The 56,519-nt window shown below is 43.8% G+C and overlaps 2 protein-coding genes across 2 annotated transcripts; one reads left to right on the top strand and one right to left on the bottom strand.

The window, feature by feature from the left end:
* Positions 1–10,656: 10,656 nt before the first annotated feature.
* On the top strand, positions 10,657–36,874 carry LOC139408686 (dihydropyrimidinase-related protein 2-like). The gene is made up of 14 exons (XM_071152900.1): positions 10,657–10,944; positions 18,485–18,573; positions 18,794–18,978; positions 19,566–19,730; positions 21,387–21,448; positions 22,239–22,319; positions 31,283–31,351; positions 31,474–31,594; positions 31,751–31,907; positions 32,074–32,215; positions 32,447–32,617; positions 33,567–33,746; positions 34,480–34,654; positions 35,209–36,874. The coding sequence occupies exons 1-14, from the start codon at positions 10,897–10,899 to the stop codon at positions 35,298–35,300; spliced, it is 1,737 nt and encodes a 578-aa protein (XP_071009001.1). The 5' UTR covers positions 10,657–10,896; the 3' UTR covers positions 35,301–36,874.
* Positions 36,875–43,343: 6,469 nt separating this feature from the next.
* Positions 43,344–56,050, bottom strand: LOC139409962 (alpha-1A adrenergic receptor-like). Its single transcript, XM_071155375.1, has 3 exons — positions 55,857–56,050; positions 49,635–50,997; positions 43,344–45,395 (listed from the first exon to the last, which is right to left on the bottom strand). The coding sequence occupies exons 2-3, from the start codon at positions 50,566–50,568 to the stop codon at positions 44,830–44,832; spliced, it is 1,500 nt and encodes a 499-aa protein (XP_071011476.1). The 5' UTR covers positions 50,569–50,997; positions 55,857–56,050; the 3' UTR covers positions 43,344–44,829.
* Between the last annotated feature and the right edge of the window lie 469 nt (positions 56,051–56,519).

The following is a 56,519-nucleotide window of genomic DNA, read 5'->3' as shown; positions in this document are numbered from 1 at the left end:
TGACTGATTACCTAGAAACACACACAGACTAAAATGCATAATCTCCCACTGCATCAGAGCCAGCAGGGAGAAGGGAGGGTGGTATGACTACTAGCCAGTCCTCATACCTCAGCCTATAACATCCAGTCAGTTCTCATATTCCAGAGCCTTAAAACACAATATTTAACTGAGTGTGTGCCTGCACAGTCATTTGTCCGGTCACTGAATGTCCCCAGGGAGGCCACAGGCTTGGTTCTGGCTTGGTTCTGCTGACTGGCACTTCAAATCAAACTTTATTTGTCACATGCGCCGAATACAATAAGTGTAGACTTTACTGTGAATTCTTACTTACAAGCCCTTATCCAACAGTGCAGTTCAAGAAGAAGAAGATACTTACCAAGTAGACTAAAATAAAAAGTTAGAATAAAAAGCAACACAATAACAATAATGAAGCTATATTCAGGGGCACCGGTACCGAGTCAGTGTGTGTGTGGGTACAGGCTAGTTGAGGTAGTCTGTACATGTAGTTGGGGGTGAAGTGACTATGCATAGGTAACAAACAAACCGCGAGTAGCAACCGTGAACAAAAGGGGGGGGGGGGGGTGTCAATGTGAATTGTCCGGTGGCGATTTTATGAATTGTTCAGCAGTCTTATGGCTTGGGGGTAGAAGCTGTTGAGGAACCTTTTGGTCCTAGACTTAGCGCTCCGGTACCTCTTGCTGTGCTGTAGCAGAGAAAATATAACTTGGGTGACTGGAGTCTCTGACAATTTGATGGGCTTTCCTCTTACAGTGATGGACTGGGCCGTTCGCACTACCCTCTGTAGCGTCTTACGGTCAGATGCCGAGCAGTTGCCATACCAGGCAGTGATGCAACCAGTCAGGATGCTCTCGATGGTGCAGCTGTAGAACCTTTTGAGGATCTGGGGACCCATGCCAAATCTTTTCAGTGTCCTGAGGGGGAAAATGTTTTGTTGTGCCCTCTTCATGACTGTCTTGGTATGTTTGGATCACGATAGTTTGTTGGTGATGTGGACACAAAGGAACTTGAAACTCTCGACCCGCTCCACTACAACCCCATCGATGTTAATGGGGACTTGTTCGGCCCACCTTTTCCTGTAGTCCATGATCAGCTCCTTAGTCTTGCTCATATTGAGGGAGAGGTTGTTGTCCTGGCACCACACTGTCAGTTCTCTGACCTTCTCCCTATAGGCCGTCTCATCGTTGTCGGTGATCAGGCCTACCACTGTTGTGTCGTCAGCAAACTTAATGATAGTGTTGGAGTCGTGATTGGCCACGCAGTCGTGGGTGAACAGGCAATACAGGAGAGGACTAAGTACACACCCATGAGGTGCCCCAGTGTTAAGGATCAGCGTGGCAAATGTGTTTTTGCCTACTCTTGCCACCTGGGGGCGGCCCGTCAGGAAGTCCAGGATCCAGTTGCAGAGGGAGGTGTTTAGTCCCTGAGTCCTTAGCCTAGTGATGAGCTTTGTGCGCACTATGGTGTTGAATGCTGAGCTATAGTCCATGAACAGCATTCTCACATAGGTGTTTATTTTGTTCACGTGAGAAAGGGCAGTGTGGAGTGCAATTGAGATTGCGTCATCTGTGGATCTGTTGGGGCGGTATGCGAATTGGAGTGAATCTATGGTGTCCGGGAGGATACTGTTAATGTGAGCCATGACAAGCCTTTCAAAGCACTTCATGGCTACCGAAGTGAGTGCCACGGGGCGGTAATCATTTAGGCAGGTTAACTTTGCTTCCTTGGGCACAGGGACTATGGTGGTCTGCTTGGAACATGTAGGTATTACAGACTCGGTCAGTTGGTCCAAGCATGCTTTGAGTACACGTCCTGGTAATCCGTCTGGCCCAGCGGCTTTGTGAATGTTGACCTGTTTAAGGTTTTGTTCATCGGCTACCGAGAGGGTTATCATACAGTCATCCAGAACAGCTTGTACTTATGCCTCATCCCGAGGTGGTGTACTACAAAGCAGGATCAATGAGTTAGCTAGCTAACATGGTTAAATATTCTTAAATAACTTTACATTTTTTAGAAAGAGAAGCTTTCATGGTGTAATTGACTCAACAAGCAATAACACATAAATTTAGCTTTCTTAATTTCTTAATGAACCAAAAAATCAATAGTTATTTCTGGTTGTTTATTAAAGTTAGCTGCCTAACTCACTGAACCTACTTTGTTTAGCAGTAACTCAGTTTACCCCTCTGGACAATATCCCACCCATGTTGTTTATCATATTGCTGTGTTGATGCTTGTAACATGATTGTGGATCTCTATATAAGCTCCATGACTGTAAGATGACTACCCTGAGACTTTCAAAACTCAGATACTTTCATGCCCCCCTTCTCTCTCTCTCTCTCTCTCTCTCTCTCTCTCTCTCTCACACACACTCACACTCACACTCACACTCACACACTCACACTCACACTCACACACACACACACACACACATCCTGTCTGTCACTAAAATGATTGGACTTAAATTATCCAGCCTGGTCTCATAGACTAGATGTAACATATTTAATGTAACTCCGGGAAACTCAAATTAGTATGAAATGTAACGCTTGGTATGGTTACATAAGACAAAAGGAGGGTGGTTGGTCGGGGTGGATGAGTAGACGTATAACGCGAACGTCTAGCAGCAACTTAAGGTTGCGTGTTCGAATTTCATCACAGACAATTTTAGCTGAATTGCAACTACTTGCTACTTAGCATGTTAGCTAACCCTTCCTTTAACCTAACTCCAAAACCTAACCCCTAGCCTAGTTAATGTTAGCCACCTACCATACGTGAACCACAATAAATTGAAATTCTTAACATATAAGTTTCGCAAACACTTTGTACGAGTTACAATTCGTAGCATACCACCCTGCATACCACTGCTGGCTTGCTTCTGAAGCTTAGCAAGGTTGGTCCTGGTCAGTCCCTGGATGGGAGACCAGATGCTGCTGGAAGTGGTGTTGAAGGGCCAGTAGGAGGCACTCTTGCCTCTGGTCTAAAAAATATCCCAATGCCCCAGGCCAGTGATTTGGGACACTGCCCTGTATAGGGTGCTGTCTTTCGGATGGGACGTTAAATGGGTGTCCTGACTCTCTGCGGTCATTAAAGATCCCATGGCACTTATCGTAAGAGTAGGGGTGTTAACCTGGCTAAATTCCCAATCTGGCCATCAAACCAATCACGGTTACCTAATAATCCCCAGTTTACAATTGGCTCATTCATCCCCCTCCTCTCCCCTGTAACTATTACACAGGTCGTTGCTGCAAATGAGAATGTGTTCTCAGTCAACTTACCTGGTAAAATAACAGATAAATAATATTGTACAAATTTCAATTCGTAACATATCATACAAATGGATGAAGGACAAATTAATACATACCATATGAAAAGTAAGATATCATACTAATCGGAGTGTCCCAGATTTACATTTACTATGTTACGTCTACCCAGGTTGAATTATCAATCAGTGAAACCCTTTTAGTGGCCTCTGCCTTCCTGTAGGCACAGCACAGATATAGAGATCTCACCAACAACTGGTGAACAACACTCTCCAAGAGCTGCTGTCAGTCAATACCCCATGCTCCTAGCTCAGTCATTCTGACCCTTAACCCCACGGCCATGATACTTCCCGGCATGTAATTGGAATAGAACCCCTGCCTGGGACACCAATGGAAAGCATTGCTTTTGTGCGATTTGAAGCAGTTCACAGATGCCACACAGGAATGAGTTGTCTCGGTCTGCATGTGGTTTAGCAGTAACTCAGGAATTAAACAGCTCCAGTGACAGACGTTTGATTTGTAGCACGGACTAAGCTGAGGTTTACATCGTTTCTTGTTCAGTCCCTATAAAGAATAGCTTACTGTCCTCTAGTGGTGAAGATATATATGAGGCATGCCTGTATGCTTTGTGTATTTGGGAAGGCTGGGGACGTGTAGCGTGTCTATGTATGCTTGTTACCTATATGAAATCAATGTTCAATAGAAATTACTTCTATGTATCCAGATGGTTAAGTTATGCAATCCTTGTACACTCTGACAATACAAATGACACAGACACTGAGAGTCAGACTGTAAGGTGCAGTGTAACTTGATCTTAACACAATTGCACTGAACCCGTTGATCCTCTGTCTGGCATGTGGCAAAGTGGCTGAATTGGATAAACAGTCAGGATGGCTAAATGAGTCAGAATGCTGTTGAGCAGTATCTAAGAAAAGTACACCCTCACTCCCATTCTTCTCTAACCAGTGGTACATGGGGCAGAACAGTAATAGATGGTAATCCATGAAGGGGGGATTTTATATGGCATTCCAGAGATACAAATAGAAGTTATCCTAGAATGCAGTTCCGCATGCTTTGTAATGATGCATGCATACACATCATTCGTCATTCAAAATATGCATGTACATCCTCCTCCATTTTTTTATTTAGATAATATCAGTAAAAACATGCATGAATGTATTTTGAGTGTGTTGTATGAAGTCTGGCCTGTTGAGATGGGGAGGGTTATGTTTTCACTGGAGAAGGACACACAGAGCCGGCCACCAACCTGTAACCCATGGTAACGCCACAAGCTGCAATGGGAGGAGCTGAGGAACTTGCCGCCTCTCGATTGGCTGGAAGCAGGTGTTCTGAGGTTCTGTATGGGGAAGGAGGAGAAGATGGGATGGGTTAGGAGGCGGGATGGAAAAAGTGTGTGTGTGTGTGTGTGTGTTACCAAAAGAAAGCTGTGATCATTGCTGTGCACTACCAATTAATCAGACACAGAAAATACATTATCTAACCACTGGGGGATTGGATGAAAATGCTTCAACTTCAGAGTTGTGTTTTCTGTGACAGTGTAAGTAGCAACAGTGCATAAAATGGATTTACAACTCTTTGAACCCCATCTGTTTCGTAATGCCAGGACCAGTGGCCATCTGTTTTTGGGCAACTTCGTTATAGACCTAAAAGTTCAAAATGTTATTATTCTTCAGAATCTAGTTAAGCAGTGTTTTTTTGACATGTGTGAGCAAGGGAGAAAGAATTCAGAACATGAGCAACTCCTGCCAGAGCTCTCAGCTCACCTGCCACTTGTGCGGCAGACTTGCCCAGTCACACAGAATGGGGTGGTGCTTGAAGGAAAGCTCCCTTCATTGTAGAGCTGGTTGTGAGGTAGCAATCTGTGAGATATGCTCTGACTGCCTTTTGACCCCATTCTGCAGACTTGTTCAGAATTAAAGTTTTCAGTTAGCCACAATTTAACCCAATACAATAGTTACATTAATTAAAGTTGTTTTCTCACCACTAACCTCTCAGGTACAAATCATAGTAGGACCAGTGTATGAGGCTTTTGATTGACACCATAGTGGCCATACCCCTCTAAGTAGTAGGCTACACTTCATCGATAGGGGCAACAGATGAGATTTGATTGACAAAGCATTGTCCTATGCCAGTGAGTTCACTGTTCATTTTTGAGCATCACTTCCAGACATATGGCTTTACTCTGATGTCCTCCAGCCATATCTGAGCGCCAGTCACTGTGGAGGAGTTTGCTTGCAGCTTAAAGGTATACCTTCTCAGCATCTCTCAAACACATTGCCCATTGGGTTAGTGAGAAATTAAGATATACTAGGTTGAGATATTTTCTATCTACACGAGTGCAGGTAAGCAATTATCTGAGTGTAACAGGTTACACCTAGTATCAAAATCGTATGGTGCCATGAAAAGGATAGAAGCTGGTGAACATTTTGTGCAGTCTGAATGTACTGCATCTCTGAGTCATTGCTTGAGATAAGCTAAGCAAATAATTGTACTTGAAGATTTTTCGTTTTTTACCGATTAAATCATTTCTAATTTATGATGCATGTTTGTCTCCCTTTCAACACTGCATACAGATACAGCATTTTCATTCAGCACTGATATCCTTCAAGGTGAGACCACCGTTATCAACCGGCAAGGCGGAGGCTGTCCAAGCTTAGAGATCGCAATTTGCGAGCCACGCTACATGGGTTCAGAACTCAGCAACCGCACCGTTGAATCATGTCGACAACCGTCCCTGTCTTCTTCACGAACATGGGCTCAGGTAGCCCCAAGCCACGGCAGAAATTCTGTGGCATGTTCTGTCCAGTTGAAGGCTCTGGCGATAGCAAGACGTTGGAATTTCAGTCACTGCCGGGGAGCAGTAGCAGGAGTGACGGACATCTCCCTGCCAAGGGTCAAGATACGGGAGAGCAGAGGAAAATCAGCCCTGCAAAACCTAAATGACAGGGTAAGAGAGCTGCAGATGTTTCTGCTTTGTCACCCTGGATGAAATTGTACATTTTTGTAATTTAGTAGATGCTCTTATCCAGAGCAATTTACAGTAGTGAGTGCACACATGTTCCTACATTTTTGGGGGGAGTGAAAATAAATGAACTGTGTTTTGCTTTCTTTCATCTATCTCTCTGTCGCATATGTCTGTTTGCCTCGCACAAATAAATCAACACAATCATGCAGAAATGAGTTCATTGGGATCTCTAGAAACTTGCCAATCAGTAATATATAGTCAAGTCTCTTTCCAAACCATCCAGTTGCATAAAGTTAGTTGATTTTTTAACCACTGCCTACCAAGCCTAGAGGATCAGGTTCTATATGCCAATGCATGTTATTGATGTATGGATCATTGACTTTAGGGAAAGAAAACGCAGAGCAGGGCTAGCACCTAACTGATATCCTTCACATCACTCTTCAATGGACTGGACATTGTCAGGTCGAGTTTGCCTACATTTCCCATGAGGCTCTGTGATGCAATGGGACGTTACTTCCTGTGCTGTGCTTGGTGGAGTATCCATCAGAGGGAGAAGTTCCTGTAGTGAGCTGACCAATAGGACAATGTCAATGTTATAGTGCATGGCTTTATGTAGTCTTTAGCAGGTTTTCCTGTGGTCAAACTGCATCAGCCCAGCTTTTTATCAATCAAATCCCCACCTCTGGTCATTATGCATGCACAGTTAGAGTGGCAGGAACCTCACAGGATGTGTGTGTGTTTCCCTCCCACATATGCCAGTCCTATACACCTAGTGCAGAGGGACATTATACGGAACATCAATCTCAGTCAGCATCTTGGCCAATGCTCATATGACTTGCTCTATGCATAATGAAAACTGTGTACTGTCAGAAAAATACTCATTGTGTAATTTAGACTTTTATGGTTTCTGCTCCTGTGTTTCTTCCTCACTAAAACAGAGTAGATCATGCTACTTCTCATTCTCTCTTCAGTGTCTTGGTCTCTTTTGACTCCCTGCTTAAATGCATGTTAAATATGTTTTTTTTAATATAAAAATAGGCCTGTTATCTAAGATCCTCTTTACTGCTTCATGTATATTGTAGTGCCTCTGTGCTCTATCGCTTATTATCTTCATTAGAATAAATCATTATTATTTTAAGGGTAAAAATAAAGAACAGAGTAGCAGTAGGATATGATGAGTGTGAAAGTCTGTGTGCTATCTGTGTGGGTTTTGTGTGAGAGTGTCAGTATCAGTGTAGTGTGTGTGTGTGTGAGTGAGTGTGTATATACAGTGCCTTCTGAAAGTATTCACACCCCTTGACTTTTTCCATATTTTGTTGTTACAGCCTGAATTTAAAATTGTTTAAATGTAGATGTATTTTGTCACTGGCCTACACACAATACCCCATAATGGCAAAGTGGAATTATGTTTTTAGACATTTTTACAAATTAATTAAAATCTTAAATCTCTTAAGTGAATAATTATTTGACACCCTTTGTTATAGCAACCCCAAATAAGTTCAGGAGTAAAAATCTGCTTAGAAAGTCACATAATAAGTTGCATGGACTCACTCTGTGTGCAATAATAGTGTTTAACATGATTTTGAATGACTACCTCATCTCTGTACCCCACACATCCAATTATCTGTAAGGTCCCTCAGTCGAGCAGTGAATTTCAAACACAGATTGAACCGCAAAGACCAGGGAGGGTTTCCAATGCCTCGCAAAGAATGGCACCGATTGGTAGATAAAAATGCAAAAAAAGCCGACTTTGAATATCTAATTAAGCATGGTGAAGTTCTTCATTACACTTTGGATGGTGTATCAATACACTCAGTCGCTACAAAGATACAGGCGTCCTTCCTAACTCAGTGATTTCACCATGGGGACTTTGAAACCGTGACAGTGTTTAATAGTTGTGATAGGAGAAAGCTGAGGATGGATCAACAACATTGTAGTTACTCCCCAATACTAACCTAATTGACAGAGTGAAGAGAATGAGGCCAATACAGAATAAAAATATTCCAAAACATGCATCCTGTTTGCAACAACGCACTAAAGTAATACTGCAAAGCAATTAACTTTTTGTCCTAAATACAAAGTGTTATTTTTGGGACAAATCCAATACCACTCTTCATATTTTCAAGCATAGTGGTGGCTGCATCATGTTATGGGTATGCTTGTAATCGTTTAGGACTGGGGAGTTTTTCAGTATAAAAAAAACTGATTGGAGCTAAGCACAGGCAAAATCCTAGAGGAAAACCTGGTTCAGTCTGCTTTTCACCAGACACTGGGAGATGAATTCACCTTTCAGCAGGACAATAACTTAAAACATAGGCCAAATCTACACTGATATTGCTTATCAAGAAGCCAGTGAATGTTCCTGAGTGGCCGAGTTACAGTCTTGAGTTAAATCTGCTTGAAAATCTATGGCAAGACTTGAACATGACTTTCTAGCAATGATCAACAACCAATTTGACAGAGCTTGAAGAATCTAGAAACAAATTATGGGCAAATATTGAACAATCCAGTTGTGCAAAGCTTTTAAAGATTTACCCAGAAAGACACAGCTGTAATCCCTGCCAAAGTTGATTCTAACATGAATTGACTCAGGAGTGGGAATAATTATGTAACTGAGATATTTCTGTATTTCATTTTCAATCATTATGCAAACATTTCTAAAAACATGTTTTCACTTTGTTATTGTGTGTAGATAAGTCAGATTTTCTTAAATAATTAAAACTGTGACACAACAAAATGTAGAATAAGTCAAGGGGTATGAATACTTTCTGAAGGTACTGTATAGTCTTGTGAGTGTGCATAAAGTCAATGCAAGATCGGGTCAATGCAGATAGTCCGTGTAACCATTTAATTAAATATTTAGCAGTATTATGGCTATTTAGCAGTATTATGGCTATTTTGCAGACTAATGGCTTGGGGGTAGAATCTGTCTCGGAGCCTGTTGGTCCAAGAGCCGATGCTCCAGTACCGTTTGCCGGATGGTAGCAGAGTGAACCGTCTATGGCTTGGGTGGCTGAAGTCTTTGGTAATTATTTGGGCCTTCCACTGACACTGCCTAATATAGAGGTCCTGGATGGCAGGGAGCTCGGCCACAGTGATGTCTCTTTTCAGCCTCCAGACATGGAAGAGGTGCTGTTGTGCCCTCTTTATGACTGTGCAGGTGTGTGTGGACCATGTTAAGTCCTTAGGGATGTGAACGACAAGGAACATGAAGCTCTCGACCAATTCCACTACAGCCCCATCGGTTTGAATGGGGTCGTGCTCTTGCCTCTTTCTCCTGTAGTCCATGATCAGCTCCTTGTTCTTACTGATGTTGAGGAAGAGGTTGCTGTCCTGGCACCACACTACCAAGTTTCTGACCTCCTCCCTGTAGGCTGTCTCATCGGCATCAGTGATCAGGCCTACCACCGTTGTGTTGTCTGCAAACTTGATGATGGTGTTGGAGTCGTGGGTGAACAGTGAGCACAGGAGGGGACTAAGCACACACCTCGGAGGGGCACCTGTGTTGAGGGTCAGCATGGCGGAGGTGTTGTTGCCTACCCTCTCCACTTGGGGCCGGCATGTCAGGAAGTCCAGGATCCTGTTGCAGAGGGAGGTGTTCAGACTCAGGGCTCCATGCTTTGTGATGAGTTTGGAGGGGACCATGGTGTTGAATGCTGAGTTGTAGTCTATGAGCAGCATTCTCACATAGTTATTACCCATCGTTTCCAGGTGGGAGAGGGCAGTGTGAAGTGCAATTGAGATTGCGTCACCTGTGGATCTGTTGGGGCGGTTTGCAAATTAGAGTGGATCCAGAGTGTCTGGGTTGATCGTGTTCATATGTGTCATGAGCAGCCTTTAAAAGCACTTTATACTTACAGATGTGAGTGCTACAGGGTGATAGTCATTTAGACAAGTTACATTTGAGTTCTTGAGAACCCAGACAATGGTGATCAGCTTGAAACATGTTGAGATTGGTACAAAGAGATATTGAAAATGTCTGTGTAGACACTTGCCAGCTGGTCTGCGCATGCTCTGAGAACATGCCTTGGTATTCTGTCTGGCCCTGCAGCCTTGCATTGTTAATCTGTTTAAAAGCTTTACTCAGATCAGCCATGGAGAGCAAGAGTCATCATGAACAACAGGTGCTTTCATGTAGGACGGTTTTGTTTTCCTCAAAGCAAGCATTAGTCATTTAGCTCATTTGAAAGTTTTTCTGCATTGAGCATCTCACAGCTGGCTTTGCAGGGGTGTAGCTAAAACTGTACTCCCTAATTCAGATTGAGAAATGCATAGCATAGTTCCTGATTTCTCAATGGATCAGGGCGGGGCTCTGCGCATGCACGTAGGGCTTCGTCAAGAGTGTCTGTCCCTCCCTCCCTCGGTGTGAGTCTGTCTGGCAAGGTTTGGCGCATCAGCGGAGAACAGGAGAGAGAGAGAGGACGTGATTTGGAGCTGCGGTTCTTTCCCTAGATTCTGCGAGCGGTGGCCTCCCGCTTTAGGACGCACGACTCCTTTTGGAATTGTACACTCTCTTTGCTGCTAACTTCCTTGCCTATTCCACACCGGCCTTATCCACCCGGCAAACCGCACTATTCTGAACACCCATTTCATTGATAGCGGTCCATTAAGCGCAGCAAGAGCAGAACAGCGAAGATGTCTGGGCAAGGCTATCAGGGCAAGAAGAACATTCCCCGCATTACAGTGAGTTAGGAAAACATGTATTCATTCCATTGAACATTGTGCATGTATTGCTACAACTATCCGTTCACCAGCAAAGATGTGCATCGCTAAAATGAGGCTTGTGATCCGAATTAGTTGAAGCTCTCTCGGGTAGCTTTAGGCTACATCTCAAAGGTGAACGACCTGTTTGCATAAACTGTGAAATGCATTCTGCACGAGCTCTTGGTGTAATTAACGGGGTCTTTAGGATTAACATGGAGAGGCCACATTTTTGAGACTATGTAAAGAAATGATCTTTCAAATGACAATGGGCTAAAATGGGCTATTACAGTTTTGCTTATCGGGTCAACACGCGTGATCGTTCTGGCTGTCTTTCAAATACTTAATTTATCTAAATTGTCTTTATTTGACAAGAAGAGAGCCTGAGGCTAGCTGGCCAACTTTGGATAGGCCAAATCACATCTGGCTCTTGTAAGACTCTCCTTGAAATCAATGTTGTCCTTGAATCATTTCCACATGTACAATTAATTCAGTCGCACGGCTGTGGTTTCGCGGACCCGCATTATAGGGGACATTTCCATGCCGATGTTCTTTGTCAGAGAACAGTATCTGGCCGGTTATCACCGTTCGCCAACGGGTGGAGCAAATGCATTAGCTTTCTCGCCTGTGCCCATCCGCTGCAATGTCTGATTAGTTTTTCTGGACAATTCCAACTCCGGTGAATTCGGTAAAATTGTTATTTATATATAGCCGGGTTTAGGACATATAACCCGTTATTGTTTACGGATTTTGTGTGACTCTGGGCAAGGCAGCAACCATGTCTCGCCCAAGATTTTAAATCATGGCGAGGAGAGAAAATCATAGGAAAATGACAAGAGAAGAAGAATGAAAGGGGGGCGGCAGAGGCTCCAGTTTCCTGCCGTGTCTCTCAGCCTCCACACTAATGAAGGGAAAGGGGCAAAAACGACTATAGACTCCCGCATGTCTTTCCATATTTATATTGCTGAACTGCATCATTTATAGGTTTTCGTCTCCAGCGGTCTATATGAACCCCTCAACTATTAATCCAACATTCATGCTTCCCAACCACATTGCAATGAACCTACCTATGCTTCAATACACAGTTGAAAAACACCTTTTGGCCTTTGTCTTAAGATCATAGGCCTACTTCTCCATGTAATGGATGTCCTGAAGATCTATAATAGTCTAAGCTTTTATGGGAAAAGTGCCTCTCTCCTCATTGCGTGTGCATGTGTGCTTTTTTTGTGGACAAAGAAAGCAATTTGAAAGGGGCTTTGGCTGGCATCCCGGTTGGTTACTCCAGCAGGCTGTCAGGCTGGCTGGGTCTGACAAAACTGATGCAGGTTTGGCCTAAACCCTGTCACATCCCACATCCTGCTCATATGGATACGGCAGCCGCCAGCCATGACCCGGTGAAGGGAGCAGGCTAGGGATACCCCACCTAATGATCTATTCACATAGTCACACACGCTATCATTCTGCGGTGCTCTGGCCCTTCTACTGAGCTGTCCTCATCCCTCTCTGAACTCCTGTTGCTAAACTCAGCCATTGTCCAACATGAGGATGACGGGAGAGACAGAGAAAGAATAGAGGTACGCCTAAAGTAGCCCATATTTCAGACTGCAAGAGATGAAAGAGCAAAATGGATAGACAGACAGATAAACAGGGGTGACTGCGAGTGCAGTACCAAGGGTGACTGCGAGTGCAGTACCAAGGGTGACTGAGAGTGCAGTACCAAGGGTGACAGAATGCAGTACCAAGGGAGCAGCCGCAGTTGTGTGTATGTGTGCCACACCCCTATGGCAGGGAGCAGTGAGCACACTGTGTTGTCTGCCTGTCATGTAGACAGCCTGTCACACACACATTTATGGAACCAAACAATCCCCTTCCTCGTACAGTCCAACAATCTTCTGCTTATCCAGGTCATATCCTTCTTATTTCATGCATTTATCAATTATCATAACACAGGATCAGCAGCCAGGGAGTGTCGTCACTGTTTCAAGGTAGATGTATATCTATGTGTATATCATATGTGTATGAATGTGTTTTGTGATTTTAGATCAGTTTATCATCCTCGCGCTCCAGGCTTTGCCCTGTCTTCACCCAGTTCTGGAATAGATTCCCTGAAGAGCCTAACAGTAAGTGTTAGATCTGAGGATCAGGAGCCATAGTAGCCCTAACAGCTGACTCAGATATAGAACATATACTCTGTGCCAGGGGAAAGAGAACATGAGGGCAGATAGAGAGAGATGAATGAAAGAGAAACTGAGAGAGTAAGAACAAAGTACAGTCAATCTAACATACTAAAACAATTCACTGCATAACCAAACACACGATCACTATAGATACACACAAAGAATGTGCTTGTATGCTACTTTCTGTATTTCATGTTAAGTCAATTGTGATTTTTTTGGTTGGGTGATTATGACAAACACCCCCCACAGAAACATAGGCGTACACACACACACAGTTGTTGAGATTGGAAAGTCAAAGGGCAGCAGGCAGGCTGCAGTACGAGGCTGTCGTCACCAGCTGGAGTGGTCAGCTGCAGACTAGGAAGCAGCACACTTCAGAGACGCCTCATCAAATATGAATGTCATCCTAAAATCACCACCTGGGGCTGCATTCAAAAGATGACTCATCCAACTCTCTCATGAATATGATTAGGTTCATTTACAGTCACACACTCACTCACTCAAAGTTACCATTGGAAAATGCGGAAACAGAAATAGATTTTTGGATTTATTGTTATTTAAGGGGAGGACTCTAAAGAGTTCCTGTATAAAACTGATGGACTTAACTGCAGGACGGACATATCATGAATACTTTAATGAGAGAGGTCTTCCTGTTGTTCCCAGGCTCTGGGGTCAAGAGTTCAGGAGTCAGTGGAATACCTGGGATAGGGCCACTGTGGATGCCATTTTATCCAGAAGCCTCTGGCCGTGTCAGAATACCACTACCAGCATTCTAAATAGTATGCATTTTGGGTATGCGAAAATACAAGTTACAGTATATAGAATGTAAAATTCAGTATGCCTTAAATGCCATGATTTCATACTCATTTCGGCTTTTAATTTAGTAGTGTTCGCTGCACATTATTGAGGAAGAGAATCGTCTTTCGAGACTCGCGTGTTTTTGTCTACCGCTGATAATCAGACAAGGGGACGCAATCTACCAAAATGAACAAATGGTGGGATTCCATGCAATTGCACATTATATGACACCTTCAGAGTATGGATGAGACTAGTATTGATATTTGTGTGTACTGCATTTGTTTTTTACTAAACGGTATGTTCTAAATAGTATGTAGTTAGTACGATTAGTACACAGTATGCAATTGAAGTAAGCAGTAGGCAAGCCAGATTTCAGACACGGCCCCTGTATCTTCCTGTTAGATCAGTCTCTGTTACTAAAGACAGTCCAGCCTCCCACAGTAATCCCATTATGCACTGTGGCCTGGGAAATTCCATGTTCACACATTACACAAAGCACACTCTTAGTTCTAAGGGACACTGACTGCCTGCCAAGAACACTTTTTTTCCTTCTACGCTGTGAGATATAATCCAGCATATCCCCATTCATAAACCCTTCAATGTGAGATAGTGTTTATTTATGTCCACTTCAGCAGCTGGGCACAGGAAGATAGGGGAAGGAATGGTGCCCCAGTGCAACCTGGGATTTCTCTCTGATTTCTCTCAAGGTTTCCTTTTTCTTTTAAGAGGATCCGGCGGCCGCTACACAGTACAGATGGTTGGCTCAACAAAATCCATGCTTCTAAATTGGAGCGTCTGTACAGTAGCAGTCATAGTCTGTGTGTCTTAAACCAGACAGCCACCCAGCATCTCCTGCAGTCTTTGATCAGGGGGACTGTGGCTATTCCAGATCCAGGGGACATAGAGCTGACGGGGCCTGAGGGCGGTTTCCTGTTCACCCATCCACTGGAAAGAAACTATTGGATCAGTAACTATTTGGATTAGGCATGCTTCTTCACCCCAGCTCCAGCTCACGTTCCCTGGGAGTTTTCCACTGGGAGAGAACAACACATGCTGTTCCTTGGTTACCTCATTTGACAGCGTTTGTCTTCGATCGAGGAAGGTTGCTCAGGCCCAGTAGAAATGGGCCCTGTCTATTGCTTCCATGCAATGTGTGAATAACTTCTTTGCCTAATGGTTTCAATTTTAACGTTTGATGTCACGTCTTCAACTACACGTCAGTAGTCTTTAATTCGAGCCCTCTAAAACATGATACATTGGACTGATCTGCCACACAGCGTGGAGAGAGGATGGTTCAATGCAACATCAATCCATCAGTCTATCTCTGATTGACCTCTAACCTATCCAGGCTCTAGTCTGGTGCTGGGCTTGGTTCAGATTTGTTTTTGCAGTTTAGGGAATTTCTGAAAACGGCTTCAACACTTAAATCTCAATTGAATAATTTGTATTAGGTCTGTATTAGTCGGTCAGAGATTAATGACCTGTTGTTGATATTAAACATTGACCAACACCCTAGGCATATTATTTGTCTAAGAGTTAAAACCCTGTTCAATTGAGTCAATATCCTGTTTGTGTGTGGATAGAACTGGTTCACTGTCATGTTTGGCTCAGGTCCAGAACAATCAAAAGATAGATGCTCTCTAAAAACATGATGCCCGATGGACGATCACAGGCCAAGCAGATTGGGTACTGACTTTGACCTGCAAATGCTTCTTTAAAAACAAGAACCGCTAAGTAGGTTAAAATAAGAAGAAACATGAAATAGGCGTGCACGTTTATAAACCAAACACAGTAGATTGAGTTTAAAAGCTCTTGACTGTTGTTATCATTGGACCTTTACTAAGAGTGACAGAGAATGACTTGTAATCCTGACACAGGACCACATTTTTCTGTAACCTTTCTTGCCGTTTTTGGTAATGTAAGAGTATCTAAAAATGTAATTATAGTTTTTAGATCATGGCTGTCTCACACATAGTTGTATGAATGTTTATGAATGGATTTCGGTAAAGGCCTCCAATTTATAGTCCATTTGGAATGTATTCATACCCCTTGACTTTTTCCACATTATGTTACAGCCTTATTTTAAAATTGAATAAATTGATGAGGGGCAGAGATGGTTGACCAAGGCCCTTCTCCCCCGATTGCTCAGTTTGGCCAGCTTTAGGACGAGTCTTGGTGTTTCCAAACTTTTTCCATTTAAGAATGATGGAGGCCATTGTGTTCTTGGGGACCTTCAAAGCTGCAGACATTTTTTGCTACCCTTCCCCAGGTCTATGCCTCGACACAACCCTGTCTCGGAGCTCTATGAACATTTCCTTCGACCTCATGGCTTGCTTTTTGCTCTGACATGCACTGTCATTTGTGGGACCTTATATAGATGTGTGTACCTTTCCTAACCATGTCTAATCAATTGATTTTACCACAGGTGGACTCCAGTCAAATTGTAGAAACATCTCAAGGATGATCAATGGAAACCGGATGCACCTGAACTCAGTTTCGAGTCTCAGAGCAAATACTTATGTATTACTTACATTTGCAAAAATAACACATCTCAAAACCTGTTTTTGCTTTGGCGTTATGGGGTATTGTGTAGATTGATGAAGAAAAAATCATTTTAGATTAAGGCTGTAACGTAACAAAATTTGGAAAAGGGGAAGGGGTCTGAATACTTTCCGAAATAGTGATAGTCAACCACTTGATTTTTGTTCAGTGAACAGTTGCTAAAACAGGATGGAATCATGTAGATGTGAGAATGGACTGGGTTCATCACTCCTGTCACACGAGTTATTCAAAATGTCCTGACATAGTCATCACTAATAATACATTCTTTGGGGGTTTGTTCGAAAGAGAGGAGAGAAATGTGTGTGCGCGTGCGTTTCTGCGTGTGTCTTTGTTTTATAGAATGTTTGTCAGTTGGCAGGGAACAAGTAACCACTTTTGTTGGGGAAAAAATATACCAAAGCATGTCAATGTCATAGAGATGAGTTTTCTATTCTTTAGTCCAAATGCATTTCGGGCGGGGCATTGTGAACCCCGTTGGAAAGCATTTCTGCTTGAGGCCAGGGCTTCTAGCAGGGAAACACGCTAGAGGCTGAAACTCAAACAGAGCAACCTTTGTTTGTGGAGGGGGCTAAATGCCTCGTGACCAGAATTGTGCCTCTCCACTTTTGGAGAGTAGGCCGTCGCCACTGGGGCAACACAGGGAGGTGCCAGGGGGCCGGCTCTCCCCTCTCTCAGTCTCGCACAGAAACAAGTGGCCTGGTGACAGAGGTATGGAAGACTGATTCCCAGTGAGGATGCCGGAGGGGCGTGTCCTGTGGCGTGCTCTGCTGCTTGTCATTGATTCATCAGTGCATTCCTCACCCTCATTTTGAGCCATGCTGGTATCATTCTACCTAGTCAATTATCCATTCGAAGATGCATGTTCCATATTTTGTTCCTGGTCACGACATGCTGTATTCAGCCATCTGTAATAAGCACACTGTACATCTGCGTTCCCTTTCTCCCTTCCTGTATTAGGATGTGCATGAAGCATTGATCACGCAGTCTCTCTTTAAGACTCATTCCAGGATGCTGCTCAACTCAGATCCTCCCCCGCTGCTGTATCTCTGTGTCTTTGGTAACGATTGAACTCCCGTTCCCTCTCTCCTATTGCTCCGCTTCTCGATCTCTCTCTCTCTCCTTTATTCTTACAATCCCAAACACTTTCTGTCCCGTTCTCTTTCTCACTCACATACTGTAATGGTTGAACAAGCTTCACCCAAGATCTGGTGCTGATCCAAACTATCCCTGCATGGAACTGCTTCTTCCTCTGTGGTGTGTGTGTGTGTGTGGTGTGTGTCTGCGCGTCTGTGTGTGAGAGAGAGAGAGACTTACAACACAAGCCATCCATAATCAAATAGATCATGCCAGCCCAACACAACCAGTTGGGGCAACCATAAACATTGTGGGAGGATAAGTTGTTCCTTATCATCACAGAACTCACTTGGACGAAGCCTAATATCCCCATGACGCAACAAGGCAGAACATCAGATAATGCTGTGACAGTGACACATGATGTGACACTACCCAATACAGCAGAGAGGCATCACCCCATGGTGGGGGTGATGGGACATGTAGGGGGGTTAAGTCTTTTGGCTTGTCTTTAGTATTTTACGTGTCTGTATTTAGTATATTAATAGCACAGTGTTAGCTGATGCTTCCTGTAAAGAAAGTGGCTGGTACTGCGGTGGTGCCAAATACAATACTCACCATCATGAGCTCATTTTTATTAGGCCATATAAATGCCCAGGACGTTCTTTGTCCGTTACATTCTGGTGTCTGCTTTCCCACACTGACATTAAAGGCTTTTCCTAAAGGAACGCTTACTTCACTGTGTTAACTCTGTGAGAATGAAGAGAACTGGATATGTGTATACTAACTAATGAATGAATGAATGACAGTTGGCAACCCATCCCTTACAGGATGAATTGACACATAAAGAAACATTATCTTGATTCACAGTGAATTCTTCATCTAATAATAGTTTTTTTTTAATGATCTTGTAGAGTGACCGTCTCCTGATCAAAGGGGCCATAATCGTGAACGATGACCAGTCCTTCTGTGCTGACATCTACATGGAGGATGGTCATATCAAGTGAGTTTCACAACAACGACTACATGCTCTATTTCTCAGAAGTTAACTACCTCTGCACCATCCTTACCATGCGTTAGACTTTTAACACTGGTTGTTGTTTGCTTTTACAGACTAAATTGCAGTCTATAACTCTATAGCAACTCTCTCTCTTTTTCTCTTTCTCACTCTCTCTCTCTTGCTTTCCCTTCTCTCTCTTTATCTCTCTTCCGCTGACTCCCAGACAAATTGGCGAGAACTTGATAGTGCCCGGTGGGGTGAAGACCATCGATGCCCACGGGCGCATGTTGATGCCAGGGGGCATTGATGTGCACACACGCTTCCAGATGCCCGACCGGGGCATGACCTCGGTGGACGACTTCTACCAGGGCACCCGCGCCGCTCTGGCAGGGGGCACTACCATGATCAGTATGTACACTACCACCTACCCACTTTCTGTCCTCCCCCTCTCAGGGCACAGTGCCAGCTCCATCTATGGCAGCACCAGGTCCCGAGTCCATAAAGTCTCATCTGCTACAGACTAGCGTGCCACCAAGTGCTGCTGAGTGCTGTGAAAAGTGGACTAGGGAGGACGTCCAAAACTTTTTTCTAGTTGTTTATCCACTCTCCTCCTTATTGCTCAGTAATATCATGGCCTACCTGTAGCGTTCCTAGAGTTCTACTGAATATCCTAGCTGCCTCAGTAAAAGTCCATCTCCCTGCTCAGCAGTTACACAGACTCCTGAAGCGTAAGGTGGCTTTATCACATCGTGCAGAATGCTGACTCCTGCTGCTCTGCACTGCAAAGTCCAGAGCCATCTCTGTAAATGGGTCATGTCACGAAACAGAGGCTTACTGGGTCACAGTGCAGTACAGTACAATCTGGTGGATGAAACATGATGCAAGATCCTGATCTAGGCTTTTAATCTGACCTACTGCATATCATGGTTGAATGTGACCAGAACAATAAGAATGAACCAATTTACTAAACAACTGTATGTGTGTGTGTCCACTAGTTGACCACGTGGTTCCGGAACCCGGGGTCAGTTTGCTGTCTGCCTTTGAGCAGTGGCGTGAGTGGGCGGACAGCAAGTCGTGCTGTGACTACTCTCTACATGTGGACATCACTGAGTGGCACAAGGGAGTCCAGGAGGAGATGGAGGCCCTTGTCAAGGACCACGGTACAGACACATCCACATTAACATCTCATAATGTGATATAGTACATTTTGATTGGTTGTGTTCATGTTTTCTCTTTCTGTATGGTTGCTAGATTTCCTACATGTACAGTACCAGTCAAAAGTTTGGACACACCTAGTCATTCAAGGGTTTTTCTTTCTTTATTTATTTTTTTGAAATTGTAGAATAATACTGAAGACATCAAAACAATGAAATAACACATATGGAATCATGTAGTAGCCAAAAAAGTGTTAAAAATATAAAAATATGTTTTAGATTTTATATTCTTCAAAATTGCCACCCTTTGCCTTGATGACAGCTTTGCACACTCTTAGAATTTTCTCAACCAGCTTCACGAGGAATGCTTTTCCAACAGTCTTGAAGGAGTTCCCATATATGCTGAGCACTTGTTGGCTGCTTTTCCAAACTCTGCTGTCCAACTCATCCCAAACCATCTCAATTGGGTTGAGGTCAGATGATTGTGGAGGCCAGATCATCTGATGCAGCACTCCATAACTCTCTTGGTCAAATAGCCCTTACACAGCCTGGAGGTGTGTTGGGTCATTGTCCTGTTGAAAAACAAATGATAGTCCCACTAAGCACAAACTAAATGGGATGGTGTATTGCTACAGAATGCTGTGGTAGCCATGCTGGTTAAGTGTGCCTTGAATTCTAAATACATCACCTACAGTGTCACCAGCAAAGCACCATCACATCTCCTCCATGCTTCACGGTGGGAACCACACATCCGTTCACCTAGTCTCACAAAGACAGGATGGTTGGAACCAACAATCTCAAATTTGGACAATTTATACTCATCAGACCAAAGGACAGATGTCCACCAGTCTAATGTCCATTGCTCGTGTTTCTTGGCCCAAGCAAGTCTCTTCTTATTATTGGTGTTTTTTATCAGTGGTTTCTTTGCAGCAATTCGACCATGAAGGCCGGATTCACGCAGTCTCCTCAGAACAGTTTATGTTGAGATGACTGTTACTTGAATTCTGTGAAGCATTTATTTGGGCTGTAATTTCTGAGGCTGGTAACGTTAATGAACTTGTCCTCTGCAGCATATGTAACTCTGGGTTTGCGACTGCACTTGAAGAAACTTGAAGTTCTTGAAATTTCCGTATTGACTGACCTTCATGTCTTAAAGTAATGATGGACTGTCGTTTCTCTTTGCTTATTTGCACTGTTCTTGCCATAGTATGGACTTGATCTATTACCAAATAGGGCTATCTTCTGTATACCCCCCTACCTTGTCACAACACAACTGATTGGCTTAAATCCACAACTGTACTTTTTACAAGGCACACCTGTTAATTGAAATGCATTCCAGGTCAACCTTATGAAGCTGGTTGAGAGAATGCCAAGAGTTTGCAAAGCTGTCATCAAGGCAGAATCTCAAATATATTTTTATTTGTTTCACACATTTTTGGCTACTTCATGATTCCATATGTGTTATTTCATAGTTTTGATGTTTTCACTATTATTCTACAATGTAGAAAATAGTAAAAATGAAGAAAAACCCTGGAATGAGTAGGTGTGTCCAAACTTTTGACTGGTGTACTGTATGTTCATATGTTACTGGTCTCTTCGCCTCTCTTTGTTTCTCATCCCAACTCTCTGTACCTTCCTTTGACACGTGCTCTCTCTCCTCAGGTGTCAACTCTTTCCTTGTTTATCTGGCTTATAAGGGTGTTTTCCAGCTTGCTGACTCTCAGGTATGACTTACCTTATCATATGGTAGCTTTTTTTTTAAACGTTGGCTCCCTGTTTGTCTTACAGGAAACACACATCGATCGCTACCGCCACAAAGGACATGAATGGTTAAAATAATCTTTAAGAAAAAAGTATGAAAGGAATTCACCTCTTTTTGCACCACATTAACTGTACTGTTGAAAGTTATGGGACAAAATCACACTGAATGCTCAATTACATGCACTGTAAGACTTTATATACTGTAGCTCTCCAGCCCTCCCCACCCAGCATATCCCATGGCCTGCTCTGGGCTGAGTTGAGGAGGGAGTGTGGGGGAGGTTGAGGCATTAATTGTGTGTGTCTCCAGTGGGAGTAAGGGACGATGAAAGAATGCACCAGTCCAAGTCTTTGTGTCTGACTCATGGTGAAACAGATTAATCTTGGACTGGAGGCTCCTTTGAAAACGGCCCGCGTTGGTCTTTGCACCTGTGTGAGGAATTCATTCAGGCTGCTTGGCCAGAGCATTTCATTCTGTTTTGTGCAGGTCTCCCAAGGCAACCTATGGTAGCTCTTTATTATATTTCTGCCTTTTGGGAGATGACTCATACAAGACTCACACATCGCTCATACATCAGTAACAGGTTCTCCTCTACCACTGTTGTATTTGAGACCTTCAGAGTGAGTTTGCATGGTGAAATTGGCATTATTGTTCACTTTGCTCTGGTATCAGAGTATCCTCATTTAACTTTACCCTGTCTGTTCTATGACCCATCTGTGGTTGTCTCAGGCTGCTGACATGGTTATGTCCTGTAGGTCTATGAGGTGTTCAGTGTGATCCGGGACCTGGGGGCCATCGCTCAGGTCCATGCTGAGAACGGAGACATTGTGGCTGAGGTAAGACCTGAGGCTAATGGGGTAAGGCGGTTTTCTCTTTCTAAAATGGCTCCGGAAGAAATGGCAGCAGTTTTACGGGCGCCCAACCAATTGTGCTATTATGTTTGTTTTTTTTCGCGTTATTTGTAACTTATTTTGTACATAATGTTTCTGCAACCGTATCTTACGGCAAAAAAAGAGCTTCTGGATATCAGGACAGCGATCACTCACCTCAGGTTAGTATTTCTTCTTCGACAAGCAGGACGCACAGGACATTCTCCGAACTCCCGACAAGGCCAACATCTCAGTTATTGTCAAGAGGAAGAGACGCAGGTATAGAGGACACAGAGTGGGGTGCCCCCAGAGTGGGGTGATTCGCAAAAGGCGAGTTGGAAAGCTGCCGTTTCCATCGATATTACTCGCCAACGTGCAATCATTGGACAATACATTAGACGAGGTACGATCACGAATATCCTACCAACGGGACATCAAAAACTGTAATATCTTGTGTTTCACGGAATCGTGGCTGAATGATGACATGGATATTCAGCTAGCGGGATTTACACTGCACCGGCAAGATGGAACAGCACACTCCGGTAAGACGAGGGGGGGCGGTCTGTGCATATTCGTAAACAACAGCCAGTGCATGAAATCTAAGGAAGTCTCTAGATTTTGCTCGCCTGAAGTAGAGTATTTTGTGATAAAATTCAGACCACACTATCTGCTTAGAGAGTTTTCAGCTATACTTTTCGTGGCTGGGGCGGCAGGGTAGCCTAGTGGTTAGAGCGTTGGACTAGTAACCGGAAGGTTGCAAGTTCAAACCCCCGAGCCGACAAGGTACAAATCTGTCGTTCTGCCCCTGAACAGGCAGTTAACCCACTGTTCCTAGGCCGTCATTGAAAATAAGAATTTGTTCTTAACTGACTTGCCTAGTTAAATAAAGGTAAAATAAAAATAAAAAAATGTTTTACTACCACAGGTAGATGCTGGCACTAAGACCACACTCAGTCAGCTGTATAAGGAAATAAGCAAACAGGAAACCGCTCATCCAGAGGCGGCGCTCCTAGTAGCCAGAGACTTAAATCAGTTCTACCTCATTTCTATCAACATGTTAAATGTGCAACCAGAGGAAAAAAAATCTAGATCACCTGTACTCCACACACAGAGACACGTACAAAGCTCTCCCTCGCCCTCCATTTGGTAAATCCGACCACAATTATATCCTCCTGATTCCGGCTTACAAGCAAAAAATTAAAGCAGGAAGCAACAGTGACTCGGTCTATAAAAAAAGTGGTCAGATGAAGCAGATGCTAAACTACAGGACTGTTCTGCTATCACAGACTGGAACATGTTCTAGGATTCTTCTGATGGCATTGAGGAGTACACCATATCAGTCACTGGCTTTATCAATAAGTGCATCGAGGACCTCGTCCCAACAGTGACTGTAAGTACATATTACATACCCCAACCAGAAGCCATGGATTACAGGCAACATTCGCACTGAGCTAAAGGGTAGAGCTGCCGCTTTCAAAGTGCGGGACTCTAACCCAGAAGGCTATAAGAAATCCTGCTATGCCCTTCGACGAACCATCAAACAGGCAAAGCGTCAATACAATGCTAAGATTAAATCATACTACACCGGCTCCAACGCTTGTCTTATGTGGCAGGGTTTGCAAACTATTACAGACTACAAAGGGAAGCACAGCCGCAAACTGCCCAGTGACCCAAGCCTACCAGACGAGCTAAATCACTTCTATGCTTGCTTCGAGGCAAGCAACACTGAGGCATGCATGAGAGCATCAGCTGTTCCGGACGACTGTGTGATCACGCTCTCCGTAGCCGACGTGAGTAAGACCTTTAAACAGGTCAAAATTCACAAGGCTGCTGGGCCAGACGGATTACCAGGACGTGTGCTCCGGGCATGTGCTGACCAATTGGCAGGTGTCTTCACTGACATTTTCAACATGTCCCTGATTGAGTCTGTAATACCAACATGTTTCAAGCAGACCACCATAGTCCCTGTGCCCAAGAACACGAAGGCAACCTGCCTAAATGACTACAGACCCGTAGCACTCACATCCGTAACCATGAAGTGCTTTGAAAGGCTTGTAATCGCTCACATCAACACCATCATCCCAGAAACCCCAGACCCACTCTAATTTGCATACCGCCCCAACAGATCCACAGATGATGCAATCTCTATTGCACTCCACACTGCTCTTGCCCACCTGGACAAAAGGAACTTCTATGTGAGAATAATATTAATTTACTACAGCTCAGGGTTCAACATCATTGTGTGACCCCCCCCAACCCCTCTTTTACGCTGCTGCTACTCTCTGTTTATCATATATGCATAGTCACTTTAACTATACATTCATGTACATACTACCTCAATTGGGCCGACCAACCAGTGCTCCCGCACATTGGCTAACTGGGCTATCTGCACTGTGTCCCACCACCCACCAACCCCTCTTTTACGCTACTCTCTGTTTATCATATATGCATAGTCACTTTAACCATATCACATTGTTCATACTACCTCAATCAGCCCGAATAACCGGTGCCTGTATATAGCCTTGCTACTGTATATAGCCTCGCTACTGTTATTTTTCACTGTCTTTTTTTTTACTGTTGTTTTTATTTCTTTACTTACCTATTGTTCACCTAATACCTTTTTTCGCTGTTGGTTAGAGCCTGTAAGTAAGCATTTCACTGTAAGGTCTACTACACCTGTTGTATTCGGCGCACGTGACAGATTCCAAGAACACAGGATGAGATGTTACTATCCTTTGTGCGGCCAGCGACAGGGTGATCAATCCTACGCTTGCGTCCCATTCCCAATTAGTCATAGGAGTTGCCTTGTTGATGATAGCCAACATCCCATGGGACTATGCATGGCAGGGGCATCCTCCTCCCTGAGTCAAGCATTGTTGACCGCATACCTCCTGGCCCTCTCACTTCGGGGCCCAGCTGGGGTCTTTCCTCTTCATCCAGAGCCACTGACTGCTGCCTTCTGCCGCCTCCAATACAGCTTTGATTGCCGAACGCTGGCTCTGGCCCTTAATTCCAAGGTCTCTAAGCAGTCTGGTTGTAGATGTTGCCACAAAACCTCTGCAGCCCACCTCCACTGGTCGGACTTCTGTGTTCCAGCCATGATGCCGTGCTTCGGCAGCTAGATCGGCATAGCGCAGATGCTTTCGCTCATAAGCCTCATCTACTGAGTCCTCCCAGGGAGCTCAATGATGAAGACCTTCTTGAGCGAACGGGACCAGAGCACCATGTCAGGTCTTAGGGTGGTGGTTGCGATCTCCGGAGGAAACACAAGTTGCCGGCCAATGTCAGCTAGCATTTTCCAGTCGCAGGCCAAGCGCAGCTGGTCTCGCTCTAATGGTGTCGAGCCGCGCTTCGGTGGTTTAGCCCCTTCGCGGACAAAGTTTGTCCGTAAGGGGTGTGATGCTGCTGGGGGTGGTAGGGAGTTGGTGGCAGCTCGCTTGTCCTCCAGGGCGGACGCAAGGTTTTTAAGGACTTGGTTGTGACGCCAAGTGTGGCGTCCTTGGGTGAGGCTTGTTTTACACCCTGTGAGAATGTGCCTGAGGTTGGCTGGCATGGAACAGAGGGCACAGTCCGGATCTTCACCATACCATTGGTGAAGATTAACTGGAGTTGGAAGGACATCATATGTTGCTCTGATGGAGAAGCTCAAACGCCTCGCTTCCATGGCCCACAGATCCTTCCAGCTGATCTTCCTCTTCTCCACACTATCCCATCGAGTCCACTGTCCCTGTTTGGAAAGAGAGACTGCCTTGGCCCACCTTGCAGCCTCCTCCTGATGGCGTACTTCCTGCACTACCATCTTCCGCCGCTCTGGTGCAGTGGCCTTACTCCAAGCAGCACGGCTAGTTAGCCCAAGGCCTCCTCTCCCTTGCTGAACATGACCCACAATGTCAGCATGTCTGAGGGCTGCTGTTGCCTCCTGGACTGCTTTTCCTGGCCTCCATTTGCGCCCAGTTGCCAAGGTCGGCGCGTTGTTGCTCACCACTGGGTCTCGAGATTCATTCAGTGTCATCTGGAGCCTGGTTTTTGAACAATTCCTCTGTTAGACTGGTGAGGGGCAGCTTGAGGACACCATCTCCATAGAGGCCTATGGTGGTAAGGCATTGTGGAACTCCGAACCACTTCTTTAAGTAGCCTGTGACTCCTCTTTCCATCTTCTCCACTGTTGAGATTGGAACCTCATACACTGCTAAGGGCCACAACACCCGGGGTAGGAGACCAAACTGCAGACACCAGGCCTTTAACTTTCCAGGTAGCTGGGTGTTGTCGATGAACTGTAGGCTACTACTGATGTCTTTGCGCAGCTGTTGCACCTGGTCTTTGTCCTTCAGGCTTGCATCATACCACCTTCCAAGGCTTTTTACCGGCTGCTCAGACACTTTTGGGATTTGGTCATCTCCGATGAAGAATTTCAGGTCAGAGAGTACTCCCTTCACAATCGAGATGCTGCGTGACTTAGATGGTTTAATCTTCATACGGGCCCCAGCTGATGTTCTCCTCAAGTTTTCTGAGCAGTCTCCTGGTGCATGGGACAGTGGTGGTCAATGTTGTAATGTCGTCCATGTAGGCTCTGAGTGGAGGGAGTCGGAAACCAGAGTCGACTCGCTGTCCACCAGCAACCCATTTTGAGGATCTGATGATAACCTCCATTGCCATTATGAATGCCAATGGAGAAATGGTACATCCCGCCATTATACCTACATTCAGGCACTGCCATGAGGTGGTGAACTCTGAGGTGGTGAAGCAGAACTGCAGATCCTGGAAGTACGACTTCACCAGGGTTGTGATGGTGTCCGGTATATGGAAAAATCTGAAGGCAGACCACAGGAGTTCATGGGGCACAGAGCCAAATGCATTGGCGAGGTCGAGAAAGACTACATGGAGGTCCCTTTTTTCCACCTTGGCCATTTGGATCTGGTGCCAGATCATGCTGGAATGTTCCAAGCAGCCAGAGAACCCTGATATTCCTGCCTTCTGTACAGATGTATCAACGTACGCATTCCTTTGCAGGTACTCGGCCATCCTCTGGGCAATGACCCTAAAGAAGATTTTACCCTTGACATTCAGTAAGGAGATTGGGCGGAATTGGCTGATGTTCACTGCATCCTTCTCCTTAGGGATCAGGACCCCGCCTGCCCTACGCCACACTTTGGGTATTATCTTATTTTTCCAAGCTGTTCTCATAAGCCTCCAGAGGAACCTCAGGACGTCTGGTGCGTTCTTATACACATTGTACGGGACTCCATTTGGCCCCGGGGCTGATGCTGTTCTTGCCCGTCGAACTGTGTTTTCCACCTCTTTCCATGTCGGAGGGCTGGTCTGAATATGATGTTCCGGGGGTTCAATGGGTGGGATATCTGATGGGATTGCCAGATGTTCATGTCGCTTTGAGTCAAAGTTTGTTGTTCTCAGGTGCTCCTCTAGGTCTTTCTTTGTTGTTTTTAGAGCTCCACTTTTTTCCTTCGTGAAGAGACTTTTAAGGAACTTGAAGGGATCTTTATAGAATCGAGTTCTAGTCTTCCTTCTGCGTTTCCGTAGGTTCTCTGCTCTGCGGAGGGATGCCAACCGGGTTTTGATATCAGCCTGAAGTGCCTCTATGCCCTCCTTTTCCACTTCCGAGGCCTTCTTCCACTGTTTCTTAAGCTGTCGCCTTTCTTGAACGAGGCGCTTGATTTCTTGTTGCCTCCTGGAAACTGGTGGGGTTGGAACCTTTCTCCCGCTTTTTGCCTCTTCCACTCCAAATCTTTCTGTCCCGTACTCATAGATAATGTCCCCCATTATCTCCAACTTCTTCTCAGATGTGCCTCGAAGTTTCTCGAGGGTCAAGGTAAGGTTCACTGTTTCCCACAACTTCTTGTCACTGGCGCCAGGCCACTTCACATACGGCCTGTGCCCTGGTAGTCTCCTCTCGACTACAGGTCTGGGAGGCTCGGTGAGTTCCACTCCTGTTGTTGGTTCCACCTCAGTTGTTACTTCGGTGCTTGAGTTTACGTCCTCCATGACAGTGGTACTGATGCACTGCAAACTATGGTTTGCGTCCAGTTGCTGTGCTTCATTCGACTGATTTGATCGCTTTCGCAGAAAGTAATCAATGCGAGGCCTCTGTCTCTCTTTACCCAAACACCCCTTCTTCCCCTGGTGGATCCTCAACCCATGGTGTGATGTAACTTTCCTCCAACCACAGACACATACCTGCATCTGTTTGTGGCCCGCTGTTGCAGCAGAACATGTGACAGTTGCTGTGGTGTTCTCTTGTGCTGTGCTCTCATTACTCGTAGTCGTTTCCGGTCCAGTCGTTACCATGTTGTCAGCCGATGAGTCATCTTCCGCCCCCGCTCTCGCAGACTCTAGGGGTATTCTCGTATGTTGACTTTCTGTAGGTAAAGCGGGTGTTTCCAACACTGCGAAGCATGGGAAACTACAGAAATGGGAAGCTACCCCATGACTGTCCCAGTGGGGTCTATTCCCTCCTGTCAGCGGTCTCTCCGTGCCGCCACAAGGACTTTCCCCTGTTGTCAGCTGATCTTTCTCAGCAGTCACTGGACAAGTCCAGATATTCAGATTCCAAGAACACAGGATGAGATGTTACTATCCTTTGTGCAAGCACTTCCAAGAGTTACAAATAAACTTTGATTTGATATTGTCACACCGACCTTCTCAATATTGCCGACTTAGTACACAAGGGGGTGCCAAACAAACACAGAATGCTAACAAAATGAGCACAAGTAATAACGAATTTCCAAGGGGGTTGCTAGCTAAATATGCTAATGAGCGAAAACAAAAATAAGCGATTTGCAAAGACAGTCAATCCAGCTCGTGTGCGTGTGTGTGTTTGTGTGTGTGTAAGTTTGGACATTTACAAGCGAATGTGAACGAGAGACATTGTGCAAATTGTGGCAGCCCAGGGGACAATAAATAGGACACACAATAAATAAGACAGCGAGAGTCGGTTTTGCGGTGCTTAAACAAATGTTGTTCTTTAATAAAGGTTGGGGGGAACGGGGAGGGGAGAAATACATCTGAAAGGCTTCTCATGTAACGGGTGGGTCACTGTGTTCAGTGTGGCTGTTCCTCGGACCGTCTGTGTTCATTTTAATTTTTTTATTTCACCTTTATTTAACCAGGTAGGCCAGTTGAGAACAAGTTCTCATTTACAACTGTGACCTGGCCAAGATAAAGCAAAGCAGTATGACACATACAACAATACAGAGTTACACATGGAATAAACAAACATACACTCAATAATACAGTAGAAAAATTTATATACAGCATGTGCAAATGAGGTAGGATAGGTAAGGCAATAAATAGGCCATGGTGGTAAATGAATTACTATATCGAAATTAAACACTGGAATGATAGGATGTGCAGAAGATGAATGTGCAAGTTAAGATACTGGGGTGCAAAGGAGCAAGATAAATAAATAAATACAGTATGGGGATGAGGTAGATTGGATGGGCTATTTACAGATGAGCTATGTATAGGTGCAGTGATCTGTGAGCTGCTCTGACAGCTGGTGCTTAAAGTGTCCATATGAACAAAAAAGAGAGTGAGAGTGATGAGTCTGGGGTTTCAATACTTGCGCTGGGAGTCGTTGTGTCTGGGAATGGGTCCTCTTGCTTTGGGTCCAAATAAAAGGAAGAGAGAAAGTTGAGTCAAACATTACCTAGTATCTTCTTTGTCGTCTGATTGAGGTGCTTATCATACTCACTGCTGTTTTTCTGGGGTCTAGGAGTACCCTCTGCCTGTCTACCCAAGCGCCCGAGTGACTGCACCTCTACTTATACCCATTTGGGGTAACGAGGGAACGGTGGGACCAATTCCAGGTCCAATTGGTTGCAGCACCTGGACTGGGTAGTATGGGTGTTGAATCACCAGCCCCAGTCGGTGCCTGTAGAGCTGTCCAAGGTGCTGACTCACCTTAGCCTCTGTAGCCCTCTGGAGCTGACTACGGTCCTGCTCTTTCCTTGTAGCTCCCTGCTGGCCCCCGGGTTGCCACAAAAGGAACAAAGTTTGGACGCATGCTTGTCTAAAGGACAAACTGTACTTGTGTACACACTGTGTCTGTGGAGTCTGGAGTTGCTAGGGCAACGGGCCTGCCTGCTCTGCTCAGAGAAGAGGGGGGGAGCAGACGGAGAGGAGAAAAAAAAGCAAGGAAATCAAGATAGCACTGGCAACTGTACAGATAACTCATCCAAAGGACTTTGACTTCTCAAACACGGCAGATGATGCCTCGTCACCTTATTAATTCAGCCACTTACTTAGATAACTAGCAAGTTAAACTCAGAATTCAGCATTTTTCACGCAGAAAGAAAAGATAAAACATAATAAATATCTTGCTGCGTTTTGTAAGCGCTCATCTAAAAATGCTTCTTTTTGTAATTTCTGCTCGGCATCTGACAAATGTTGTGCTTCAGTTTCACTTCTCTACTCGGATGAGAATTCACAAACAGGCATTCTATCACCAGACAGCACTGACTGATGTGTAGCTACTTTTCTCCGGTACTTTTCTCTGTGTAGCCAAGTTTCACTTCAAGCAAAACATTAGCAAATGTACCTGGCTACATTCTTTCTATGATAAACATTAGAAGTAGTTGCACGTCCCTGATCACTCTATTGAAGCAAAAAAAACGCTGTTGACTTTCAAAATAAAACGCGACCCCTGTCAATACACAGCCGGACAACACAGCTGGGCTCACCTGCACCCACTTTATCCCGTTGTGCTATTTACAAACAAACAGGTGACTGGCTTTCAACAGCATTGACAGTATGGAAAAACCATCCCGTGGCTACTCCCAAATACCCCGGTATATGGTATATACAGTATACCGCCAAAGCCCAGCTAACAATACACCATTTGCTGGACTATCAAAACCCGATCTATAATATCAAACACTGGACATTTTTAAAGCGTACCTCTTCTGTCCATGCAGGAGCAGCGTCGTATCCTGGAGCAGGGCATCACTGGACCTGAGGGACACGTCTTGAGCCGTCCTGAAGAGGTATAATGCATCAGCATTTGACCTCAGAGTTCTTACCTCTCTGTTTTTATCTTCCCTTTCTATTTTCAAAATGCGTCCTTGCAGGGTCACCTTGACCTCTGAACCCTGGGTGTGTCTTTCAGGTGGAGGCAGAGGCTGTTAATCGTTCGGTGACAGTAGCCAATCAGACCAACTGTCCCCTCTACGTCACTAAGGTGATGAGCAAGAGTGCTGCTGATGTCATCGCTCAGGCCAGGAAGAAGGGTGAGAGACTGTTGCTATGCTGTTGCTAGGGTACAAACATACAGAAAGATGAAGGGAAGATGCACATGTGTGAGCCAAAAAAAGGGAGAGGCACCATAATAGGTCAATAACATCATTCATTTTGTAATCACATGATGTTTCTGATTGGCCTTGCAGGCACGGTGGTGTACGGGGAGCCAATCACTGCCAGCCTGGGCACAGACGGCTCACACTATTGGAGCAAGAACTGGGCCAAGGCCGCCGCCTTCATCACGTCCCCGCCCCTCAGCCCAGACCCGACCACGCCCGACTATCTCAGCTCCCTGCTCTCCTGGTGAGAGCACTAACTCAGCACCATTACATTGGATTGGGTCATATGGACAAATATCCATATTCATATCGTGTAAACTGTTATCATGTTGACAAGGTAAAGTAGGACAATCATCCCACTGAGTCCAGGTGGCACAGTCTAATCTCTTGTCCTGTGCCTTCCTCCCCAGTGGAGACCTTCAGGTGACTGGCAGTGCCCACTGCACCTTCAACACTGCCCAGCGCGCCGTGGGCAAAGACGACTTCACCCTCATCCCCGAGGGTACCAACGGCACTGAGGAGAGAATGTCCCTCATCTGGGACAAGTGTGTGGTGAGAGACTACATGTTTTTTTATATATATATATATATATATATAGAACATACTCATATACAGTACATAATATATACAGTAGAACGTACAGTGTACATCATGTGTGTGTATGCATTGTGTGAATTTGCACATTCACACAACAATTGCGTACAAACTCATCTGTATCCATAAAAATTTGATTTTCTCCCAAAGTTAACTGCCCCATTCTCTGTGTTCCCCTGGCTCATCCAGGTGACAGGCAAAATGGATGAGAACCAGTTTGTGGCGGTCACCAGCACCAACGCTGCTAAGATCTTTAACCTGTACCCCCGTAAGGGCCGCATCGCTGTGGGCTCTGACGCCGACCTGGTCCTCTGGGACCCAGACGTCACCAAGATCATCTCAGCCAAGAGCCACAACTCGGTCAGTCAGTCACACACTCACTATGCACAAATATTATATCTTCAGAAAAGCACAGTCTACTGTATATCCAGCCATATGGTATTACACCACAGATTCATCTTCGGGAAACTGCCCAAAATTAAATTGTTAAACTTTGAACATTCAAGTGAACTTGAAGTTGAATTGCAATGGTTCTATGAAATTACCATATTGGTATTTTTATGGTCATCTGACTCCTGACCACGCATGATTGGTTGGGTTCCCCAGCTCTAGGGCGTGTGCATTATGGTAACTCAGAGGAGTGATGTCACCCCCAAACTCTGCCAGAGTACGGGAACATGTCATTTTTGATTGTTAGCAGCCAAATCACAGTGTGCGTGCGTGTGTATGTCCGTGTGTGTGCGCTTTTGCAATCTAATTGCTCTACCTCTCTGTGTTCTATGGTTTCTTTCTTTCCATTTGGTCATGAAATTGACTAATGTACATGGGTAAAATTGGTCATTCAGAGAGACATAGTGTGTGTGTAATGGGTGGTCCAGCCTCTTGGTGATCTCATGCTTTTTCTAAGCCCTGTGGAGCCCACTAAATGGCCATGACCTCAGTCCTAGTCAGCCAGTAGTTTTTACGAGGGTGGTTACACTCCACACTGCTCTCCACTGCCCACACCATCCTTGTAAGTGCCTGGTAACTCTGCTCCTCGCTGCCTGGCTAAATCAATGGTCTGTGGTGATCAATGATGCTATCTCAGGAGGGGTTTTCAATTGCCATTTATCTATCCTTTTCAAAACCCATAGGGGACACTTAATGATTTGAACATGATTTGGCCCACTATAAAACAGCAGTTCACTGGCAAAGGATGGAGGTCCTCCACACTAGTACTAAAACCAATCAACTCACACAAATCATAAGAAAAATGATCTATTGTACTACATTCTGTCTCTCCTCCTCTCTCCCCCTGTCACTCTTCCAGAATGTGGAGTACAACATCTTTGAGGGTGTGGAGGTGCGTGGCGCCCCCCTGGTAGTGATCAGCCAGGGTAAGATCGTGCTGGAGGAGGGGAACCTCCACACCACCGAGGGGTGCGGCCGCTTCGTGGGCCGGAAGCCCTTCTCGGACTACGTCTACAAGAGGATAAAGGCCCGCAGCAGGGTAAGGCACTGTTTTGGAGCTGCGTCATCGTGGTGTGCTGTCTTTTGCATTGATGTGTTTTATATCCAAGGGAGTGGGTTTCCTTTTCAAATACCCTGTATCATGTTAAGTTGTTGACTCATGATAAGATGAGGGTATTTGCTGACAAGTTGGATGTTGCGTTCCACTATCAGTAGCAGGGTAAAAGTTCTGTCACTGCAACAGATTTCCATCATATGGATTTTTTGGTTGTACAGTAGTTATTATATATTTTTTAAGGTATATACTGTATATATATTGTTTAATCAAATTGAAAAGGACTGGAGCTGGTCAAACTCGCAGTTTAATGTTCAAAATGATAATCTTTCCCTAAAAGCTTTTTACATGAAAGGGGAACTTAATTTAAATGACATGGGAGGTTCATTTACATGAAAGGGGAGGTTAATTTACATGACATGAGAGGTTAATTTACATGAAAGGGGAGGTTAATTTACATGACATGAGAGGTTAATTTACATGAAAGGGGAGGTTACTTTACATGAAAGGGGAGGTTAATTTACATGAAAGGGGAGGTTAATTTACATGAAAGGGGAGATTAATTTACATGAAAGGGGAAGTTCATTTCACCCTGCAGACAATCGATCTGAGATCGACTTAAGTTTAATTTATGGTGTTTTTGGGGGGGTTTAAACGATGCAGTAGGTTTGGGTTGTTTGATCTTGACTCTTGATTCTGCCTCCTCCCTGTTCTCCAGCTGGCTGAGCTAAGGGGTGTTCCCCGGGGGCTGTATGACGGGCCTGTCTGTGAGGTGTCAGTCACACCCAAAACTATGACTCCTGCCTCCTCTGCCAAGAACTCTCCAGCCAAGCAGGCAGTAGCCGGCGCCCAGCCTGTCCGCAACCTGCACCAGTCAGGGTTCAGCCTATCTGGTGAGGAGCACTGGGGTGGATCCATGAATCCATTCACTAGAGATATCTATCTGACATTATACCTATCTTTTTTTTTACCCCCCTTTTTCTCCCCAATTTTGTGGTGTCCAATTGTTAGTAGTTACTGTCTTGTCTCATCGCTTTAACCCCCGTAAGGACTCCGGAGAGGTGAAGGTCGAAAGCCTTGCGTCCCCCGAAACACAACCCAACCAAGCCACACTGCTTCTTAACACAGCGCGCAGCCAGCCGCACCAATGTGTCGGAGGAAACACCGTACACCTAGCCCGCCACAGGAGTCGCTAGTGCGCGATGAGGCAAGGATATCCCTGCCGGCCAAACCCCCCCTAACCCGGCCAATTGTGCACCGCCCCATGGGCCTCCCGGTCGCAGCCGGGCTCCGGCTCTGGGCTCGAACCCAGAGTCTCTGGTGGCACTGCGCCACCCGGGAGGCCTATACCTATTATAGTTTTGATGATAAACTATGATATGTTCATAACAATGAAAATGTCATAATACAGTGATATTGACTTCCTCCTCCTCTTCTGTACTTGTAGGTGCTCAAGTTGATGACAACCTTCCTCGGCGTAACACCCAGCGCATTGTGGAGCCACCTGGTGGCAGGGCCAACATCACCAGCCTGGGTTAACCTCTCCCATTGGCCACCAGGGGAAACGAGGGCTTGAGGAGAGGGGCATCAGGGACTAGGGGCCATTCCACCAGGAGCCAAACCAATTCTCCCCTCCTCAATCTCTTTCCCCCGTCTACCGCTCCGTACATCTCTCCCCCACTCTCTCTCCCCCGACACCCCACTATAAAGGAGACGCCTATAAAAAAAGATTTGCCTCATTGGAAGAAAAAAAGGAGACGAAAACAACAGCCCTTATTTGAGCACTTTTGACTGTATTATTTGGTGTTCTCTACTGTACTTTCTTCCTGCCATGTATCATTCAGTTTAGTTTTTGATGTTCATGTTATAGTAGAGGGGTCAAGTGAGACTAGACTGAGCAGTTTTAACACGGCCAAAAGGTCAAGACAGTGCATGTCGCATTTGCATGGAGGAAGTCCAATCTGTTTCCGTTAGTCTTTTTTCATTTTCAATGTAGGGTAAATGAAGTACGGAGACACATGGGTAACATGTTCTACATCAGATGAGTTGCGCTAACATTATGTAGTGAACAAACATGGAAGAGATAAGTCGCTTATGCTTTCCTCAATATTGATCTTTTCACTGGTTTGTGTTTGTTCTCTACTGTTTATACAGCCTTGCCCTCTACTGTGCTCGTCCTCTCCCACACGGTTAAGATCAGTACAGCACTGGCTACGATCAACACAATTTATTGACTTGTCCATTGTTATTGTTTAAAGCTGGTAGTATGCCATCCTTGTCCTCCGGGTTACGGGATGAGGCATGAGATTAGTAGTAAGCTGAACCACTGTTGAAAACCTTAAAGGAGCTTCTCACTGGTGCTCATCTCATGTCATCCCACCAGTAGCTTTGTTTAAAGGAATAAATGGACTGAAAAAACATGGTCCATATTTGGAAGCTGCTGTTGAGCCAGGAAAGTCCAGTAGATTAGAGGAGAAGGGGTTTTGGCAGGCTGTGAATAGAGCGCTGTATTACGTCTCCCAGGGAGAGGCCATCATGGAACTTAACGGCCCATGAGAGGAGATGTGACTCAAATGTAGGATGTTGGGAGGAGTGTAACCGGGCGGCAGCGAAGGAAGGAAGATTTGTCAGAATACTAGGGAATGCCCAATTTTTCATAGCCTCGTTCAACTCACCCTCTTTGCAAGATGGTGCCACACTCGTACTCAGCTACGCTATAGTACAGTATGTGCCCATATACCTCGCCTGAAGGGGATTGTGATCTATCACTGTAATGGGATCTTTGAGATTCATACACCATTTAATTGACAGTGTTGCAGTCAGCATCCCTCCCTCTGTTCTAGAATGTCCCAGTACCAACCAGTGCATTCAGAAGACTGAATGTCTTTCTGCTCCCGGCCTCCTCTTTTTAATTCATGCACTCCCCTTATCCTTTTTAACTCTTTATGTGCCTGAACCCACAGAAGTTGTACTGAGAGTTCGATTTTGTATTATTCTTATGATGGTAAGATAAACATGTAAAATAGCTGATGTTAACCGATACAAAGGTGCCAGATTTTGTTATTTCGTATTCCACTGATAGTGCTCCTTTAAAAACAACCATGCTTACTTAATATGTTCTAATGTTTTAGTTTTTAACTGTTCTTATATTTGGTGTCGTTCTGTAAGTAGTGGCCTGAGGCTGAACACTATTCATCTGAGCTTGAAAGTAGACATGGAGTAATGTATATCTAACTCGTGTGCAGTGTTAATGTGTAAGGGATGGGACACACACTGGTCCCAGTGCACCACTCCTTGGGTCTCAGACCTGGAGTGCTGGTAATGGCCCTTCGTTTTGCACGGTCTGGTTTTCATTAAGGCAAAGCAGTCTGGCAGCTGTTTTTCTACCTTCACTCGCATGTCAGCGAGATCCTGGCCTAAAAGTCACTGTTCTGCAGTGTTTCGCCTTTTCCTCTCCATGACAACACAGAGCAACACACTCACACTGTGACAGACGCACTCACTCACACTCTGACAGACGCACTCACTCACACTCTGACAGACGCACTCACTCACACTCTGACAGACGCACTTACTCACACTCTGACAGACACACTCACTCACACTCTGACAGACACACTCACTCACACTCTGACAGACACACTCACTCACACTGTTAGACACACGCACTCGCACGCATGCACTCACAGAACAAGGGGTGTCTGTATGTCCTTCCAGCACTGTGCTGTGTCTTGGACCCTTGGTTTTCCTGGCTGTGTTAAGGTCTCATATGAAGCCCTTAGAAGGAAGAGTCTCTTTCAGGGTAGTAATGGTATATGTGTATAAGGAATCCATAGCAGGGAAATTAAAGTTTGGCACTTCAGAGTGACCGCCTACAGGGAACGAGATTAGACGGGGATGAGAGGGAGGTCTGCTTGTTAGTGTTCAATCACTCAGGTGAAAGTGTCACTCCAGTCAGGGTTTGGATGATCTAATGCAGCCAGATGACTATATCTCAGAATTGTGTATATGCATACAGTACCAGTCAAAAGTTTGGACACCTATTAATTCAAGGGTTTTTATTTATTTGTACTATTTTCTACATTGTAGAATAATAGTGAAGACATCAAAACTATAAATAATGCATATGGAATCATGTAGTAACCAAAAAAGTGTTAAACAAATCTAAATATATTTTATATTTGAGATTCTTCAAAGTAGCCACCCTTTGCCTTCTTGAAAGTTTTGCACACACTTGGCATTCTCTCAACCAGCTTCACCTGGAATGCTTTTCCAACAGTCTTGAAGGAGTTCCCACATATGCTGAGCACTTGTTGGCTGCTTTTCCCTTACTCTGCGGTTCAACTCATCTCAAACCATCTCAATTGGGTTGAGGTCGGGTGATTGTGGAGGCCAGGTCATCTGATGCAGCACTCCATCACTCTCCTTATTGGTCAAAAAGCCCTTACACAGCCTGAAGGTGTGTTGGGTCATTGTCCTGTTGAAAAACAAATGATAGTCCCACTATGTGCAAACCAGATGGGATGGCATATCACTGCAGAATGCTGTGGTACCAATGCTGGTTAAGTGTGTCTTGAATTCTAAATAAATCACAGTGTCACCAGCAAAGCACCATCACACCACCTCTTCCATACTTCACGGTGGGAACCACATATGCGGAGATCATCCGTTCACCAACTCTGCGTCTCACAAAGACATGGCAGTTGGAACCAAAAATTGCACATTTATACTCATCAGACCAAAGGACAGATGTCCACCAGTCTAATGTTCATTGCTCGTGTTTCTTGGCCCAAGCAAGTCTCTTCTTCTTATTGGTGTCCTTTAGTAGTGGTTTCTTTTCAGCAATTTGACAATGAAGGCCTGATTCAGTCTCCTCTGAACAGTTGATGTTGAGATGTGTCTGTTACTTGAACTCTGTGAAGCATTTATTTGGGCTGCAATTTATGAGGCTGGTAACTCTAATGAACTTATCCTCTGCAGCAGAGGTAACGCTGGGTCTTCATTTCCTGTGGCCCTCATGAGTCAGTTTCATCATAGCACTTGATGGTTTTTGCGACTGCACTTGACGAAAAGTTCTTGACATTTTCCAGATTTATTGACATTCATGTCTTAAAGTAATGATGTACTGTCGTTTCTCTTTGCTTATTTGAGCTGTTCTTACCATAATATGGACTTGGTCTTTTACCAAATATGGCTATCTTCTGTATACCCACCCCTACCTTGTCACAACACAACTGATTGGCTCAAAAGCATTAAGATGGAAATAAATTCCACAAATTAACTTTTAACAAGGCACACCTGTTAATTGAAATGCATTCCAGTTGACTACTTCGCGAGGCTGGTTGAGAGAATGCCAAGAGTGTGCAAAGCTGTCATCAAGGCAAATGGTAGCTACTTTGAAGAATCTCAAATATAACATTTTGATTTGTTTAACACTTTTTTGGTTACTACATGATTCCATATGTGTTATTTAATCATTCTGATGCCTTCACTAATATTCTACAATGTAGGAAATTGTAAAAATGAAAAAAATCCTTGAATGAGTAGCTGTGTCCAAACTGTACTGTCTGGCACGTAAGATTAAGGCTGGGACAAGTCTCCGCCCTCACATGTGAAGAGTAGGCTACATGGCTGAGCAAAAACTCTCTTTATTTTCTCTTTGCCTCTTCACTTTTATATCATTCTCATTGAGATATTATGGTCATCATTATTCAGATTATGGTTATTGTTGTGATTATTTTTGTCATTATTATTTTACTGTGATGACTAACAATATTTAAGATTTTAGATTCTCCAGTTGTTCTTCTCATCCCATGGAAAACCCTGGCCATTGTATTGGTATTTTTTCAGCGTGAGTCTCTTGCTTGCTTGGTGTTGGACTGCATTTCTCTCAAACGCAGGGTTAACATGATTCATACCTCTATTCCCATAGACTGGAGGGTGGAGCAAGGGGCCTGCCAAAGCACAAATAAGATCTGTCAGCCAGGAGCGCATGAGCCCTCCTGAGACTCAAAGTATGTCTGCTCTTTTCGACCCAGCTCTTTCTCTCTCCCTCTTTCTCTCTCTCTCTCTCTCTCTGGCTCTTCCATTGTTGCCCTCTGTTGCCTTGACTACGCCCTTGAGTCACCCTAGGCCCCGATTTTTGTTTGTCATGGCAACACTTGTAAGATCGGAATTTGCCCATAGCAACCCCTCCGGACCTGGTGCTACTAGAAGAGCATGGTGTCTGTGGCAGACTAGCTGTATGGAAGCCATACACTCTATAGAACTCTTTCCACACACACGTTTTCTTCCCAACCCTGCTTTTCTAAAAAATGAACTGCACACTGTTTCAGTGTGTCACCGTCTGTATATAAGCTTTTGGTTAGTTGGGTGGGATCCACATACCTCTGCTGACCCAGGATTCGTTGGCCCTTGAATTGCGTCTTTAAGAGGGCACCACAAGCTTCACATCACAGCATTTACGCAGAGTTCCTCTACAAGGCCACAGATATCTACCAGTCACCCAACGCTGTGGTGGAGCACCCATGCCTAAAGCATTGACTCAGATATTATAAACCAGCTGTCAACGCTGGCGCTGCCATCGTGTCCCCACAATATACTGTATACACACAAACCCCGTTTATACCTGGTTCCAACTTTTGTCCTGATCTTGTACACATTCAGATTGTGCTCACATTTTTTGACAGGTGTCTGGATATCTTACAAGTGTAGACAGATCTAGACAGAGAAACCATTTAAATAATTATTCCGCCCTCTAAAATCATTGACAGTTGGCAGCATTGACTGATTACATCAAGTAATCATGATTACATAAAGTAAGGGACCAGGAAATCTTGTCACAATGCAGACACAGTGGACAGATAACAAACACATTGTAATACCATGTGTAGACACATGTCTGGAAATGTGGGCACAATCAGAATGTAGACGAGATCAGGACAAAGCACCCATGTTAGCTCCAGGTATAAACAGGGCTATAGACACACACATGCAAGCATTCACACAGACACACACATTCCTTCTTCTTGTCTGTCAGTTTGGATGTTTTTATATGCCACGCTAATATGTAATGTAAGCGAAACACAGATTGAGAGTTTTAGGTTGGAGGTTGATAATGCTGTTCAAATCCCACCCCATACCCCTGTCCTCCCCCTCCACCTAACCCCCTCCGATTGTGAAAGTGAAACTGTGTGATGGTGTTTGTCTTGATGGCTGTGGGGTTTTGAGGATGCTTGCTCTCTATGGAAAGTGTCAAATCCCATGGATGGTGATGTAAAAACAATAACCAAAAAAAATAAAGATCAAAAACAAAACTCAGCCTCTGGCTTTTTTGTGATTGTTGTGTGCTGACCTTAGGGGGTAGAATGGGTTCCCTCTCTCCACTCCTCACCCTTGGTAATAGCGCATCACATGGCCAATGATCATGTTTGAGTTTATTGAGTTTATTTTATTTTTACAGGGACAGTGCACATTAATCAATGTTTCAAGTGACAGATTTTTTTTTTTTAAATTGTATTTAACTAGGCAAGGCAGTTAAGAACAAATTCTTATTTACAATGATGGCCTAGGAACAGTGGGTTAAATGCCAGGGATTTGATCTAGCAACCTTTCGGATACTGGCCCAAAGCTCTAACCACTGCCACCTGCCGCCCTGACATTTGATTTGTGTGTAGTGTTTAAGTCTAGCCCTATAGTGCCCTGTATTAAGGTTACTGCGCCCCCCAATATTAACAACAATATTAAAACCTTTGTGTAGGAAAGACCATATGAATATGAATAGTAAGGCTAAACATCCAAATCGGTCAAACAATTATACTGTGAATTACAGAACATTCAGAAACATTACTGAATGTTCAATACTCTCCAAGGGGCCTCTTGCAAAGATAGAGACGTCAATGTTGCCTCTCTACTTATTCAGCTCATGTAGGACGGCATTGTAAGTAATAATTTGTTCTTAAACTGACTTGCCAAGTTAAAGAAAGATTCAATAAAATAAATAAATGTAATGTAGGCCAGGTTTTCCCAAAGTCAGTCATGCCCCCGTGCACGTTTTAGTTTTTGCTGTAGCACTACTCAGCTGATTCAAATAATCAAATCTTGATGATGAGTTGGCTACTTGAATCAGCTGTGTAGTGCTAGGGCAAAAACAAAAACGGCCCTTGACCGACTTTGGGAAATTGCTGTAGGCTCACCAAATCCCCACAGGACAAATGGTCTGCTCAGTCCTATGAGCGCAAGTACACTCTCATGACACAAGATGGCAGTATGTCCCCTAGTCTGTTCAAAGCAGTAAAATACCTATCCAGGCGTTGTCATCCTATTGTGTTGTTTTGTTTGGTATCATTTCATCTATTTCTATTGGATAATTGTTGTGTCATTTTTGAGTTGACCTTTTCCATACCACTTTAGAATCTGTTATCTGAATTAAAATCTCTCCTTCATTAACCAACCCTGGAACTGTGTGACTAACAACCGGACTGTGTGACTAACAACCAGACTGTGTGACAAACAACCGGACTGTGTGTGACTACTAACGAATGCTATGACCATTACAATCAATAAATATCTCAAGTTGTTTATTATTGGACCGATTGGATTAATGGGAATAAGTTGGAACCTCCCTGTATTTTGGTGTCTAACAAGTGGCTATATGGATATTTGAAGTCATAACATACTAAATAAACTGAGTGTACAAAACATTACGGACACTTGCTCTTTCCATGAAAAACTGACAAGGTGAATCCAGGTGAAAGCTATGATCCCTTATTGATGTCACTTGTTAAGTCCACTTCCATCAGTGTAGATGAAGGGGAGGGGGACAATTGAGACAATTGAGACACGGATTGTGTATATGTGGCATTCAGAGGGTGAATTGGCAAGATTAAATAATTAAGTGCCTTTGAACGGGGTCTGGTAGTAGGTGCCAGGCGCACCGGTTTGTGTCAAGAACTGCAACGCTGTTGGGTTTTTCACATTCAACAGTTTCCCGTGTGGATCAAGAATGGTCCACCACCCAAAGGACATCCAGCCAACTTGACACAACTGTGGGAAGCATTGGAGCCAACATCCCTGAGGAATACTTTCGACACCTTGTAGAGTCCATGCCCCGATGAATTGAGGCTGTTCTGAGGACAAAAGGGATGAGGGGGATGCAACTCAATATTAGGAAGGTGTTCCTAATGTTTGGAATACTATGTATTGACGGCTGACTAACAGCTAAAAAAAGGCCATGCATTCCTGATTATAATTATTCATCACACAGGCAAAACAACAGGTGACATGTCTAATTTTCATTGGGGATTGGTGCAGATACAGTGAAATATTCAACTATGATTGGAGAGAGGCATAATAATAAATATTTTCTATATTTTACACAATTTCCATTGCATTTAAGATTGAAATGGGTTACACAGACTCTTACAGACTTTATCTTTACTGATCAATGAACTATAACATCCTGCAATGCATAGCAGGTATTTGGCTCATTCTCTGGGTCTAGTGCGTCGGAGTATCTAGCTGTGCATGTTCTGCTATTTGAGTAGGTAAAGAAAGAGACCACTGTCACAAGACACAAGCATACACACCAGCAGCACAGTAGCTACTTTGCATAGTAAGAGCCGAGCACGCGTTACATTTTTCAGTACAAAGCACCGTGAAAACTGCACATGATGGTAAGCTTGTCATAAATATTGTCCAAAAAAAGGTAGCAGTATGGACGGTAAATTGAACCTATGTCTGGACATCATCCTCAAATAATCATCTTCGGTGACCAGAAAGCACATTTTCATTCAGTCTCTGTCAAGTTTAGGTAGGTTACTTTCTAAATGGAATCTGTTACAGTTACTAGTTACCTGTCCAAAATTGTAATCAGTAATATAACTTTGCAATTACCCAAACTCAGTAACGTAATCTGATTACTTTCAGGTACTTCTGGATTACTTTCCCCTTAAGAGACATCAGAACAAGACAAAAAGGATCCATCAAACACATTTGGTGTGTCATCATAGTGGTCCTAAACTTGTGTTCAGACTCAGTTGGAATTATCTTAAACTTGTTCCTTTTTATCAATGCTCAATTGAATGTCAGAGGAAGGCCCTAAAAATTGCCAAAGACTCCAGCCACACTAGTCATAGACTGTTCTCTCTGCTACCACATGGCAAGCAGGACTGGAGTGCCAAGTCTAGTTCCAAAAGGCATCTTAACAGCTTCTACCGTCAAGCTAATCAAATGGCTACCCAGACTATTTGCATTGACCCCGCTACTTGCTGTTTATAGTCTATGCAATGTCACTTTACCCCTACCTACACGTACATATTACCTCAATTACTTCGACTAACCTCTACCCCCGCACATTGACTTGGTACTGGTAGCCCCTGTATATAGCCTCCTTATTGTTACTCTTGTAATTTTTTAACTTTAGTTTATTTAGTCAATATTTTCTTAATTCTTATTTTTCTTAAAACTGCATTGTTGGTTAATTAAGGGCTTGTAAGTAAGCATTTCACAGTTAAGTCTACACCTGTTGTATTCGGCGCATGTGACAAATTCAATTTCATTTTATTTTGATTTGAGAAAACAGAAAGGTATCATAATGTATTTTTTCGCAAACAGCCTTTCTGAATTTAAAAGTAATCCAAGAAGTAATCTAGTTTTTCTAAAGTATCTGTAATCTGATTACAATATTTTAGCTGGTAACATAATTGATTGCAGTTACATGTAATCAGCTACTTCCCAACTCTGGTCTCTTTACTGACTCAGTACTCTTTATTCAGTTTCTGTACTGACACTGTGTATCCTTTTGATTCATACTGTACATAAATCTACAGTGAAGCACATATAGTACAGTACATCTCTACCTTCAGGTGTGTTACAGTATCTTCTTCAGTGGGTGTACTCTCTCCCATTTCCCAAAACATGAAGACACATCAGCTTTATGTCAATAGCTGTACTGACTGATTCCAGCAGGTCTCGAGAGAGATGTCTTAACTTCATGCCAATAAGTGCCACATCTTTTCCCAGAACTTGGGGGAAATTTTAATTACCCAGAATCCTTTAGTGTTCCCAGTCAGACAGCCTCCCCTCTTGCTCCCAGGGAGTGGCAATGGACTTTCGTTTGACATGTAGCACCAGGGGCTGAGGGGCTCAGGCAAGCAGCACCCTGTTGGGACGGGTTCTCCCCCGCTGCAAAACACCACACCTTCAGCAGGCTTTTACTGTGGACCCGGGTACTTTGGGTATGGCCAGGCACCCCCACCGAGGAAGATGAGCCAGAGAAGGTCCTCCAGCAGCCTGAGGAGGAGTCGTGAGAGGCTGAGGAGGAGGCATGAGAGGCTGGGGAGGTGGCTCGGCGTGGCTGGGTAGGGGGGGTGGAGGAGGAGGAGGCGTGAGGCTGGGATCTAAAAAGAGACGATGGACCAGGACTGGGACTATAGGAAGGAGCAAACCCCAGAGACTTGGAGCTCCTGCCACCCTGTCTGAGGCAGCGTCCATGCAGAACGTTGAGGAATGCCCTCTGGAACTCCTGGCTGAAGCAGGGATAGATAATGGGGTTGATACAGCTGTTGAGGTAGCCCAGCCAGAAGGTGATCTTAAATATGGTGTCAGATGGCCTGTACGATGGGAATATGGAGCCTGTGGAAAGAACACAGACAGAAATCACACACAAACGGATCTGTCAATATAGCAAGTAAAGTAGTTCACAACGTCTATAAGAATCATGAATCATTTGCATTTCCTATTGACCCTTATCTGTATTGAATACAGCAAGAGGATGAGCAGAGGCAGCTCAGACATTCTGGTGTTCACCGTGTACTTACTTCAAGGTTATCTGATAAGATGTATGGAAGGCCAACATACACTACCAGTCAAAAGTTTTAGAATACTTACTCATTCAAGGGTTTTTCTTTATTTTACTATTTTCTACATCGTAGAATAATAGTGAAGACATCAAAATTATGAAATAACACATATGCAATCATGTAGTAACCCAAAAAGTGTGAAACAAATCAAAATACATTTTATATTTGAGATTCTTCAAATAGCCATCCTTTGCCTTGATGACAGCTTTGCACATTCTTGGCATTATCTCAAACAGCTTCACCTGGAATGCTTTTCCAACATTCTTGAAGGAGTTCCCACATATGCTGAGCACTTGTTGGCTGCTTTTCCTTTACCCTGCAGTCCAACTCATCCCAAACCATCTCAATTGGGTTGAGGTCAGATGATTGTGGAGGCCAGGTCATCTGATGCAGCACTCCATCACTCTCCTTATTGGTCAAATAGCCCTTACACAGCCTGAAGGTGTGCTGGGTCATTGTCCTGTTGAAAAACAAATGATAGTCCCACTAAGTGCAAACCAGATGGGATGGCATATCACTGCAGAATGCTGTGGTACCAATGCTGGTTAAGTGTGCCTTGAATTCCAAATAAATCACAGTGTCACCAGCAAAGCACCCACACACCGTCACACCTCCTCCTCCATGCTTCATGGTGGGAACCACACATGCGGAGATCATCCGTTCACCTACTCTGCGTCTCACAAAGACATTTTGTTGGAACCAAAAATCCCGAATTTATACTCAGCAGACCAAAGGACAGATATCCACCAGTCTAATGTTCATTGCTCATGTTTCTTGGCCCAAGCAAGTGTCACGAACCGGCTCAAAGCCCGTAACAAAAGGGAGACAACGTGGAGATAAGGCGTAACAAAATATACATTTATTAACTAAAGCAACTAAGGAAAATATACAATGGTGTCTCTTCTTGTGAAGAAGAGACTCTTCACAAGTCTCTTCTTATTATTGTTGTCGTTTAGTAGTGGTTACTATTCAGCAATTTGACAATGAAGGCCTGATTCACGCAGTCTCCTCTGAATAGTTGATGTTGAGATGTGTCTGTTACTTGAACTCTGTGAAGCATTTATATGGCTGCAATTTATGAGGCTGGTAACTCTAATGAACTTATCCTCTGCAGCAGAGGTAACTCTGGGACTTCCATTCCTGTGGTGGTCCTCATGAGAGCCAGTTTCATCATATCGCCTGATGGTATTTGCGACTGCACTTGAAGAAACTTTCAAAGTTCTTGAATTGTTCCGTATTGACTGACCTTCATGTCTTAAAGTAATGATGGACTGTCGTTTCTCCTTGCTTATTTGCACTGTTCTTGCCATAATATGGACTTGATCTATTACCAAAAAGGGCTTTCTTCTGTATACCCCCCCTACATTGTCACAACACAACTGATTGGCTCAAACACATTAAGGAAAGAAATTCCACAAATTAACCTTTAAGAAGGCAGACCTGTTCATTTAAATGCATTCCAGGTGACTACCTCATGATGCTGGTTAAGACAATGCCAAGAGTGTGCAAAGCCCGTCATCAAGGAAAAGGGTGGCTATTTCAAGAATCTCAAATTCAAAATATATATTGATTTGTTTATTAACACTTATTTGGTTACTACATGATTGAATGTCCAACCTTTTGATCTGTAGTGTACCTGTATCTCTCTATCTGAAGAGCTTTGTCTCTAAAGGTCTAAAACATTCAACTCTTTCATTCCTATAGTCTGAGAATCTCAGGGGCATTAGCTTTGACATAGAATATTGTGCTCGCAGGTCTGAAGTTCTGTTTCTATTGAAACGCATGACTCCAGTAATTCTTTGCTGCCTTGGAAAGATGAAGGGTGATTGTGGGGCGCCGGCTTACTGCGCACAACATCATGCCCTTTATGGTTGTTGTTTATAATGGCTTTGGAATGAAAGAATGAATAGTGTTTTTGTTCATTTCATTTCTTCCCTGAAGTATAACCCTATTCGGTTTAGCACTGGTATTTCATTTGCTCTGCTTCTCCATGGCAGTAATTGAATTCCTGATGTACAACTAAAGAAAACAGACAAGTATACGGAGCATTCAAGAGGGGAGACCAGGGTCGTAGACTCTGTTGTTATGTATACAATGAAACACAAATAAATCAAAAGGCTATTCCAACATCGGACTCATTGAATTTCCATCAAGAAATTGTGTATAAATGAATTCTAAAGTAGGATTAGAAGTGCACAGAATCTGAATAGATTCAGCTACACTTCCCAAGACCAAAGGATGTGTATTCGGGAACCAGACCATCAGCAGGCCTTTTGATAATCTGTTAATTTACAGTAAATTAGTTCAACCCTAATCTCCATATAATCTTGAATTACAGATCTGTCGGATCCTCAATCAAGGATATTAAAGTCTGCATAGCCATTATATGGCATTTCATTAATCACATTCTCACAGGCTTGTGGGGGTATTAACGATGTTGATGACAGCTGTGAGGCAACGTTGGGTTTGACTGTACATCTATCATCATATGTACTGAGTGGACAAAAACATGTTGTTTTAGTTTTTTTTTACCCTCAATTCGTCAGGGCATGGACTCTACGAGGTGTCGAAAGCGTTCTACAGGGATGCTGGCCCATGTTGACTCCAATGCTTCCCACAGTTGTGTCAAGTTGGCTGGATGTCCTTTGGGTGGCGGACCATTCTGTAGAAACTGTTGAGCGTGAAAAATCCAGCAGCATTACAGTTCTTGACACAAACTGTTGCACCTGGCACCTACTACCATACCCTGTTCAAAGGCACTTAAATATTTTGTCTTGCCCATTCACCCTCTGAATGGCACACAATCCACGTCTCAATTGTCTCAAGGCTTAAAAATCCTTCTTAAACCTGTCTCCTGCCCTTCATCTACACTGATTGAAGTGGATTTAACAAGTAACATCAATAAGGGATCATTGCTTTCACCTGGATTCACCTGGTCAGTCTACATCATGGAAAGAGCAGGTGTTCTTAAGGTTTTGTACACTCAGTGTATAGCTCTTATCTTTCAAATCACTGAACAGTTGTTATACATGACTCATCCCATGGCTAAGCTAACACCAGTGATTTTGGAGCTGAATTTCTATAATAGAGGGTTGCATTTGTTTACGGCTCCTAACATTGTTTTTGGTGCACTGTAGCAGGAAATATGCAGAAAATAGGTCCTGTGGCTTATTCCCTCTTTCAGTCTCAAAAGCATTCATTTCCATTACATTTCATGCTTTTCCATTGAGAGGTTAAGATTTACATTTCACAGTTCAATAGAGTTGAGTGGTGGGGTTGATTTTTAAGAGATTTGGAAGGGAAGCTTCCCTGACTAGAAAATGACACATTGTGAGTCAGGCATTGGCAATCACATTCTATCCAGTAAGGGGGCTTTATATGCTGCTATGGGAAATCAGTTCTAGGGATTATTTTCTTGAGAAAAATGCAAAATCATTCAGTGATGTTATTCTACTGATGGGGGGTGTGGGGGGGGAATCTATACAGTAGAGTATCGCAAGATTCTTTTTGGCGATATTATAGTATATTCTATGACTCCAAGTATCTACAAAAAATCTCAGGCATTTCTTCTTCTCTGGCTTCATTCATCTTCTTTTTAAAGGGTGAGCAAATGTGTTATTAGCACCTTTATTTCCATGACTGATCAAAACTTGTTTTCTCATGACTCTCTCTTGTCCCGCAGCAGCAGACATGGTGAGCAATATGTTTGGAATATCAAATTGCATAAAATCGTAGTATCGGATCGCAATACATATAGAATTGTGAGAATCGTATCGGCACCTTAGTATTGTGATAATATTGTATTGTGAGGTCCCTGGCAATTCTCAGCTCTATGTTACTCCCTATGATACTGCTATTCAACATTTGATTAGACTTGTGTTTTTCATATTAAAAGTCTCTGTATCTGCTTTCATTTTCATATCGCATTCACTTTCTCATTTCCATGCAATTCAAAACAAAGGCAGGTAGCAGCACATAGGGAGAGCAAGGAAAGGCATTGTGGGATACCCACCAATGGGCATAACCAGGAAGAAGGGCAGCCAGCAGAGAACGAAGCAGCCAACCACAATGCCCAGAGTCTTGGCTGCCCTCTTCTCTCGGGAGAATTTCAGCAGGTGCATGAGGGCGAAGGTGGTGCGTCTCCGCCTCATGATGCATTTCTCTCCCTCCTCCTCTTGCCCCTCTGGCTTAGCAGGGGCATTTCCCCGATGAATCCTCAGTGTCACTCCCTCTCCTTCCGTATGCATCCCCCCCTCCCTCTTCCTTCCCTCCCTCAGGTCTCGAGTCTTCCGCTTGGCCACCACATACACCTTGCAATACATGGCCAGGATGACAGCTAGTGGCACATAGAACGACCCCAGGGCAGAGAAAATAGCATAACCCGGTTCCTCTGTGATCCGGCACTCAGTCTCGTCCTCTGGGTCGGGCTCCTTCCAGCCGAAGAGTGGACCTACGGATATGGCTGCCGAGAGGCCCCAGAGAGCTGCCACTGCGACCAGGCCGCGCCGCCCAGTGGCCATGACAGGGTAGTGCAGCGGGTAGCTGACTGCTAGGTAGCGGTCAACAGAGATGACACACAGGCTGAGGATAGAGGCAGTGCAGCAGAGAACATCCAGGGCGGCCCAGGCACTGCAGAAAGACCGGCCAAACACCCAGCGGCCTAGGACCTCCGAGGTGGCAGAGAACGGCAACACGGTGGAGCTCAGGAGCAGGTCTGCCGCCGCAAGGTTGGCGATGAAGTAGTGTGTGACGGAGCGTAGTTGGTGGTGGCACACCACAGACAGGATAACCAGGATGTTACCGAGAACCCCGAAGATGACAAACACCCCCATCACCAGGCCCAGGGTCACCGCCTTAGTAATATCCACCTCAGCGAAGGAGGAGGAACTGCAGTTGGGACAGCTTTCTGACACAGGGAACGTGATGTTCTCATCTGAGGGAACCATTTTGGGTTTATTTACGGTTCATTCACTAGTTGAATGTCTTTGGGATTGACTGTCATGTTTGGTTAAATGCAAACCTCCGCACCGGCATTGGGAGTCCACCATTTGTGTTTGCCCTTCTTGTGACTCAGGACTGGAGAAGTTTGTACCTTTTCAATCACAGATCTTTCATGCTAGGAGGCATGAGCCCTTGCCAATGCCTGCATAAATCACATGTCTTTGGCAGTAACATTAAAAACACTGACAGGTCAGGATAGTGAATCTTCAGCACTGCCACTGCTTGTTGCGCCATCTGTCTTTGGAGTTTGGCTGCAGGGCATTCTGGGTCATAAAGTCAAGATCCGATATGTTTATGGTGTCTCTTTCACGATGGGACTCAAATGGCATGATAGAAACTTGCTGGAGGGATGTTTTCATTGAACAGAAGTCCCACTAAAAACACAGTAGAAAGAGAGCAGTTAATAAAAAAGCCATCCCCCAGGCTCCATCCCTGTTTTACAGAATGGCAAAAGCTAAATGTAGTCACTGTTGCAAATAAGACTGAATAAGCCTGAGACTGAGTAAGCATTCGTCATAGTACAAACACATGCCAGGCATCCATTACATTAAAGGATATTCAACATTTTTATAATAATCCTAGATAAAACCACAACACAGCAATATCTCTATATATATATATATATAAGATGATGGGCGTGCTGTAAATATGCATTAGACTACCAAATATATTCTTCCTCAAGAGTGAGGTTCTCTGTAAAGATTTCCTCACTTCACACATCATTACAATGCCGCCAGAGTAAACAAGAGGTCCCGCTTCAAGAAACATAGCATTTTCTATTTACTTTTCATCCAAACAACATTACTGAAATGTATCTGTCGATTCGCCTCCTGATACATAAAACCATTGACTTCAAACAGCAGCTCCACTGACACAGAATCATTGGTAGTCAAGACATAAGTTATGAGGGAAACCAACAAAGCATAGAGGTTATGAAAATAAATAGATATATAAAACAAAAGCACATTTTCATAAATCAGGCAACAACATGTGCTGGTCTCTGTAACGGGCTGTGTGTGAGTACTGAGACAGGCTAATTTTCACACACAGCTCCCTATAGTTACTCAGCAGCTAGATGACAGGCCAGGGATTGAACTGTACAGAGGGCAGTGCATTAAAGTTCTGAAGGGCAGCGGACTGATAATTCCACTCAATACCACTCTGGGTGTACGTGTTGGAGATTTTGCATGTCATTGGATGAGATAAATGTTGGTGTAGCAGGAAAGGGGATAGTGATAGAGCCATCGCAATGCAATGCCGGTCAAATGGTCCAGCAGGATCAAAGACAAGCAAAGAGATGGGTTGTTATGCCAGGTTCAGTAATATGGAATGAGTATTGTCATTTTTCTTTGAGCTGTTGGACTTAATAAGTGTCCGGTTATGACAGTTCGGGGAGTTGGTACAGTATGCCTGCCTGCTCCTTAGTTTGGCGCCCGATTTGGGGGTTGGCAAAAGAAGCCTGAGAGGTGGGCCAATAAGAGGTTGTTTTGATGCCCAGAAGGTTTGATATGAGATTTAAAAAAAAAAAGAACTGGCTGGGGATCTAAAGCTGGCTGTGCCTTAGATGGATGATTACATGACCATACGTATGGGAGACCTAACCTACCTCTAGGTGTGTGTATGACTCAGTATGACTCAACACGAGGATGACTGTCATGATCATGAAGCAGTCTGTAGAGCATTACATAATATTGGTGTATCCACAATGTACCCTTACATATACAGTACAGTATATTTAAAGGACTGGAGTTAAAACAGCTAAAGGACAGCTAAACATTCAAAGACAGTTGATGTACAGTAAAGATGATTGATTAACCCGAGACCCGCAAAACACTAAAGACCATTCAATGTAATCTCTACTCACTAGAGAAATGCAACCTTATTTCTTCAGGGACTTCAGGGCACCACTTCAACCAAAGACCACTGAAACGTCTAGTTGTGTCCAATTCATTGCTCACAGTCGCAACATTTCTTCAGTTATCTTACTTGCAAACTTCCAATACATTTCATAAGGCTGTCACATATTGCTGAATTCTCTTGTGCTATAGTAAGATTAGAAGATAGCATTGAGCTGGTCTCAGAGCATCTCGCATTATTCTTTACATAAATCCAGGTTAGCTAGCTGGCTAATGTTTGCTGGGTTAGGGTTAAGGTTAGGGTTAGGGTTAAGTTTAGGAGTTAGGTTAAATGTTTAAGGTTAGAGTTAAGGTTAGGGGAAGGGTTAGCTAAAAAGGTTACATTTAGGGTTTGCTAACATGCTAAGAAGTTGCAAAGTAGCTAAAAAGTAGTAGGTAGCTGGAAAGCTGCTAATTAGCTAAAATGCTAAAGTTGTCTGTGATGAGATTCGGACTCGCAATAGGTCTCATGGGTCGTAGCCGACAACTGCAAAGTTTTTTTTTAGGACAATCAATTTACTGTTGGATGAATACATGGCTACTAGCGGCAGATTAGCAATCTAGTTATGTGTTTTAAGTTTCCACTTCCTCAGGTGTTAAACCCCAATATAAAGGTGCATAAAGATGTAATTCATCTCGATTGAAGAAAAAAAATCTGGAAATGATGAAGTCCTAAAACATAGCAACTATAGTCTAATTGTTAAACCAACATTCCTGATAATCACTGGATCAGGTTGCATAGCAAAATATTTTGAACCATGCATTCCTGCTTGGAAGTGTTCGATGAAAAAATGTATTTCTTGAATACCTCAGTAGTTGAAATATTAGACTTCTTCATAAAGCACTTTGAATGACTTTATAAGATGATTAGTCATGACTTGGGTCCAACCAAATAATGGGCTGGTGCCACCAGCTGTAAAAGTAAGTGGCACCAGTGACACCAGGGAAAAATGTTAGTCTGGAGCCCTGTGATATTAATAATAGTGTTGATTCAGGGGAACACATATGAAAGGCACTACTTTGCAATATAGCAATATAGCCTAAGTCGCTTGGCTTTTATAACGTATAAGGCTTAAGCGGACAGGCAGATAGACAGAAGAACAAGAAGAAGCACAGAGTGACAGCAGAGAAGATGCTGAGACAGAAGACAGCGCAATAGGAGGCAAACAAAATGGCTAGAGCAGAGTTGTATCTCCAGTGGTGTTTTTACATGTTGTATTTGTTTTAGTTGAAGGTGCACTGTGACGTGGGCTGGTGTGGATAAAATGCCAGGGCCGAATTCTTGTCCCAGTCCGTCCCTGCTTGTATGTCAGCAATCTATATCTTGAAGTCCTAATCAGTATGACTCTTTGTGAAGCAGGATATCAAACTCTGCTAGACAGCTAATGCTGACCTCAGCTGGGGCAACCTCCATCTCTAAATAATTATCCTTAGACACTACCAGAAAATACATCATATATAATTTGTATCATTTGAGTGCCAGTCTGTTCGATCATGTTAACTCTTTGTCACTCATAGTCATGTCAAATGTTTGACATGAGAACAGAAACAGACTGGCACTGCACCCAGGCTTCATAGAATTTAAAGTTATGATCATGGAAGTTATTATTATAGGCCTACATTTCATTTTCCTGTGGCCATATGTTGTTTTGTCAGCTTCCTTTGTCCAGGCCAGCCTAATGATAAATGATCCCCATGCTATAAATGCATATTCAGCAATCTTCATTTATACTAAGCGTCTAAGTGCACGCACCTGGCACTTACGAAACACTTGGCAAGTCACTTTTTGGTGCTCTTTAAACTGTTTGGAGGCATATTTCCTTTGTTCTGTAGCCTACTACTTTTTTCTTTGATGCAAGGTGAAATACACTGCTCAAAAAAAATAAAGGGAACACTTAAACAACACAATGTAATTCCAAGTCAATCACACTTCTGTGAAATCAAACTGTCCACTTAGGAAGCAACACTGATTGACAATAAATGTCACATGCTGTTGTGCAAATGGAATAGACAACAGGTGGAAATTATAGGCAATTAGCAAGACACCCCCAATAAAGGAGTGATTCTGCAGGTGGTGACCACAGACCACTTCTCAGTTCCTATGCTTCCTGGCTGATGTTTTGGTCACTTTGAATGCTGGCGGTGCTTTCACTCTAGTGGTAGCATGAGACGGAGTCTACAACCCACATTTCATTGGAATTACATGGAAACAACATTGATTCAATCAGTGTGTGCCTAGTGGGTTTGAACTTTCATTGATTGGGATTGTTATCATTGATTTGACAGATTTTCCCACTTTAGTCTCCATAAAGAAAAATATTAGCATGTCAAACAAGCATCAGGTGTTTTGCTATTCTGCACATGCCTATCAGTGAATATTGCAGCCTTCATATACTGCATTTACACAGGCAGCCCAATTCTGATATTTTGCCCAAATATTGGCAAAAGAGCTGATCTTACTGGTCAAAAAAACAATTAGTGGAAAAAGATCAGAATTAGGCTGCCTGTGTAAATGTAGCCTGAGACTATTGTGTGCACAAACAATGGTTTGAGTTATTCAGTGCTATTGAAAAATAACTGTTTTGGTGATGTCACCAAAGCTTTCTCATAGCACAGGAAGTCCTCATAGTTGACTGATTGTCTTGTAGAAATATTACATATTGCATTTTTTTATGGTACATTATAATCGATTGATTTATTGCATGTTTTGAGGAGCAATTGTGAAACAAATTCCACATATAGGAGGAGTAAGCAAAGTGATGTGCTTCTTAGGCAGTGTTCTGATTGTTTATAGTCTACTAATGTCATGCCTATCTCATGGCATTTTCAAAGGTTTTTGATTGGCTATTTGTAAAAGTCTCACATTTCTTTGAATTTTAATTGAAAGCAAGTAGATGTGAAATGATGCAGGACATTTGAAAATGCAAATGACTGAGGGCAGACCATGCATTCCAATTATAGTCAACAGTTCTCATTACATTTCCTCTCAAACTGTTAAAAGAAAAAAATTAAAGTTATAACTTCTTTCAATAATAATTTACATGTTACAATACAATAGACAAAAAGTAGACACATTTAGTAGACAAAAAGGACAGCATAATTATTAAACATGAATAAGTAGGCTATAGACATAATTAAAGCAAATGATAGGTGCATTACTTTTAATTTATCTGAGACTAGTCTCTGCACTAGTCTCAAATATCCAATAGGTACAGGCAAATGTTGAATTTAGTTAGAAATAACGGAGTTGACTCACATTCCCACCAGCTCGTTTTGAATAAGAATTCAACAACAATATTTCATCAAATTCATTTCATGCAAAAATGGGAATGGCTTACCTTGTTATCCCTAAATGCCTCCCAAACGAGTACCGTTCTTTGACAGTACAAGTATGATCAAAGCAAATGTATTTTTCGTATGGACTGGACAAACTATTCAGACGGTAGGCTATTTATGGCTGTTATGTCGAGACGCACACACCCGGTGTAGCTCCCTGAGGAATCTGTCTGCTGCTGCTGCCCTCAGAGAAATGCACCAGCTAGAGACGCGCTTCACCTGATATTCAACACTGTGTGAGACAACACCCTCCTTTCTTTCCCACCCCTACTCTCCACCATCCAACATCTCCTTTTCACATTTCATAGTCCACAGTCAGTAGCATAGGCTATTTAACCTTTATTTGACCAGGGAGTCATACTGAGACCAAGGTGTCTTTTACAGATGTGCCTTGGATTACATAAATTACAGAAAATACACACATCAATATAAATACCAAATGGTCATAAAAAGCAAACGCATTCATCATGGGCGGCAGGTAGACTAGTTAGAGCGTTGGGCCAGTAACTGAAAGGTTGGTGGATCGAATCCCCGAGCTGACAAGGTAAAAATCTGTCGTTCTGCCCCTGAACAAGGCAGTTAACCCACTGTTCCTGAGCTGTCATTGTAAATAAGGATTTGTTCTTAACTGACTTGCCTAGTTAAACAAAGGCTAAATAAAATCA

This window comes from Oncorhynchus clarkii, chromosome 5 (assembly GCF_045791955.1).
Source record: "Oncorhynchus clarkii lewisi isolate Uvic-CL-2024 chromosome 5, UVic_Ocla_1.0, whole genome shotgun sequence".
NCBI lineage: Eukaryota > Metazoa > Chordata > Actinopteri > Salmoniformes > Salmonidae > Oncorhynchus > Oncorhynchus clarkii.
Note: the sequence above shows the minus strand (reverse complement) of the source record. Positions and strands in the feature narration are given on the sequence as shown.

What these genes read in the sequence shown, in the direction of transcription:
- LOC139408686 (XM_071152900.1), top strand. Translation starts at nt 10,897, where the DNA reads ATGTCTGGGCAAGGCTATCAGGGCAAGAAGAACATTCCCCGCATTACA. An exon ending in ATGGAGGATGGTCATATCAA is followed by an intron (nt 18,574 to 18,793) that starts GTGAGTTTCACA and finishes GCTGACTCCCAG; the next exon opens with ACAAATTGGCGAGAACTTGA. An exon ending in CTCAGCTCCCTGCTCTCCTG is followed by an intron (nt 31,908 to 32,073) that starts GTGAGAGCACTA and finishes CTTCCTCCCCAG; the next exon opens with TGGAGACCTTCAGGTGACTG.
- LOC139409962 (XM_071155375.1), bottom strand. Translation starts at nt 50,568, where the DNA reads ATGGTTCCCTCAGATGAGAACATCACGTTCCCTGTGTCAGAAAGCTGT. An exon ending in CTTCCTGGTTATGCCCATTG is followed by an intron (nt 45,396 to 49,634) that starts GTGGGTATCCCA and finishes TTCTTTCCACAG; the next exon opens with GCTCCATATTCCCATCGTAC.